This window comes from Anomaloglossus baeobatrachus, chromosome 5 (genome assembly GCF_048569485.1).
Source record: "Anomaloglossus baeobatrachus isolate aAnoBae1 chromosome 5, aAnoBae1.hap1, whole genome shotgun sequence".
Taxonomy (NCBI): Eukaryota; Metazoa; Chordata; class Amphibia; order Anura; family Aromobatidae; genus Anomaloglossus; species Anomaloglossus baeobatrachus.
In genome coordinates, this window is record NC_134357.1 from 265,801,308 (window position 1) to 265,862,751 (window position 61,444).

A 61,444-nucleotide genomic window follows, 5' to 3' on the forward strand; every position below is an offset into this window, starting at 1 on the left:
GTTTACGTACCTTAGGGGTCCTCCAAATGCGAAATGGTGCCCGCAATCTTTTTCAGCCAAATTTCCTTTACAAAATTCAAATATTGCTCCTTTCGTTCCAAACCCTCCCATTTGTCCATACAAAGGTTTCAGACCACATGTGAGGTATCACCGCGCTCATACAAAAGTGGGTAACAAAGATTTGGGTCAAATTTTTGGAATTACCTCTTGAAAAAGTGAGAGAATTGATGCTAAAGCAACATTTTTGAGAAAAAAATGACAATTTTCAATATGACAACGTAACGTTATCAAAATCTGTGAAGTACCTGTGGGTCCAAAATGCTCAGAATACCCCTCGATAGAAGCCTTAAGGGGTCTAGTTTCCAAAATGGGGTCACTTGAGGGGGGTTCCTGCTGTTTAGGTACCTTAGGGGATCTGTAAATGCAACATGGTGCCCGCAATCTGTTTCAGCCAACTTTGCTTTCCAAAATTCAAATATTGCTCCTTTCGTTCCAAGCTCTCCCATTTACCCAAACAAATGTTTCTGACCACATGTGGGGTATCGGCGCACTCATAAGAAAGTGGGTAACAAAGTGTGAGGTCCAAGTTTTGGTGTTACCTCTTGAAAAAGTAAGAAAATTAGTGCTAAAGCAACATTTTTAGGTAAAATGTTAAATTTTATTTTTTTTCATTCCACATTAGTTTAGTTCCTGTGAAGCACCTGAAGGGTTAATAAACTTCTTGAATGTGGTTTTGAGTACCTTGAGGGGTGCAGTTTTTAGAATGGTGTCACTTTTGGGTATTTTCTGTCACCTAGGCCTCTCAAAGTCACTTCAAATGGGATGTGGTCCCTAAAAAAATGGTTTTGTAAATTTTGTTGAAAAAAATGGGAAATTGCTGATGAACTTTGAACCTTTTTAACTTCCTAACCTCAAAAAATTTTGTTTCAAAAATTGCGCTGATCTAAAGTAGACAAGTGGGAAATGTTATTTTGTGTGACATAACTCTCTGGTTTATGGGCATAAAAAAGTTTGAAAATTGCAAAATTTTTATTTTTTTTGTCAAACTTCAGATTTTTTCACAAATAAAATAAAAAAAAAAAATCATCCTAAATTTACCTCTAACATGAAGCCCAATATGTCACGAAAAAACAATGTCAGAATCACCGGGATCCATTGAAGCGTTCCAGAGTTATAACCTTATAAAGTGACACTGGTCAAAATTGCAAAAAATGGCCTGGGCATTAAGTACAAAACTGGCTTCGTCCTTAAGGGGTTAATTGCATTTGCTCTTATAAAAGAGGAACACGTTTTTATTATATATTGTCCTTTTGAATTAGTAAATATTTACCTTGTTTTTGTTCCATTTTTAATATTGTGCTCCATTGTGTTCATACAATTTTTGAGATCTGCATTGAGATCAAGTTGTCATTATGTCTCCACAGGAGCAGGCAGCTTTGGCGTACGCCTACGTGACATGTAATGAGACCTCACTGCAGAGCCAGTGCTGGTTGCCCTGAGCATAGCATACATAAGTATGATACTAACACATCTCTGGACAAGCGGTATGGAGGGAGAAAAGATCTGATAGTACAAATCCTTCTGTCACACAGCTAAACTCAGGGAAGATGTGTCAGAGGGTGTCAGCCATTTTTCGGTGATGCCCAGAAAAGATAGATATGGAAACATAAAGATATCACGAATGACATATCACCTTCCAGGTGCCCAGGCCACCAATGAAAGCCATAATCTACTAGGCACAGTTTGTGTTGTGATGACATGGCCAGGCATATCACCTGCGTGCACAGGCCACCAATGAAAGCCCTTGAAGTCATTACCTACTCAAGTTTGTGAGGTGATGGCATAGCCATATCTACATTTTATCATCTCAACCACCTCTGAGATGTGGCCTCCACTTTACCTACTGTCACTGTACCAGCCTTACCTGATGTCAGGTGCAGCAGGTAAGGAGGGAACAGCAAGTGCAGCAGTACGGCAGAACGAATGATACAGCTGGCACAGTTAATATGGCTCGGTGCAGCAGCGGATTCGGTAGGTACTAGAATACAGACCGGTGTTAACCCATACAGCAATACAGCAGCAGCACACGGGGAAGGGAACTAACAACACACAACACATCTTAATACCTAAGATGCTTTAAATACCTAGTGTCTTTCAGCTAGAGGTTAAGAGGCTCTTTTGGGTTAGGGCATGCTGGCCCTTTCAGAATAGGTTAGCGTGCGCTCCCAGGAGACCTGCGTGGTGTGTACAGGTCCTGAGAGACAGAAGCCACCACTGAGCGGCCAAGGGGGTGAGTGTGCTGGCATCTCCGCTGGGGGAGGGGAGTAGGACAATGAGGGGACACCGGTAATAGCATTACACACATTTTAGTAGCACCCTCGACCGCAGGACCAAGAGATGTAAAGTTCTCCTTGTAGCGTGGGTCGAGAAGTGTGCACAACCACTGCCATGTAGGCCAGACTCCCAGCAGGCAAGACTTCCCTGTCCCCACCAGAGGAATGACTATGCATCTCCTCCTCCCGCTCCTCCACTTCAAAGCCATCCACACTGAACAGGAGGGATAAAGCTGTTGAGGGTACTACCTTCTGTAGCACAGTCACCAATCTCTTGCTTCACATTATCACCCAACCCACGCTGTGAAAATGAGATGAGGCTGGGTTGGGTAATATCACCCTATTTTCCTCCTCCTCCTCCACCTGTACGGCACGCAAAGCTTCCTCTTTCATTCTGAGCAGCAAGCGTTCTAGAAGACAAAGCAGGATGGTTACGCCAATTATGACGTGATTGCCATTCACCATCATGGCGGAGTTTTGGAGAACAGCCCAGATGCCAGACATCTATGGCCATTCGTCTGTTCTTATGTGTGGAGGCTGACTGGCATACAGACATGTTGGAGTTGGTATTCAACTATGTCCCTCTGCTGCTCACTAAGCCTTGCCAACATATGTAATGTTGAGTTCCAGTACATGGGCAGGTAGCAGATCAGTTGTTGAGCTGGGACTTGCAAGCGCTGCTGCAGCACTGCCAGACTGCAGCAGCTGTAGCTGACTTGCGGAAATGGACGCACACACTTCAAAAAGTAGGTCAGGCAAATCTGGGTAGGTTTTCAGAAAACGCTGAACCACTAAGTCAGGGGTCTCAAACACGTGGTTTGCAGGCTGCATGCGGCCCCTCAGGCTTCTTCTTGCGACCCACAGACCCCGTGACTATTGCAGCCGGTGCCGGTGTCCACAGTAGTCAGCACTTTATTTCATTTGAATAAACTGGCACCACGCTGGCCAGCAGCTGTCGTAGTGATATGACATCACCTGCTGGCCTGTGATTGGCTTTAGTTTAGGGCTGCAGACAGGGCAGCACCAGCAGTTCATTCAAATGAAATAAAACGCTTATTACTGAGGGTTCGGCCACGATCATCACAGGGTCCATGGTCCTGCAGGCCGCAAGAAGCAGAAAAGAGTACACAGAGGGAACGGAAGACAGGTGTGAAGAATCTTTTATGTGTATATGAAGAGCGGAAAAAAGGGGAAATTACTACAGGATGGGACATTACTATAAGATGGGGACAAGGATGGGCGCATTACCACAAAGAGACCAGGATGGACACATAACTACAAGATGGACACATTACTATATGATGGGGATGAAGATGGACACATTACTATAGGATGAGGACCGGGATGGGCACATTACTATAACATGGGAACACGGATGGGCACATTACTATAAGATGGGGACAGCGATGGGCACATTACTATGAGATGGGGACGAGGATGGGCATATTACTACAACAAGGGCACATTACTATAAGATGAGGACAAGGATGGGCATATTACTACAAGATGGGCACATTACTATAATATGGGGATAAACGATGGGCACATTACTACAAGATGGAGTGGGGGACGTGACAATTCTGGGCAGCTGCTATTTTTAGGCTGAAGGCCAATAACCATGGGTCTTATCAGCCTGAGAATACCAGCCCCCAGCTTTATCATGACTGAATATCAAAATTGCGGGAGACCACACTCCATTTTTTTTTATAATTATTTAAATAATTTTTAAAAAGCTGCATGGGGTCCCTCTTATTTTAATACACAGCCAAGATAAGCACACAGCAAAGTATTAGCCTGGAATCGTCGTGGGACCTCGTATGGAATATGTCCGATCTGCAGGGGTGTTTTTGGGGTTAATAAAGTGGTGAAAGAGGGTGTTTTTTGCATTTTATTTAAAATAAAGGATTTTTTTGGTGTTTATTTACTTTCACTTACAGATTAGGAATAGGGGAGTCTCATAGATGCCTCCCATTACTAATCTAGGGCTTAGTGGCAGCTGTGAGCTGTTATTAACCCTTATTACCCCGATTGTCACCACACCAAAGCAATTGGGAAGAGTCGTGTAAATCACTGAGATTGTCGCATCTAATGGGTGCCACTACATGGACAGCTGCAGGCTGCTATTTTTAGGCTGGGGTGGTCAAATAAGAATGGGCCTCCCCAGCCTGAGAATACCAGCCCCCAGCTGTTGGGCATCAAAACTGGGGGGACTGCACAACGTTTTTTAAAAAGAATTTATTTAAATTAATTAAAAAAAAAGCTGCATGTGGTTCCTCCTATTTTGATACACAGCCAAGATAAGTGCATAGCTGGGGGCTGCAGCCTGTAGCCGTATGCTTTATCGCTGATAGGTATCATAATATGGAGGAACTGTACGCCAAATATTTTATTTCTTTTTATACCATGATGCTGACCTGCAAACAGCATCTGTGATTAGTTGCAGTCAAACGCGGTCACACAGGCTGGGGGGCGTGTCTGATTGCAACTATTCACAGATGCCAGGACTGCCGGTGAGAGGGAAAAGCACTGAATATAGATGAGCAATAATGATGAGCGGCCCAGGAAATGAATGAGGTCGCAGTGTACAGCCGTGCCGGAGCCTCCGAAAGTATGATGCACTTGTTTCATTTTTATTTCCTTTATTTTTCATTTATTTTTTTTAAATTTCCCCAGTGTCGGATCCAGTTTAATACCCGAAATCCTAGGCCCAGGTCCGGCACCCAGGTATCTTTGAAACTGCATGGATCTGGACTTTTACACTCCGGGCCCACCCAGCACCATCTATACCGTGAAGTGCCATCCAATCAACCTTGCTGCATTTGGTTAAATCTGAGCAGAAAGTATAGCCCTGTACACTATAGAATTTATCCGCCTGACTTTGTCTTCAGTCACATCATCAATAAACACTAGTGAGTCATGGCCATTGGAAGCCATGCATGCTCATGCCAGGACACTGCCTCCACAATGTTTTACAGAGGATAGGGTTGTGCTTTGGATCATGAGCTGTTCCAAACCTTCTGTATACTTTCTGCTTCCCATCATTCTGGTACAGGTTGCTCTTTCATCTATTCATACAATGCTTTTCCAGAACTGGGCTGGCTTCTTTAGATGCTTTTTGACAAAATCTAATCTGGCCTTTCTATTTTTAAGGCTGATTAATGATTTGCACCTTGTGGTGAACCCTCTGTATTCACATTCAGGAAGTCTTCTCTTTATGGTAGACTTAGATACTGAGAGTGTTTTTCACTTGGGTGGATGTTGTGAAGGGGGTTTCTTCACTGAGGAAAGGATTCTGTGACTATCCATCACTATTGTCTTCCTTGGATATTCAGGACTCTTTGAGCTCCTATACAGCCTGGTGGGCATTTTTTCCCCAGAATATACCAAACTGTTAATTTGGCCATCCATAACATTTATGCTATCTCTATGATGGATTTCTTCTTTTCTTTTCAGCCCAATGATGTTCTGTTTCTCCTCCATTGAGAACTCTCTTGACTGCATATTGAAGGTTTACAACAACAGCTTCCAAATGCAAATGCTACACCTGAAATCAGCTCCAGACCTTTTACCTGCTTAATTTATTATGGATTAATGAGGGAGTAGCCCACACAACCCTTTAAAAACCTTTTCAGATAATTGTCCAATTAACTGGTCCCTTTAATAAGAGGCAGCTACATGTTAAAGATCTGTAATTCCTAAACCCTTACTCCAATTAGGATGTGAATACCCTCAATTTATAGCGGAGAATATGCACTTAAAAACACCTATTGATTACTTAACATAACTGTATATTGAAAATGTTTTGGTAAACAGGTAAAATGCCAAAATTTGTATCACTGTCCAAATATTTTTGGATTTAACTGTATATTTGTTATATAGGAAAGACGAAGAGGGAACTGAGGAAACATATTGGTGAGCATCATGGGTATATAAAAGACATCATAGGGATACCCCGATTGCACAGCCAGTGTGGGATTTCTACGTGGGAGAGAAAGGAAAGGACGGTCGGTTGGACTGAGTGTTCTCAACTCCCTCTTCTCTTACCCTCTAGTCTTTTTACATCTACCTCTCCAAGATCCCCTGCTCTGATTAGTGAGGATGATGGATTCTTAGTATAGATTGGCAGACCACACTCTGCCTAACCTGTCAGAGTATAATGGCCTTTTTTTACAATGAGTCCTGGAGTGCCACACTAGCCAAAATAGAGGAGTCTGAGCAAACAAAATGTCATCATCTGGGGTATTGTACCTACAGGCATATGTTTATTAATAAAAAGAAACAAAAAACATCACGGAAGTCCAGATACATATTTTCAGCTTGTTATATTCTCTTATGATAATTATCCAGCAAAATATATACAACCAATAGTGTGATGAACATAACTCCAAAATTAGATTTCCAGAGTTCTGACCATACTATACATTAAAATCCACCAGATTACCGCCTGGAAGTGCCTCTCAGCCTATTGCTGAGAGGTACTAGGTACTTAAGGCTCTCTCCCACTAGGGGAGGTGCCTGAGCAACATGCTTAGTAAGTGCTCCTTGCCCTAACCAGCTAGTTGTCAGGTCCCATTGTCCACTGTGCATCCCAGTTTCAGTGTGCATTTCTATACTTGTCTCCGTGTCCCAGCCGTAACACTAGTACTGGCCTGTTCCTGTTGTGTCATCTGTTCCAACCGTCCCTGCTGCACCCACTACACTAGTGACTCTGCCCGTCCTGTCCTTGCTATCTGCTTTCAACAGTCCCGGTGGTCCCTGTTTACACTAGAGACTCTGCCTGTCTGCACCTTTGTCCATCCTTGCCCTAGTGGTCAGCTGCCACAGTTCCGGTCACTGCCCTGGGTATGGCACCTAGTGTCTGCCTCGCAGTGGGCGCTTAATCAAGCCCCTTTCTCTAAAGGGTAAGCCCGGGTCCTCCCTGTGGTCCTTTGGATCCACTCCTGCTCACTGCCATACCATCTCCAGTGGTGAGCGTTATTCAAGTGATGACAAACATCTGTGGTGATGTTTCGAGTGTCCTCCCCCTTCTCAAGCTGGCAATCCTCTTTCTCCTTGCTCTATAAATCGGTACACACCACATGACTCAAACCAATCATATCACATAACTCTAAAATATACATTGAGGACATGTATATTTTGCAAATCCGTGCAAATACTCTGCAAGTATCACACCACAATCTCTACAGCTATCGAATCAGCCGCCCCCCTCACGCATACCACACCCTGCACAATCAATAGGCAACCCTGGCACACCAGCCTGACTAAAGAGCTGAGATGAGCTTCTAGAATTGCTGAGCTGGGATGGAAGAGGTCTCATTCCACCGAGCTATTCATTGCATCCCTCACCAATTTCAAGTCCACAGTCACTGCTGCAAAACAAACCTACTTCTCATCTCTCATATCCTCCGTCTCACAACTCTAAACAGCTATTCAACACTTTCAACTCTCTCTTCTGTTCCCTGGCGCCACCTCCCTACTCCTCTCATCTCAGCTGAAGACTTTGCCTCTTTCTTCAAGCAGAAGACTGATATCAGAGCAATCTTTGCCCCCCAATCTCTACAGCCTCTCCTCATAATTACTCAGCCCTCTTCCTCAAAATCCAGCTTCTCCACCATGACAGAAGATAATCTTTCCACTCTACTCTGAAGATCACATCTCACCACCTGTGCACTTGACCCGCTCCCATCCCATCTCATCCTCCACCTCACTGCAGTCCTCATCCTGACCCTATCCCATCTTTCAAGCTATCACTAACAACTGGTGTATTCACTTCATGCTTTAAACATGCCTCCATCACACCCATCCTCAAAAAGCCCTCCCTTGACCCATCCTCTGTGTCTAGTTATTGCCCCATATCACTTCTCTATGCCTCAAAACTACTGGAAGAGCATGTCCATCTTGAATTATCCTCCCACCTCTCCTCCTGCTCCCTCTTTGACCAATTACAATCTGGCTTCGGACAGCATCACTCCACTGAAATTGCCCTAACTAAAGTCACCTACTAACCGCCAAAAGCCAAGCAACACTACTCTGTCCTCCTCCTGGACTTGTCCTCTGCCTTCGACACAGCGGACCTTTCCCTCCTACTACAGACTGTCTTATCTCTTGGCATCACAGACTTGCCCTATCTTGGATCTCTTCATACCTAACAGACCGGACATTCAGTGTCTCCCACTCTCACAACACTTCATCATCTCGCCCCATATCTGTTCTTGGACCTCTCCTCTTTTCCATTTACACCTTTGGCCTGGGACAGATCATAGAGTCCCATGGCTATCAGTATCATCTCTACGCTGAGGATATGCAGATCTACCTCTCTGGACTCGATATCACCTCCTTATCAACCAGAATGCCACAATGTCTCTCCGCTATTTCATCCTTCTTCCCTGCGCAATTTCTAAAGCTTAACATGGACAAAACTAATTTCATTAGCTTTTCCTCTTCTCTCAACCCCCCCAACAAGCCTATCCATCAAAGTTGATGGCTGCTCACTCTCCGCAGTCTCGCAAGCTCGTTGCCTTGGAGCAACCCTCGACTCTGCTCTACATTTCAAGCCACACATCCAAGCCGTCTTCACCTCCTGCCGACTACAACGCAAAAATATTTTCCGGATCTGTACATTCCTTAACCAAGGATCAGTAAAAACACTAGTGCATACCCTCATTATCTCCCGTCTCGACTACTGCAGCCTCCTCCTCTATAGCTTCCCTTCCAACACTCTTGCATCACTCCAATCTATCCTAAACTCTGTGGCCCGATTAATCCATCTCTCCCCTCGTTATTCCCTGGCCTCACCACTCTTGTCAATCCCTTCACTAGCTTCCCACTGCCCAAAGACTCCAGTTCAAAACACTATGACATACAATGCCATCCACAACCTGTCTCCTCCATACATCTGTGACCTAGTCTCCCGGTACCTACCTGCACGCAACTTCAGATCCTCACAAGATCTTCTTCTCTACTCCTCTCTTATCTCCTCTTCCCACCATCGCATACAAGATTTCTCCCGTGCCTCCCCCATACTCTGAAGTCTCTACCCCAGCATATCAGACTCTCAGCTACTGTGGAAAGCTTCAAAAAGGAACCTGAAGACCCATCTCTTCCGACAAGATTACAACCTACAACCCTCAGACCAGTACACCACTGCGCAACCAGCTGTCCTCACCTAAAGTACCCTCACCCATCCCCTGTAGACTGTGAGCCCTCGTGGGCAGGGTCCTGTCTCCTCCTGTACCAGTCTGTGCCTTGTATTGTTATACTTGTTTTTATGTCTACCCTTTTCAGTTATAAAGTGCCATGGAATAAATGGCGCTATAATAATTAATAATAAGTGAGAGCACAGAATAACCGTGAGAATTTTTAAAAAAGGAATACTCTGATGTTAATGATTTCTGGCTATTAAGTGAATGCTCCATACTTATATAAAGGAGTTGATACAATATGGCTTCTGATGCAGTAGTATGGTGGATTTTAATGTGTAGTATGGTCAAGACTCTGGAGATCATATTTTAGAGCCATGTTCATCACAGTATTGCTTGTATAGTTTGCTAGATGATTATGCAGCTTGCAGGAAAGGCTGCTTTGATGGTTATTATGGGTCTGGAAAAAGTTAATCCACGTGTATTTACTATTGTTGATCTGTTTATGACTACTCATTTCTGGACTTTCTATAGCACGGCTAGTGTTTTTAGCTACCGAATGTGTGTCATCTCAATTATATTGTTCATCTCTCTGGAAGACAGCATATATTACACCAATCATATCTGATCAAACCAAATGTGGATACCTATGGGCTCCTCCCCCCTTCTTTTCCTTTTCACAAAGTAGAGGACTAAGGGACGCAGCAGTCATGTGATGTTTCGGCTGAATTTGCCAGTCATGTGATCCTTGACAACAACTGCACCTATGTACCACGTTGGCTATTATTTAATATATATTGGAGATCAAAATTAGAGAACAATGTATGATCACTTGCTTTTTTTTAGAAATAATGTAATTTACATTGATCAACATTTGAAGGGATTTTGTAAGGGGTACACCATGCCACCAGAACAGTGTTTTACTAAAGATCTAAAGTATATCACAGTAAACCCTTAACTTTTCCCAAACAGGGATGATCAAAATTAGAGAACAGCAATGACTATAGCACAGAGAAAGATTATAAGTACATTTTTTCTGAAGGTAAAAAGTCATCAATCAGTAGGAAGTGTCCAGGCCTTTGCTTTGAATGACTTCAGCACATCTGTGGCCACAGGACATCACTAGTCTCGCACACTGCTCTGGTATGATTTGGTCCACTCTTCTTCAGTCTCTTCCACAGTTCTTTGACTGTTGTGGGTTTCTTGGCCATAACTTTGTCACCAAGGATTTTCCAGAGGTTTTCTATTGGGTTTAGATCAGGACACTGGGCTGGCCATTCCATTGTTTCAAGTTTCAAGGAATTGCTTTACCCATTTTGCTGTGTGGCAGGGGGCATTGTCCTGCATTAAAATTGCTGACTGATTGAGTGATGAACGCAAGTAAGGAATCACGTGTTGAAGAAGGTTCTGATACACACTTGCATTCACTCTGTAATGTAGTTGTATGAGAGGTCCAACTTCTGCTGCAGAAAACAGTCCCCAAACCATGACACTTCTTCCACCATCTTTCACTGACTTCTTAACACACTTTAGGTTCAGCCTTTCCCCAGATTGTTGACAAACATAATGTTTCCCCCATCAGACCCAAATAAATTAACCCCTTAACGACCGCAGGCAGTAATATTACGTCCTAGTGGTCATAATGTTACTGCCCGCGGTCAGCCGTCGGCAGCATGCCGCGATCGGCACACATCTCAGCTGATTTTCACAGCTGAGATGTGTGCCTTCTAGGCACGAGCAGAATCGTTACCTGCTCCTGCCGTTTAACCCCTTAAATGGCGCTGTCAATGTGTGACAGTGCCATTATAATCGCGATCGCAGTAAAGTTTTACTTACCGCCCGATACTGGAAGTCACGTAACGTGATCACGTGACTTCCGATTGTTGTCATGGTAGCACAGGGTCATGTGATGATTCCTGTGCTAGATATGAACTACTTTCAGTTTCACTCGGCCCGGAGCCCAGTGAAGCAGAAAGTGGGTGTATCTGCTGTTTATAGCTGTGTAGCTGTGATCAGCAGATAGGGCAGAGCGATCGGATTGCTGATCGCTATAGCACCCTAGGGGGACTATTCAAATAAAAAAAAAAGTAAAAAAAGTTTTAAATTAAAAAAAAACAAAAAACCTAAAAGTTCAAATTACCCCCTTTCGCCCCATTGGAAATTAAAGGGTTAAAAAAATAAAAAATATTACACACATTTGGTATCGCCGCGTTCAGAAACGCCCGATCAAAATATAAATTCAATTCATCTGATCAGTACACGGCATTGAGGTAAAAAAAATTCCAAGCGCCAAAAAGATGTTTTGTTGCCACAACTTTTGCGCAAAATGCAATAACAGGCGATCAAAACGTAGCATTTGCGCAAAAATGGTACCATTAGAAACGTCAGCTTGAGACGCAAAAAATAAGCCAAAACAAGAATGCTGCGGAGACACAATCACATGTTTCTCAACGCTGGCAGGAAACTAGCCAGGTCTTTCACCGGGAAGGAACAACCACGGGAAGGGCAGTCTCCAGTCAAGGAAACCGCCTATACCAAAACATGGTATCCATCTACAAACAGCTGTTTCGGGGTATTTGCCCCTCATCAGTGTGGAGTAGGAAACTGGCTAGTGGGAACAATGCCTAGTAGAAGACTACATAGGCAAGGATGGTTGACCTCGGGGAGATCAACATCGTGGAGACACCATCACGTGTATAGGCGGCTTCCTTGACTGGAGACTGCCCTTCTCGTGGTTGTTCCTTCCCGGTGAAAGACCTGGCTAGTTTCCTGCCAGCGTTGAGAAACATGTGATGGCGTCTCCGCGGCATTCTTGTTTTGCATATTTTCCCAGGGGGCCTTGTTCTAGTGTCACTGCATTGAGAAACAAGTGATGGTGTCTCCGCGGTGTTGGATGTTGATCTCCCCGAGGTCAACCATCCTTACCTATGTAGTCTTCTACTAAGCATTGCTCCCACTAGCCAGTTCTTGTTTTGCATATTTTCCCAGGGGGTCTTGTTCTAGTGTCACTGCGTTGAGAAACACGCAAAAAGTAAGCAGTCACTGAGCCAAATATCCCGAAAAGTGAGAACGCTATGGGTCACGGAATATGGTGTAAAACGTGCGCCACTTTTTTTGGACAAATTTCCAATTTTTTTTAACCCCTAATATAAAAGTAAACCTATACAAGTTTGGTGTCTACGAACTCGCACTGACCTGAGGCATCACACCCACACATCAGTTTTCCTTATAGTGAACACCGTGAATAAAATATCTCAAAAACAATAGTGTTATCGCACTTTGTTTACAATTTCTCTGCATTTGGAATTTTTCTGCCGTTTTCCAGTACACTATATGGTAAAAATTATGGTTCCGCAAAAAAATGAGCCCTCACATGACCATATGGACTAAAAAATAAAAAAAAAGGTACGTCTCTCAGAAGAATGGCGGAAAAAAAAAAATGGAAAGCAAAAAATCGTCCAGTCGTGAAGGGGTTAAACTTGTTTTCATCACTAAAATTACCTGTGGACCACTTCTCCTCTGTCCACACAACATGCTCCTCAAAAAAGGTGAGTCTAGCCTTTTCTTTCTGCTAATGAGAAATTTGATCACTGCAGAGTGGGCTTTCAGTCCAAATCCTCTTAAATGTTGTGACACTGTATGACGAGATAGATCCTTACCCAGTTCAGTGCTGAACTAGTGAGCAATTCCAGCTGTAGTGTTGAAATGATCACCCATGAAGATTCTCCGCATTGTCCTTTCTTCTCTTGCATTTGTCTTTCGAGGGTGACCAGCCTTCTTGGAGAACTTGAGTTTGTGATGTTATAAAGATAAAATATTCTCGAAATCACAGACTTGGAATGACCAACTTCTCTTGCTATGGCTGATAAGGTCACCCCTTTGGCCTTCATCTGGATAACCTGATGCCGGAGGGTTTCAGTTATTTTGGAATGGCACACAATTTTTGCAAAGTCAGTGCAAACTGGAAAGTTAGGCTGCCAGTTACATAAGGTTTGTCAGATAATTAAGGAAATTAGCACAGGGGTCATATTTACACCAATAACTTGCAGGTATCTGAACGTGTTCTCTAACGTTCCTTTACATTTTTATCTGCTTTTGAAAAAATTCAATTTATGAAATAAGCTTAAAATACTGCTAATTTACTCATGTTAGGATATAAATCACATAGGACTACACAAAGACCTTAACATACTGGAAATGTGTGTTGTTCTCTAATTTTGCTCTCCAGTGCATGGTGTGCATTTTATTTTGCTGCATGTTACCATGGGAACACTGTCTGAATGAGACAGATAACAGTTGATATGATCTATGTGATTACCACTTTAGGAATCAGTGACACCACTAGGACCTGTGGAGGGTCACATTGCGCCCGCCATGTGATCTGATGCAACTCGAGCATGCACACCATGGTATAGCGCATCAGTGAGAGAGTGCCATTGAGAGTATCATGGGGCAAGTCATTTGATCTGGGAGGAGACCCACGTATATGCATACTGTCGTAAGCAGTTCCTTAGGAAGGGTCTACTTCGGGATTGCGCATGTTAGGAATAGAAGCACCATAGCATTTTCCACATGTGCAGTCCATGTTTGGAGACATAAGCTACTCCATCGGATAATAGTGCAGTATAACTCTCTTGCCTATAGGTACTGCAAACAATTTACTATTTAATACTATTTAAACCAGCCCTCCATTTTGTAATTGATACCACAACAACCATATGTGACTCATCCTGGACATATACCCAACGTTTCCTGGCCTTCTGATGAACCCGATATGGGAGGGAAAACATGTTGCGGCCATGCTGTGGCTACTTAAAGGAAAGGGATTACCTTATCTTTTCTTTTTTACTTCTGGTTTCCTGGATCAGTTATTGAACATAATATGATTTAAGGAAGTTGTCCGACATAAACGCCACTATTTTTTTTAAGCTAATCTGTGCTATATTGTTATATAAAAAAGCACCCCTACGTTTTTTTTGTTTTTTTTTGTTTCTGACTTTTGGTCCTCTTGAATTATCCCTTTATTCTCTTCAGAAACTTTGTTTACCTGCAGGTCAACCAAACATGACTTTTTTGTTTCGTTGGTTGCCAAACCTCACAGTCAGAGCTGGCACCGCCCAGCCCTGCCCTCTGCTCACTAATTGGCTGTCAGTAGACTGCCCAGAATTGACCTCTAACAGAGGACAATATAGGCACATATAATGTAGTAATGTGCCTATCCAATAGTAATGCCCCCATCCTGTAATAATGTGCCCCATCCTTGTAATAATGCCCCCATGCTGTAGTATTGTGCCCATCCTGTAGTAATGTCCCTTTTCCTTTGGGTCCTCTTCTTGTAGAAATTCTCCATCTTGTAGTAGTGTCCAATATTGTGCCATTCTTCACACACAAAAAAACCCACAAAGACAAATCCTTCTTACCTCTCCTCCATTCCCTTGGGTGTCCTGCTTCTTGTGACCGCAGCCCCCTTGATAAATGCTGCCAGTGCAGAGGCCGCCGCTGACCGACACAGCCCGACCGCAGTCCCCTTGATAAACGGTGCAGGGGCTGCCACTGACAGAACTGTGCAGATGCGAGCTGTGTATACAGCTTCTCCAGTAATTCGCTGTTGGCCTCTGATTGGCTGGCGTATGATCATTGCAGTAGCTGTATAGAGAGCTTGCATCTGCACAGCGCCTGGAAATCAGTTATCTGATATAACGCGCTGACTGCACGTGACTCCAGCACAGGCAGCGATCACCAAAGGGGCTGCGGGCCTGTGCATCGCAAAAAGCCTCAGGGGCTGCCTGCGGCCTATGGGCAGAGTCTTTGAGACCACTGCACTTCAGAATGTGTGGGAGGGTGCAGGGGAAAAGGGGCGGGGACTCCGACGCACTGTACCCGCCCAGCAGGGCGGCAACATGTCGTCGGCTATGATGCCAGTCAACAAGGTCCTGCCCTGTCGACGTGACATCACAAGAAGCAGCAAAATAACGGCAGGAGCGCTCTGAGTCGGGGGAGAGGGGCTGACAGCAGGGCAGGTGGCTATCTACTTACCTGCCCCAACGTAGCCCAATAGTGAAATGACATTAAAAAATGAAAAATAAGCCGGATAACCCCTTTAACAATATTTTTTTTTTTTAGGTGTTTACCAAATATTAACATTAGAATTGTCTGATTTCAAAGTCACACACATTGTTTCCTGGAATGGGGATTTGTTGTGCCTTATATGGGTCATTCATTTTAGGGGTCTATGATAGAGCGACACCTCTAGTGGATACCTTGTTCCTCTGGTGCAGTAATCAGGATCACTATTAAGGTGTATCAGCTGCACTCTATTTGCTGTCTTTTGGTGTTTCACGTAGGATTTAAGTTCACCTTTACTGGGGGTCATAGAGACACTTAGGGCCCTAGCAGGGATTGGTGAGAAGTGGGGGCAACATATTACGTGTTTTATAGGGTGTCATCCTCTGCCTTAGGTATTAGGGTGATATTTACTATTGACATAGGTCAATGACAATAGTCATGACAATGTCAATGTAGTCAATGTGAATGATAGTCAATGACAATGGTCATTGATAGGTAATTATCTTATAGCTGCAGCCATTCCGAATTGCCTACATACCCCTCCTCACCCTCCTGACCACCTAATGGAGCATATACTATTGTATCACTTTCATTCCTTGCTTATTATTCGTCTCTATTGATTGATACCAGTTGCACATGGGAGTACTATTTGTTTGTCTTTTTGCTTTTGAGCTATTTTTAAAGCATGTCTTAGCTTTTAAGTTGGGATGGAAGTTATTGTTGAACTCTATACACAGTGTATACAGAAAGCTGTCAATCAGTGGTAAGGCCAGGGTTATAAAGAACTCCGAATTTAGAAAACTGGAAGAAAATAAAACTGATTTGATCAAAACTACAGCACGCGAGTACAGTAAGTGACACTTCATTGGAATCAGGATCTCTGCCTCTACCCCATGCTGTTCTCTGATGGGGAAGCAAAAACCTGGTGGAAGATTCTTTTTACTTCATAAACAAAAATTATCTTTTCTTTCAACCAAATGTCCCAATGGACATTTTATGATTAGGCCCGGCGTACACGCTTGACTTTCCAGATATACTCCAGTCAAACTTCAAAAACAAAAGATTTAATTGTCTAATACAATAATATACTTGAACTGGTATAAACAAGCATTTAACGTGAAACACATCTGAGGAAAGAATGGGCACGTGTTGGCAGATTTCAGGTTATCAAATGTTAATACGCTTCACTTACCGCAGTACAAAATTGTTCAAATAACAAAAATAATATTATAGAAATTAACCCCATTTGTCACATACTTGTGTTTGAGAACGCGTCAAGCTTCAATATCATGTAGCAGCATAAACGCCAAAACGTGGGATGATCATTTTTCCCCAAACAAATTACCAAGGGAAAAAGGTTGGCTTCAGCACCTAATCATGATCAACTGGCTTTATTGTCCCATCGGAAATACAGATACAGCAGCAACAATTCAACCCCTATTATAGATCTAGATCTTTCTCAATCTATACAATAGTGCACAGGCCTCTAAATTAACAACTGTGCGCACCCTGGCGTAACATTATAGTCTAGGTGTGTATGTATTGAGCACACTCAGGCGCTATATCAGATACGGCATACACCAGTTGGAATTAAAATTGAAAATAGCCCTGTCAGGAGCTGAAAGGGAGGTGAGCAGCTTTCTGCAGTATAGAAATCAATGTAGAGAGGTGGCTGTGATGTCAGGAGTTAACTCCTACCCCAGAATGTAACTACAGCACACTCTAGACCAGGATCTGGTGGCTCAGTTCCATGCAAACGATCTGTACATTATAAAACAGGGGTCCCCATCCGGTGGCTTGGTAGCCATGTGTGGCTAGCGGGCCTGCGATGTCTGGCTCATGGGCCCGCGATGTGCAGGTAATGGCTGTCTGTTAGCTTCTTGCATTAACAAGCAGTTATGAAAAGCTGGTCTCCAGAATCTGACTTTTGTGAGTAGCCCAGCACAAAAAAAATCAAATGTAGAAACATATATACTAGCCAAAAGGTTGGAGAAATAAATTAAGTATAGTAAGCTAGAGATCGGCTGATACTGCAAGTTAAAGTGTTGCTGAAGATAGATGCAATAGTATGGCGAGAGTGCCTATTGTGAGTATACCAAATGGAGCAAGAGTGGACAGTGGACATACCATTAATGCATCCTGTGGGGGCACACAGGGATCAAAGAGGCAACGGTACCCCTTCCACTTCCAAAGCAGGTGAAATTGTGCATTATGAGGAGCTATTGGACTGTAAAGGACCCATATATTGTTCTTGCTCATGGTCTCTCTGAAATGGAGGCATGCTGTGAACATCTGGATTTAAGTATACTGCCACAGTGTAATTTCAACGCTCATAGTCATGTGGTCCTGATGGTTGCCTTTGCAACTTGAGGTAATGTAATGGCACCTGGGTCTGCCAATAATGATGGCCTGTTGGGAAGTTAGCGACATTTTAGTGAAAAAAAAGGGTAATGTTTCATACCATTAGCGTTATTTCCTATGAAACACTCAAAGGTTTCACAAACTTCCTGACAGTAGTTTTGAATACTTTGAGGCAGTGGTGACCGCTAATAGTGGCAGATCACGCGTCCGCTACGGAGCCCATGATTCCAGGTAGAGGTCCTAGTTTTGACGGCAACACCGGGCCCCTGTCAGCCAGTGTGAAGCTTTCAGTATACCTGTACCCTGAATGCAGATACAATTTGAATACAATAATGGAACAGGTAGCCATCAGCTCTCTGTTCTATAATTTTCTCAAGGTGTCTGAGGTCTGACATCTCAGCACAGCGGATGTGATGACATCACTACATGGCATCCCACTGTGCAAAGCTTCATGATACAAAATGTAGAGACCAGAGCAGTGGAAGAACTTCGAGTTCTCTTATAATTTTATTAGTGGGTAGCTATAATTCTTTCTGTGGGGCTATACGGTGGGATCATAATACTGTAAGGTTCAGTGAGGGCCGTTATACTGTATGAAGGGCTGTGGGGGCAATAATACTATGTGGAGAGTTGTGAAAGGGGCATTATACTGTGTAGAGGGTAGTGAGGCAACAATTTTCTGTATGGAGGAACTATTATACAGTGTGTAGGGCTGTTTGGGGCCATTATACTGTGTGCAGGGCTGCGTGGGGGACATTGTACTGTGTAGAGGGATCTGTGGGGGTCATTTTACTGTATGGTGGGATGTGTTGGGGATATTGTTGAGTCATGATACTCTACGTGAAAGAGTTCACTGTGTGGGTATCATACTGTGTTTGTGGACCATTTTTATTGGCATCATACTTTATGGGGGCCCGGAAAGAGGTAACATATTGTGTGAGAACCCTAAGGGGGTTCAAAAGGGGAAAATTACTTTATAAGTCCTGTAATACATTTCTCGCTCTGTCTTAAAAAGCTGGGAGATACTGCCTTCAGTGACTACGCCTGTGCACTGAGATCCCCACCATTTTTTGGGATGGTGGTGGTGCAGGGGCCTCCAATGATGCCCTTTACTATGGGGCCCCATGATTACTATGTACACTCCTGCTTTAACACTAGAAGTCCCAGCGAGGGGTCATTTAACATTTCTACCATTGAAACCCTATGGTGCTCGAAATTCCTGGGACTTCTAGTATTAAAGGGTGCTATATTCAAAATATTACTTTGGTGGTTTTCTAATTTATTGGCTAAAGTCACTTCAAAACTGAATAGGTCTCTGAAAATAGTTTGGAACATTTTTTTGAAGAAGAGAAGAAAAAAATAAAAAATAAAAACCCTACTAAACATTTAACCCATTGAAAATCCTTTATATACAGTGTAGTGAAGGTGTATTAATATACTCACGATTGCATTCAGCTCCTCTCTGGTCCTCTTCTAGTTCACGTGACGAAGATTCTGACGAGCTGGCTCACATTGCTCTCTATAGTAAAAACCATTTTATTATATATGCAAATGTAGGGGCTTTGATGCATCCTTGGCGTGGCCAAGTGCTGGGTGCATTATTCTGGCCCCTCAATTACCATAATCCCTTGTGATTATTGATAGCACTGGATGGATTGCTGCCTGTATTGTATTCTCAGCCATGCATGTACTGATACTGAAGATGCCAAGAGCTTACACAAATGTCAATGTGTGCGGCACCTTAAGATTCCCCTTTCTCGTCTACAGTGACCGATTGCTGCACACCGTAAACAGCAGTGGGTGGATGATGCTGACAGGACAGAGATGAGAGCATGATCTGACAGTGTGTGTGTATGTGTGTGTGTGTGTGTGTGTGTGTGTGTGTGTGTGTGTGCGCAGTGGCCAATGATATTCATATGCATCATAAAGAACCTGCACACACTTACATTGAGTGAGCTCTTGGCACCTGCAATGTGAATACAAGCAGGGCTGAGGATTGTCAGCGCTGTTAATCATCCCGAGTGGAGGGGCGGAGAATGGTAACTGAGGGGACACACAAGGATATACCGAGAATTTATCCACACCAAGGGTGCACTAAAGACCTCGAATTTACAGTAATAACAGAAAAGAAGTAAAATCTGTCAATAGGCATGATTTTTATAGGGGCAAAAGCCCCTATATGGATGGATAAGTGCTCAGGTTTATAAACATTCAAACTTTAGAAATAGTTAATTTCTGAATATTTGTGTCAAATATCCAATAGTTTTTATAAATTTAAAAAAAACAAACAAACAAACAAAACAACCACAGAACACAGCATATGAACCAAAATTTGCCAATAACAAAGTACAATGTGTCACAAAACCGTCCCACCTATCTCAGAATCACTGAATATGTTGAAACATCTCTGGATTATTACCACAGTGACTTGTCAGATTAGAAATATTGGGCTTGGTCACTATACGGTTAAACAGGGGGGCTTTGCACTTTTCCATTAGCTTGACAAACACCCAGACCTATATTAGGGGGTCAAAATGTTGCCGCCGTTTATGTAGTTGGGTTGTCGTAATAAAGCAGGTTAATCATTACTGAATTCTGAAGCCAACTTCTTTTACCTATCAGCACATCAGACCAAAATACAGTGGTGGGCCTAATGCAAAATTATCTATAAATACCAAGCTTAGGCAAAATGTATATACAAAGATGATTTGGGGCAGAACCAGACCAGAATTAATATTAACTGGGGTGTATAGAGCGTCAGCAAACTAGCTGACCGATGAGCTATCTGATCTACCAAATCATAAATCATATTTGACCTTAAATAGCATAATTATGACTTTGATATAACAGAATTGCAATATGTTTTCCCCTCTGGACAGTCATCAGTAAATTGGCTTGGACAAATAAGTGTTAACATTTTCTCCATGGATAATCGAGTATAGGTTGGGCAGTGCCTACTCTTCCAGTACTTTATGTTGACCATAGCAAATCAAATTCAGATTTGTACATTGTTCTTGAAATTTGTTTGGACTAAAAGGAAGAACACTTTTTCTTTTTAAACAGAATCTCCAAGACACACGGCAAAAGGATGGAAATCTGGTCATTTGATCAGAAGACAACGTTTTACCACTTCAAAAACACAGTAAGGCTCTTTTTGATTCCCTATACCTTCTTTGATTCTAGCCATCATTGTTCTCACAAAATTTCAATTTCGGAGCGGAAAATCAAGGAAATTCAATGACAACTTAAAGTTCTGAAACTTGAAAGGACTGATTGTGCCAGAGTCAGATGTCCTAAATACTTTGATTTGTGCTTAAAATATTTTCTGGATTTTGATAAAGCACTGGTTTCTCCTCTTTGTGAATTCTCTGATGGTCAGCAAAAAACGATTTCCTTGAAAAACACTTTCCACATTCCAAACAAGAAAACGGTTTCTTTTTGCCGTGAATTTTTTTGTGGTCAACAAGAACAGACTTCTTAGAAAAGCATTTGCCACATTCCAAACATGAAAATGGCTTCTCCCCTGTGTGACTCCTTTGATGCTCAACAAGATCTAATTTCCTGTTAAAACCTCTTCCACATTCTAAACATGAAAACTTCTTTGTTGCTGTGTGAATTTTTTGATGGTCAACAAAAACTGATTTTTTGGAAAAAGATTTTCCACATTCTAAACATGAAAATGGTTTCTCCCCCGTGTGAATTCTCTGATGTTCAGCAAGAACTGATTTACGGGTAAAACATTTACCACAATCCAAACATAAAAATGGCTTATCTCCTGTGTGAGTTTTTTGATGGTCAACAAGACCTGACTTCTGGGTAAAACATTTCCCACATTCCAAGCATGAAAAAGGCTTTTCTCCTCTATGAATTTTCTGATGTTCAACGAGCCCCCACTTCTGGTTAAAACCTTTCCCACATTCTACACAGTTGTAAGGCTTCTCCCCTGTGTGAAGAATCTGATGCTCAACAAGAGATGATTTTCTATTAAACGTTTTTCCACATTCCAAACATGAAAATGGCTTCCCAGTGTGAGTCCTCTGATGATCAACAAGACTTGATTTCTTAGTAAATCGTTTCCCACAGTCCAAACATGAAAACGGCTTCTCTCCTGTATGCATTTTTTGATGGTCAACAAGACCCGATTTCTGGGTGTAGCATTTTCCGCAGTCTGAACATGAAAACAGCTTCTCCCCCGTGTGTATTCTCTGATGTTTAACAAGATCAGATTTAAGAGTAAAACATCTTCCACATTCCAAACAAGAAAATGGCTTCTCCCCTGTGTGAATTTTTTCATGTTTAGCAAGATCTTGCTTCTGGGTAAAACATTTCCTACACTCCAGACATGAAAATGGCCTTTCTCCTGTATGTATTCTGTGATGTCTTACAAGATCTGATTTATGGATAAAACTTTTTTCACATTTTGAACATGAAAATGGCCTCTCTCCTGTGTGAATTTTCTGATGTTCAATAAGACATGACTTCTGGGTAAAGCATTTGCTACATTTCGAGCATGAAAATGGTTTTTCACCTGTGTGAGTTTTTTGATGCCCAAGGAGTCCCGACTTTTGGCTGAAGCATTTCCCACAGAGGGAACATAAAAATGGCTTCTCCCCAGTGTGTGTTCTCTGGTGCTGAACTAGATTTGCTTTTCTGGCAAATCTTTTCCCACAATCTAGACACAAAAACGGTTTATCTCCAGTGTGAATTTCTTGATGTTTAACCAGATCTATTTTGTGTACAAACCATTTCTCACATTCCAAACATGAAAATTTTTTCGCTCCTGTAGAATTTTGAGTAACAGCTGTATCTTTTTCACTAACAGGAGATAAAAATTGATTCTTGCTGTGCCCATCTGTGGGGAAAAAAAAAAAAAGAAAAATGATTTCTTTAGAAAAATTTAAGCTAATATATTTTTATTTATTTTTTTTAAACATACCAAGAAATGGTTACCGTAATTTTCATAATAAGCCGACATATGTGCACATATGAGGACTAATGCTACTTCAGGCCAATTTCAAAAGTTTTCCCCATTGCAAGCTGTATATTTTAATCTGCAATTTACTGAGCTGCTGAGTGGAGACTTGCTGCTATGAGGTCTCCCATGCTCAGCACAGGACACAAAGAGGGACTCCTGCTCTTCATTCCTTAGTTAGCATATACACAGAAGCAGCAGATGTGTGGAGGACATTGAACAACACTAGCGATCAGCGTAGATGTGACTCCATCTCTAGGCTTTGATAAAAGGCTTGTTAGAAAGCTGAGCACTCTATTCTGTGTCTCCGTTTAGCGGTTTTCTCAATCTGCTCCTCTGCGTTTTTGTTTTTTGTTTGCTTGTTTTTCAGAAGGCATGGTGAGTTTAGGAGGCAAGTGAAGAAATGGTTAATAGAAATTGGCTGAAAGAAGCCAGTTTCTTTGATGATATATTACAAACATTGTTACCTTCGCCTGTGCTATTGTGGATAAAATATAGTTCCCATAGATCGAGTCTGTAGTCCTATTGAAAAACCTCTAGGTCTGAGAAAAAAAAAAAAAAGCTAGGACATGGACCACCTAATGTATTGTGATTGTCACACGTTTTTCACATCATGCTCTCATCTTGCCCACATTAAGATCACCATCATATTTGGAGTACTATGCTATTACTTTTATCTCTCTCCCAAAAGCTACAATTTGGCCACTTGTACACCATCTTATTTTTGCCTAATTCTGAAATCATTTTTTTCTTCTCCACAAACGTCTTCAGACACAATAATATGGTGCCCAATTGATTTCCAAGGGTGGAACGTGTTTCAAAGTGTTTTGCTCTGCCATACAATGGTATGTGATAGTGATCTTAATGCAGGCACAATATCATTTTATTTTAAGGGCAAGAATGATAGGAGCCATGAAATTTTATCCAGTTCTCATTAATGTTTCTTGCTGCATGCTTTTGTTTTTTGACCCTGTAGTAGAGGGAGTAGCCTTGGTACTTGTTTTCAGTCTAACTACTTGTCCTTTTCGCGCCTTTCCCGATCATCTGGTTTGTGGTCCATCACTTATTATTTTATATTCGGCTAACCATTATAACTTCTCTGATCTAAAATTTTTGCTTTTTAAGCCACGCTAATCCTCAAAATAAATACCCAGTTGACTACGGGCCAAAATTTACTTTTTTATATTTTCCAATCTACTACAACAACTAATGTATACTACATCATCACATGCCAAATTTCCTTTTTTACACTGCAACAATGATTATTTGCTGAATTTCTGAATATTAGATCACTTCATACTGTTATACACTATTTTGTTTTACTTAAAGGACTCTCTTCCCATTTCCTTTTAAAGAGTTAATCTCATGATCATAAATGGTTAAAACTGCAAAGTGTTTGGAAAACCAAGCAAATGTGCTACTAATGTGTTATTAAACATTCTCTCCATTCTCAAGAATATGGGAATTTTTAATTTAATTATAGCAAATATATCTCTCTGTCTCTCTCTCTTATATACATATACACAGTACAGACCAAATGTTTGGACACACCTTCTCATTCAAAGAGTTTTCATTATTTTCATGACTCTGAAAATTGTAGATTCACATTGAAGGCATCAAAACTATGAATTAACACACATGGAATGAAATACTTAATAAAAAAAGTGTGAAAAAACTGAAAATATGTTTTATATTCTAGGTTCTTTAAAGTAGCCACCTTTTACTTTGATTACTGCTTTGCACACTCTTGGCATTCTCTTGATGAGCTTCAAGAGGTAGTCACCGGAAATGGTTTTCACTTCACAGGTGTGCCCTGTCAGGTTTAATAAGTGGGATTTCTCGCCTTATAAATGGGGTTGGGACCATCAGTTGTGTTGTGCAGAAGTCTGGTGGATACACAGCTGATAGTCCTACTGAATAGACTGTTAGAATTTGTATTATGGCAAGAAAAAAGCAGCTAAGTAAATAAAAACGAGTGGCCATCATTACTTTAAGAAATGAAGGTCAGTCATTCCAAAAAATTGGGAAAACTTTGAAAGTTTCCCCAAGTGCAGTGTCAAAAACCATCAAACGCTACAAAGAAACTGGCTCACATGAGGACCACCCCAGGAAAGGAAGACCAAGAGTCACCTCTGCTGCGGAGAATAAGTTTATCCGAGTCACCAGCCTCAGAAATCGCAGGTTAACAACAGCTCAGATTAGAGACCAGGTCAATGCCACACAGAGTTCTAGCAGCAGACACATCTCTAGAACAACCGTTAAGAGAAGACTTTGTGCAGCAGGCCTTCATGGTAAAATAGCTGCTAGGAAACCACTGCTAAGGACAGGCAACAAGCAGAAGAGACTTGTTTGGGCTAAAGAACACAAGGAATGGACATTAGACCAGTGGAAATCTGTGCTTTGGTTTGATGAGTCCAAATTTGAGATCTTTGGATCCAACCACCGTGTCTTTGTGCGACGCAGAAAAGGTGAACGGATGGACTCTACATGCCTGGTTCCCACCGTGAAGCATGGAGGAGGAGGTGTGATAGTGTGGGGATGCTTTGCTGGTGACACTGTTGGGGATTTATTCAAAATTGAAGGCATACTGAACCAGCATGGCTACCACAGCATCTTGCAGCGGCATGCTATGCCATCCGGTTTGCGTTTAGTTGGACCATAATTTATTTTTCAACAGGACAATGACCCCAAACACACGTGCAGGCTGTGTAAGGGTTATTTGACTAAGAAGGAGAGTGATAGGGTGCTACGCCAGATGACCTGGCCTCCACAGTCATCAGACCTGAATCCAATCGAGATGGTTTGGGGTGAGCTGGACTGCAGAGTGAAGGCAAAAGGGCTAACAAGTGCCAAGCATCTTTGGGAACTCCTTCAAGACGTGTTGGAAGACCATTTCCGGTGACTACCTCTTGAAGCTCATCAAGAGAATATGCTAAGAGTGTGCAAAGCCGTAATCAAAGCAAAAGGTGGCTACGTTGAAGAACCTAGAATATAAGACATATTTTCAGTTGTTTCACACTTTTTTGTTAAGTATTTCATTCCACATGTGTTAATTCAAAGTCTTGGTGCCTTCAATGTGAATCTACAATTTTCAGAGTCATGAAAATAAAAAAAGACTCTTTGAATGAGAAGGTGTGTCCAAACTTTTGGTCTGTACTGATATTTTATATATATATATATATATATATACACACACACACATACATACATATACACACACACACACACACACACACACACACACACAGTGCGATTTGGCTTGTGTATCCGGCTTACAGCTCACACACTCGCACCCCAAGAGTCTGCCCACTCCACCTATCCTACAAAGCACCATCTTGGGACTCCAATACAGTCTCAGGATGGATAAATCACAATTTTTCCCTCCTAACAGCTCACTTAGTATGTGATATCTTAAGACTTTTGTTTTTTCAGTCCATGATATTACAGAAGATAAAGCTACAGGTGCTGACACGGACACCACTCAGACTCAGTGCACTATAAGGAAGCAATATGTTACATAATGTATTCATTTATTCTAATGTACTGTATTTTTCGGACTATAAGACGCAGCAGACCATAAGACGCACCCTGGTTTTAGAGAAGGAAAATAAAACTTTAAGCAAAAAATGTGGTCATGACACACTGTTATGGGGCGATGATCTGCTGCTGACACTATTATGGAGGTAATGTTCCCAAATTCTCTACTACTTACTCCATCCTGGTAATGATCCTCCTGCCTTGTGTATATATTTATGTCCCTCATCCTGGTATAGCCCCATCCTGGTATGTGCTCCCATCCTGCTATATATGCCATCATTCTGCTATATACGCCATCATCCTGCTCATATACTCCCATCATCCTGCTCATATACCCCATTATCCTGCTCATATACTCCCATCATCCTGCTCATATACCCCCATCATCCTGTTCATATACCCCTATCATCCTGCTCATATACCCCCTTCATCCTGCTCATATACCCCTTTCATCCTGCTCATATACTCCCATCATCCTGCTCATATACCCCCATCATCCTGCTCATATACCCCCATCATCCTGTTCATATACCCCCCATCATCCTGCTCATATACCCCCATCATCCTGTTCATATACCCCCCATCATCCTGCTCATATACCCCCATCATCCTGCTCATATACCCCCATCATCCTGCTCATATACCCCCATCATCCTGCTCATATACCCCCATCCTGCGGCACACACAAAAAAAAAATTAAACATTTACACTCACCTTTCCTCGTTTCACGCAGCGTCGCTCCTCCTCCTGTCTGTGCCGGCAGCGCTGTGTTGAGCCGGCCATGTTCCCTGCAGCATCACGATGTCCTCCAGTCAGCCGGCACGGTTGTGTGGCCACACGTGCGCACAGCGATGATGTCATCGTTGTGAGCCCTGCTAGTTTCCATACAGCCGGGCCGGCAGACTGGAGGACATCGCGATGCTGCAGGGGAATGGTGAGTACATTGATTCACTGCGCCCCGCGCTGATGATGATGTGCGGGGGGCAGTGAATACAGCCGCACATGATCACTCCAGGCTGTAGTTGCCAGGGGTGATCACAACCGGCTGATAATTATGCGCGTGTCCCCGCCCATCACCCCGCCCACCTGTCAGTGCCGGCTTCAGCGCTGAGGGATGATGGGCGGGAGGATGGGCGTGCATATGTAATGAGCGGGCCCACGTGGTCACGACAGGCGCTGCTGCAGCCTGCTCGTGCCCCTGATGACCCGCTCCACTGCAGCACCCTCATTCCCCGCAGCCATGCCCTACATTCAGACCATTAGACGCACCCCCCAATTTCCTCCAACATTTGGGGGGAAAAAGTGCGTCTTATGGTCCGAAAAATACGGTAATCTAACCCTCTGGAATGCCCAGATTCATCCTCTATGGACAAAGGCACTAATTGATAAGATTATTTTTATTCTCTGTGCAGCATGTGCATTACCTCTGTGGCTTCTGCTCCCTCTAGTCCTTGTAAAACTTGCCGAGGACGTGCTCCATTACATCATTATTCAGCGGACACATGTATGCGGGGCTGTGCGTGACTGACAGGCTAGCTACCGGTCAAAGCACAGACAGGAAATCTCTATACTCTGTGCTTTGAACGGACTATAGTAGGAAGTAAGGAGCTGGAGCTTACATTGCCAAATTAATGTTATATAATAGCTCCAACGTGGGAAGAAAAAGGTCAAGCCACATCACAGTGATAAGTGTATGTCACATTCCAGACCATACAGCCTACATTTATGTACTTTTCATACTCCTTTACATCTATTGTTCTTAAATTATTAGTTTAACACCTCTTCAGTTTGGTCCATCATATGCATGTTGAATAAATATAAGATCAGTGTGTGTCCAATTCTTAGCATCCTGGCTGACCTGCTATTTCAGGAGGTACAGCTCCATACTTTTAGTAGTGGCAGCGTCTTGTTATGAATCACTATAGATTTGACCTCTCTTTTCCTTCTGGTATTGGTAGTGTGAGATAGGAGAGGGTATGATTTCCTCCTAAACTAAAATAACTTGATACCTCACCTATGCCTATAAATACAGGAATTTCTTCTTGTTCCTCTTTACACTGCGGATCAGCTGAACAATTCAATTCTTCTTCTTCTTCCTCCTCCTCTTCTTCTTTATCAACAACTTCAACTTTAATATCAAGCAGATCATCATCCTGATTCAAAGCATAAAAGAAATAATGTACAAGTTAGAGTTAATGGCTAGACACCAGCAATAAATGAGATAATTGGCTAAATTCTACCCCTAAGAGTGACCAAAAGGCCTACACAGCTGTAGGATTATGTTGAGTGCACGGTGAGACACCAGCAGTAAGTACCTGATGATCCTCTGAAGCATTAGAATCTTCACCTAGATCTTCTGGGGAACAGAGCGGACTGGAGCAGGTTTCTACTGATTCTCTCTTACTGGATCCATCTGTTAAGAACAAAATTTACCTGTTTTGATGTAACTGCGGACTCTCCTAGATTTGGGAAGAACCAAGGACTACTGTGACCAATCTTGCACATCTGTTTGAGCTCTACTATATATGTAAAGTCAAGAATTCCAACTACTTGTTTCTCCAGTCTAGAGAAGAGCATCTCTCCAATTTTACACTAGCTACCGTGTTTCCCCGAAAATAAGACCTCCCCAGATACCCAGATAATAAGACCTAGCAGGAGTGTTCAGTGATGAGTAAGTAAGACATCCCCTGAAAATAAGACCTAGCCGCGGACAATAATGAAGTGTCCGTGCAGCGGTAAAAAAGTTAAAGACACTGCAGGACACTTCATTATATAGACAGCGGACACCCCCTAAAGAGAGAAGAAGAAGACCCCCGATCATACTCACCAGACGCCGGAACAGGTGAGCGCATCAAGGTCCTGCGGCGGAACACACACGCACACATCAGATCAGAACACACACACACACACACACACACACACCACATCCAGAGATATCACTTGCTTCTCGGCGGCGATACTGTGCAGTGCAGTGAGCTTCCAGGTTCTGCCAGAGGATCACATCGCCGGAAAAATGTGGTATCTCCGGATGTGGTGAGTGTGTGAGCGAGATTGTACCGGTATGTGCGATATCGTGTGTGTGAGTGTATGCGATTGGATGTGTGTGTATGCGATCGATTGGATGTGTGTGTGTATGCTGCCTGATGTGTGAGTGTATGCGATCGGATGTGTGAGTGTCGGCAGGAGGCAGACGGTGTGCAGCACAGCTGCTGGGAGCGACCATTGGAGAGCACAGGGAGGAATAATGTGAAAGCTGTGTGTGTGTGTGTGTGTGTGTGTGTATATATGTATGTATGTGTGTGTGTATGTGTATGTATGCATGCTTTCTGATGTGCGACTGTGTTCTGATGTGTGAATGTCGGCCAGACGCAGGGGAGCACAGCTGCTGGGAGATCACAGGGAGGAATAATGTGGTGTGTGTGTTTGTGTGTGTGAGGCCTCTTTCACACGTCAGTGATTCTGGTACGTTTGTGCTTTTTTTTTAAACGTACCAGAATCACTGACATACGCAGACCCATTATAATGAATGGGTCTGCTCACACGTCAGTGATTTTTCACTGCACGTGTCTCCGTGCTGCGTACCCGCGTGTGCGTGATTGCCGCACGGAGACATGTCCATTTTTTTCTGGCATCACTGATGTTCCATGGACCACGCAGTGGTGTGGTCCGTGAAACACGTGCCAGAAAAAAACGTGCTTTTAAAATAAAAAACATTTTAAATCACCCGGCGTCCAGCGATGTCCTCTGCAGCCCGTGCAGCTTGTTGCCTCTGAGCCGGCTCATTACTGTCGCGCATATTCATGATGCCCGACACAGCCGACCCGGAAGCAGCTGCTGCGGGGGTCAGCGCCGGCCGGATGCTGGACCGCGGGAGCGATCAGCACCATGGAGAGCGGGAGAGGGCGCAGGTGAGTTGATTACTAAGTGCAATCACGGGCCACAGAGAACGGAGCCCGGATTGCACTTAGACAACCCACGTGTGCCGTGATTCACGGCACACGCAGGGACATGTGCGTGTTTTACACGCCAGTGAAAAACGTCAGTGTTTTTCACTGACGTGTGAAACGGGCCTGAGACTGAGAGATCTGATGTATGCGAGTGTCTTTCAGATGTAGGGGAGCACAACTGCTGGGAGATCACAGGGAGGAATGATGTGGAATCTGTGTGTGTGTCTGTAGGAGTATGAGTGAGATGTGATGTGATCTATGCGAGTGTCAGCCAGACACAGGGGAGACGTGCAGCAGACCTGCTGGGAGATCACAGGAGGATCTAAGAGCCATACAGACGCCCGTGGCTTGTAAGTATGACGATCCCGGGAAGGGAGGCTCTGCTTTTTGTGGGGGGAAAACTTACCCCCAACCGTGTCTCCTCGAGAATAAGACACCCCCTGAAAATAAGACCTAGAGCTTTTTTCAGGGTAAAAAAAAAAAATATAAAACCGTGTCTTATTTTCGGGGAAACTGGGTAGCGCCAATCGCTGTCAATCTACAGCCAGACCAACAACTGCATATCATGGTTCCTAAAATATGACTCTTGGGAAACATTAGATTCCATTCTTTAGATCATGCCATCACTTACATGTGATGTTATCAGTAGAATGTTCCATCTCCATAAAAGATGTGTCATCGTCATCATCAAAATCTTCTACTTTTATATTGAGGGTACCATCATGCTGCATTTTCAAAAGAAAAGCAAACGAATAAGAGTCATATAGCTAATATGAAGAATATATTCGGTATCTGTAGAAATCTCTCCTCCATGTACCTGATCATTCTGTGGGAGATCTTTGGCTGTACAAAGTTGGGAATACTGAGAATTATGAGATCCACTTGCTAGATTTCTCTGACTAGATTTATCTGTAGGAAACAAATCCTGATTGTGGATAAATAGATCACACTATTTTTTGGATTATAAGACGCACTTTTCCTCCCAAAAATCTGATAGGAAAATGAAGGGTGCATCTTATAATCCAAATGTAGCTTACAGGAAGGTGGTGGAGAAGGGTAGCAGGAGGCAGGGGCGTTGCTGCAGGTGCTGTGCTGGGTCTGCGGAAGCTGTGCTGCAGGTAGTGAGACAGGGACCATCCTGAAAATGTCGGCGGTGCAAGCTTCAAATAATGGTGCTCTCAGCTGAAGACCTTATCTGCGCATGTGCCATTTCCGGCCCACTGATCTCCCAGCAGCGGACTTAAGGAAAATGCGCCTGGATGTGGTGCGTGCGCAGGTGAGATCTCAGCTTCTCATTGGGCCGATAGCTCAATCTGTGCACGCGCCGACTTTGGGTGCCATTTCTATGAAGCCTGCACCGCTGACAGTTTCTGGATGTTGCCTACCTGACAGCGCCCACAGCGACCATCTAGGAACCCGACGCACCGCCCTGCTCCACCGCCGCCCCTGCCTCCTGTGACCCCTCTCTAATGTTGCTGCCACTCCACCCCGGTAAGACACCACCGGATTGTAACACGGACCCCATTTTTTTACCTTTTTTTTTCCTCTCTAAATTTGGGGAGTGTCTTATAATCCAGTGCGTCTTATAAACTGAAAATATGGTATATACATCTTATATGATGGGTGTATCTAAAATCTAAACTACCATTCAAATTCCATTGTACCTTTATCATTAATAAAAAGTTCTTACCAGAAGCTGTGAGACGTAGATTATTCTCCATAATGGCGTCCTTGTACAGATCTTTGTGTCCTTTTAAGTACTCCCACTCCTCCATAGAGAAATAGATGGTAATATCCTGACACCTTATAGGAACCTGACACACACAATAACAGTCATCATCCAGATATATTATCCCAGGACTCTGCATATCGCATATTTGCTGTCACGTGACTGCTGTTTCCAGCGCTTGTCACCAGAGAATCTTGAGGATTCACAAGTCTGTAGTCACACAGAGTGACTGCGGATTTGTTGTTTTAGGCTGGACAACCCCTTAAATCTTAGGGCTCATAAGCCATAGCCAGCAACAACGCATTTTTCAGGGCATGGTACAGATAGGGACAGACTACTAACACTCTGTTTACCTGTTGATACCTTCAGACACGATGATCTTGACCTGCTGTCTGTGACCAATGTTCAGCACATAGGTTTGGTGTTAAAACAATTAAGCAACAGATACAAAGTCATCCGAACTCACCATCTGAGAGTAATGCAGTCTGTGACCAAAGATTAACAGGAAGGTTTTTTTGTGGAAGCGATCAAATGACAGATAACAGATACAGAAAAATCTTGACTCACCATCTATGATCAATGACCTCCACAAGGATTTGCAAGATCCAACATGTGAGGTTTCTAAAAAGGACTGAACTCAGACATCCATGCTTTACGGTCCATATGCATACTGCAATGCCCAGCCCGGCCATGGGTCTCCTGGCCCAAAACTAACAACATTTATGAGGCTAGCAGTTTAGGTCATGAGGCCCGTGGTCAGTAATGGCCTTGTGAAACACTGAAATCTGAATTCAGCCTTACTTTGTGTTAAAGGGTTATTCTCCAATTGTCTCTTGAGCATCTCAGAGCTATGCAGTCTCCTTATAGTTCCCTCACTTCCTGGCTTCTGGCTTTCCTCCGTAAGCGAGTTCTACACAGTAGCAGAGCTGTAGAGTTAGTAAAGCTATAAAGCCCAGCACAAGTTCTGCTATAACACGTTCATCTAACCGTGTCTTATTCTGGAGTCTACAATTCCATTACTGTATTTACACCTAAAGATAACAGGGTATTTGACCAGTCACACAAGTCGAGACAGTGTAACCCCAGCTGTGATTAGGAGACCTACTCTGAAAGCAGTCAATGCTGCGTGCTGGCAATTTTGCAAGATTTATAACAGCAGCTCAGTCAGGAGCTGAAAGGGTGGGTAAGGGAGATGAGCAGCTAACTGCTGTATAGAAATCCACGGGCTGGAGAGAAGTGGCTGGTATGTTTGGAGTTAACTCCAACCGGCATCACGAACAGCTGATCAGTGGGGAAGATGGGTGTCTCTTTGCCACGGATCTGGTATTGATGACCTGTGCTGAGGATAGGCCATCAGTATAAAAATAGTGGACAACCCCTTTCAGATGTAATAAGTTCCTCTAGAGGGACTTCTACTACTTTCACTGTGCTTTGTTAGACTGTATACAATGTCTTACATTAGTATTCCAAACAGCGCTAACCTCGCCAGTCAGCAGCTCAATGATCTTGTTGGTGAGATCTAGGATCTTCTGCTCATAGTTTCTTTCATATATCAGTGACCGAGACAGAGGATTTCCAATGGGGCACTCATTCCTTTTCCACTCTCCTAACACATGAGGATAGCCGATGGAGGTCACACACTCTCCAGATGTCTTCTTCACCACTGTGTAATTCTGTGTATGGAGAAAGACCCTGATAAATATCGCTATATATACATTAACAATATCTCTAACCTCTCTGGCCACAGCGCTATAATATATTTAGAGATTAGACTGATGCAATGCAACATAATTCCCAGTATCCCTTACATCTCCAGTAAGCAGGCAGATAATCTCCAGGGTGAGGTTTAATATCTTCTCAGTCATCAAGCTCCTGTTGTGGTCCATCCTCGGTGGGTCAGGCAGGAAAAGGACCATTATCCTGTGAAGGATCCTACACTGTAGGAACCTGATTGGGAAAAAGAGCACTAATTCTAAAATCACATAGGAGACAATAAGGGAGCTTTATCAAAGCTAGGGCAGAATGTGGAGCAGTTGATCGTAGCAACCAAGGGTATTCTGAAGAATGACAGGCTGAATGTGATTGCTGCAATGGGCAACTGCTCTACCACTGCAACGTCTCCCTCTTGTCTGTGTGATATATTAGATCACTCCTTAGAAATGTTGAAGTAACAGTACAACAGGAGCCCTCCACGATACACTGAAACATAAGAACTAGGTGGGCAGAGATTTTACTACATGTATTAGGTTATACAAGACGCCGAAGAGTTTAAGGTCCTATGGCAACTAACGACAAGAAATACTTCAAGGAGAAATGCCTCTGCTCAGATATTGAGAAAGACATCTGGACTCCAGACAATAAAAACATTGTCTCTGAAAATAAGAACTTTTAGCCTTGAAATCCTCATGACCTTGTACCAGCTGCTCAGACAGTCCCGTAATCAGAGCAGCTTCCTAGGAAATGTATCCCCTGCTACAATAGAGCAATGTGGAATGAAAGAAATATATTAATTAAAGGGATCCTGTCAGGTTCCCAAATGCTGATAAACCATCACTATTAGGTTACATACAGTGAGGAAAATAAGTATTTGATACACTGCCGATTTTCCCCCAAATATAAGACCTAGCAGGAGTTTTCAGGGAGGCTTAAATATAAGAGATCCCCCGAAAATAAGACCTAGCCGCGGTCAATAATGAAGTATCCATGCAGCGGTAAAAAAGTTAAAGATATTGCAGGACACTTCATTATAGACAGTGGACACCCCCTATAGAAAGAAGATAGAAGACCCCCTGATCATACTCACCAGACGCCGACCGGGAGCAGGGGAGCGCATCAACGACCTGCGTCGGAACACACACACATCAGATCACACACACACTCACAATCACACTACAGATCGCATCCACACATTCACCACATCCAGCGACATTGCTTGCTTCTTGGCGGCGTAAGGACCTGCGACGCTGTGCACTGTGAGTTGAGCTTCCAGGACCTGCAGGATGATCACATGGCCAGAAGCACGTGGTATCTCCGGATGTTGTCAGTGAGTGCGCGCGATTGTACCGGTATGTGCCATTTCATGAGTGTGTATTCTGATGTGTGACTGTGTATTCTGATGTGTGACTGTGTACTCTGATGTGTGACTGTGTACTCTGATGTGTGACTGTGTACTCTGATGTGTGACTGTGTACTCTGATGTGTGACTGTGTACTCTGATGTGTGACTGTGTACTCTGATGTGTGACTGTGTACTCTGATGTGTGACTGTGTACTCTGATGTGTGACTGTGTACTCTGATGTGTGACTGTGTACTCTGATGTGTGACTGTGTACTCTGATGTGTGACTGTGTACTCTGATGTGTGACTGTGTACTCTGATGTGTGACTGTGTACTCTGATGTGTGACTGTGTACTCTGATGTGTGACTGTGTACTCTGATGTGTGACTGTGTACTCTGATGTGTGACTTTGTACTCTGATGTGTGACTGTGTACTCTGATGTGTGACTGTGTACTCTGATGTGTGACTGTGTACTCTGATGTGTGACTGTGTACTCTGATGTGTGACTGTGTACTCTGATGTGTGACTGTGTACTCTGATGTGTGACTGTGTACTCTGATGTGTGACTGTGTACTCTGATGTGTGACTGTGTACTCTGATGTGTGACTGTGTACTCTGATGTGTGACTGTGTATTCTGATGTGTGACTGTGTATTCTGATGTGTGACTGTGTATTCTAATGTGTGACTGTGTATTCTGATGTGTGACTGTGTATTCTGATGTGTGACTGTGTATTCTGATGTGTGACTGTGTATTCTGATGTGTGACTGTGTATTCTGATGTGTGACTGTGTATTCTGATGTGTGACTGTGTATTCTGATGTAGGGGAGCACAGCTGCTGGGAGATCACAGGGAGGAATGATGTGGAGTATGTGTGTATGTGATCTGATGTATGTGAGTGTCAACCAGATGTAAGGGAGCACAGCTGCCAGGTGATCACAGGGAGGAATGATGTGGAATGTGATGTGAGTGTGTCTATATGAGTATGAGTGTCTGTGTGTGTGTGATCTGATCTATGCGAGTGTCCGCCAGTTACAGGGGAGGACGGCGTGCAGCACACCTGCTGTGAGATCACAGGGAGATCTAGGAGCAATACAGATGCCCGGGGCTGGTAAGTATGACAATCCTGTGAAGGGGGGGTAGTCTGCTTTTTGTGGGGGGGTAAGCTTACCCCCAACCATGTCTCCTCGAGAATAAGACACCCCCTGAAAATAAGACCTAGGGGTTTTTTTAGCGCAAAAAAAAACAAACTATAAGACTGTGTCTTATTTTCGGGGAAACAGGGTAAGAATGGAGAGGTCTGTAGTTTTTAAATTTTAGTATTTTATTGAGTTTACATAAGAAAAAGTGGCAACAATAAACACAAAACAGTAGTCTCAATAACAGCCTTTACACCGGACATTCCTCCCCGACACCCAGCTGCTCTGCTAAGGCGCCAGCACTCCACTAACTTGCCTTATCACAGATTCACTGCAGTCTCGGCATTCCTATTGCTGCGTCCTTGTCCTAATAGCAAGGCACTCATTACTGCCTCAGGCAACTAGTTCTGCAAACCTCTTAGTCAACCTCAGGATCAATTTTGCCCAGACGAAGGCTCTGAATATAAGAGCCGAAACGTTGGCACAAAACTGACGGTGTGACTTTTTGCAGAAATCACTAAAAATAAAAAAAATATTATTTTCTCATAATTCCACATGTGCCAGAAATTTGTATTACATTGATTATCACTTTTTCTGAGCACTGATTATTTATGGTTGAAGCGGAGCTCTATTCATTTCTATTTGGAGGTATAACCCGACAGGTGGAGGTATACCCAGAGGTCTGTAATTTTTATCGTAGGTACACTTCAACTGTGAACGACAGAATCCCCCAAAAATTATCTTAAAAAAAAATAAAAATATCACATTGTACGGTTTTGAAATAATTTGCATTTTATTGCAAAAAATGCTTTCCTTCACCAAGAATCAGCAAAAACATTAGTGCATGCCCTCATCATCTCCCGCCTCGACTACTGCAACCTCCTGCTCTCTGGCCTCCCTTCCAACACTCTTGCACCCCTCCAATCTATCCTAAACTCTGCAGCTTGCTTAATCCACCTCTCCCCCCACTATTCCCCAGCCTCGCCACTCTGCCAATCCCTTCACTGGCTTCCCATCGCCCGACTCCAGTTCAAAACATCAACCAGGACCTACAAAGCCATGCACAACCTGTCTCCTCCTTACATCTATGACCTAGTCTCCGGTACCTACCCACACGCAACCTCAGATCCTCACAAGATCTCCTTCTCTACTCCTTTCTTATCTCCTCTTCCACAATCGCGTACAATATTTCTCCCGTGCCTCCCCCATACTCTGGAACGCTCTACCCCAGCATATCAGACTCTCCCCTACCATGGAAAACTTCGAGAGGAACCTCAAGACCCATCTCTTCCAACAAGCCTACAACCTACAATAACCCTCAGTCCAGTACACCACTGCACAATCAACTGTGTCCTCACCTATTGTACCATCACCCATTCCCAGTAGACTGTGAGCCCTCGCGGGCAGGGTCCTCTCTCCTCCTATACCAGTCTGTTTTGTACGGTTAATGATTGTTGTACGTATACCCTCTTTCACTTGTAAAGCGCCATGGAATAAATGGCACTATAATAAATAATAATAATAATAATAAGTATTTTATCACCAAGCAACTCTGAGAATACAAAATATAAATATATGTTTCTCTATAGGCTTTTATATAACCACTATATACATTTCTATAACCAAAGTTTAGTTTGTATCTTTGGAGTAAGGTGGAGTTTTAAAGCCTGCAGCTGATGTCTGATATATATTTCAGTTTTGTTTTCGGATTACTGCTACATATCAGGAAAAGTATATGTTCTGTCAAGGTCATCAGCTGGACTGATAAAAAGCAATGGAATGCAGATGTGATAAGAAAGACTGGCTATCTGGCGCAAATCCAAATGTATAGCCTGTGTGAGCTATGTGACAATGGTGCCACGAGCAATGCAAGGGACCGAGAGAAGTTCCAAAATGGATACATGTCACAGACCTTTTGCATATTTTTTAATTTAGCCAGTGGAATACTTAGGAATTTTACTCAAAGATTAACCCACAACTGCTCTATAAAAGGCTTGTTAAAAAAAAACCAAAAAAAAAAACAAAAAAAAACACACTGCTCTTGTGCACCTGCTGTCACTGAGTAGGGTTTATACCAGATATTTGTTTGGTCTAAATTCTTTTGCTGACACTGACTATTAATCAGAGATTTCAGCAGACATTAATTGTTAAGAAGCCGATTTCCAAACCTATGGAATTTCTCCTTGACACAACCAGCAAGAATTCTGTCTCTCACAGACCTATTATTTTTCCTTTAAGAAGCCCTCCTACTCTGCACTCATTACCTGTATGAATTGCACCTGTTTAAAACTCGTTACCTGTATAAAAGACATCCGTCCACACACTCAAATCAATCACACTCCAATCTCTCCACCATAACAAAGACCACAGAGCTAAGGATACTAGGGACAAAATTGTGGAGCTGCAGAAGACTGGGATGGTCTACAGGGCAATAGGCAAGCAGTGTGGTGAGAAGGCAACAACTGTTGGCGCAATTATTATAATGGAAGAAACATAAGATGACTGTCTCTTAATCGGTCTTGGGCTCCATGTAAGATCTCACCTCGTGGGGTAAGGATTATTTTGAGAAAGGTCAGAAATCAGCCCAGAACTACACAGGAGGACCTGGTCAATGACTTGAAGAGAGCTGGGACCACAGTTTCAAAGATTACCGTTAGCAACACACTACACTATCATGTATTAAAATCCTGCAATGCACGCATGGTCACCCTGGTCACGCCAGCTCATGTCCAGGTCCGTTTGAAATTCACCAATGACCATCTGGATGATCCAGAGTAGGCATGGAAGAAAGTCATGTAGTCAGATGAGATCAAAATAGAAGATTTTGGTATCAACTCCACTTGCTATGTTTGGAGGAAGAAGAAGGATGAGTACAACCCAAGATCAACATCCGAACCGTGAAACATTGGGGTGGAAACATTATAATTTGGGGGTGCTTTTCAGCAAAGGGGACAGGACAACTGCACCATATTGAAGGGAGGATAGATGAGGTCACGTATCGCGAGATTTTGCCCAACAACCTCCTTTCCTCTGTAAGAGCACTGAAGATGGATTGAGCCAGGCAAAGTAAGCAGTGGTTCTATAAGAAACATTTCAAAGTAATGGAGTCTCCAGACCTGAACCCAATGGAAAATCATCAGAAGGAGCTGAAACTCAATGTTGCCCAGTGACAGCATCGAAACCTGAAAGATCTGGAGAAAATCTGTCTGGAGGAGTGGGCCAAAAACCCTGCTGCAGTGTGTGCAAACGTCTGACCTCTGTAATTGCAAACAAAGGTTTCTGTACCAAATATTATGTTCTGTTTTTCTATTGTATCAAATACTTATTTCATACAATAAAATGGAAATTCATATTTAATAATCGTACAATGATTTTCTAGATTTTTTTTTTTATTCTGTCTTTCACAGTTGAACTGTACCTACGATAAAAACTACAGCCCTCTCCATTCTTTGTAGGTGGGAAAATGTGCAAAATTCGCAGTGTATCAAATACTTATTTTACCCACTGTATAACTAACATAACGTATGCAACATAAAGATAAATAGTTCTATGAATATACATAGGAAGGTAACAAGATTTATTAAAATTGTGGGCATTATGAAGCTGAATTAGCGCCCACACATACTCTGCACTCTAGGCTAAGCTCCTCCAGTGCAGCTGGCTGGATGCGAGACCCTTCGGTGCTTGCGCAGTGCCCTTATGAAGCCGGGGGCAGTATACCCGCATTCACAGTGCAAGCCTGGCATCTAAGACGTCGCATTCATGTGCGAGAGCTCAGGTGCTGATGAGAAAACATTGACATTGTACTTCAATCACTTGGTCTGGGGGAGTAAATGCCCCATTGGACTATTCTGTGTTAATTTTCATTTTCTGTGTGGCGGTATACAAGTTGATATTGACCAAATAGATGCATTTCACCAGCATCGGACTGGGGTGTCTGGGGCCCACCAGAGGAATTGACTCCAGGGGCCCACCCTACAGCGATATGCAAATACCTATTAGCCGTTATCCCCGTTATAGAGGAGTGCTGACTGTGAAGCACAGGCGGCTCCTGCACATCTCCTGTGCACAATTGCTAATGTACAATTACAGTAGTTTGCAGTAAGGGGGATCTTTGGTGAAAACAAGTGATCACCGATCCACAGGTGAGGTATGTGATCACTTATTGAACAAATGGATCAGGGAATGAGTTGGACATCAGCTTTAAGTTCAAGGGGATAAAAGTTGCACGATCGGTGCAGATCCCAGCAATCGGTCCCCACAGATGAATAAGTTATCACTTATCCTTAGGCCACATTCACACATTCAGTATTTGGTCAGTTTGTTACATCAGTATTTCTAAGCCACAACTAGGAGTGGGTGAAAAATGCAGAGGCGTATCTATTAAACGTTTCCTCTGATTTTACCACTCCTGGTTTTGGCTGCAAATACTGAGGTAAAATACTGACTAATTACCAAACATGGGCACATGGCCTTAGAATAGGCGATTACTTAGCATATTTGCTACAGTGTAATAGTCACAGCACAGGGAGGGGGTTAAACATTCAAGTATTTAATCTCTTCTGGAAATAATCTTCCCTTTATTCATAGAGAAAAAAAGTGACCTCCAGACACAACACAATCCACTCTACCAAGACCAATAATACCACATAAAAGGGACAAATACCGCCACACCATGACCAATAACATATTACCTCCACATAGTAACCGAATACAACCACATACAAGAGAGAAATACCACCACACCATAATAAGAGCACATAATGACAGAATATTACCACATACTAGGGAGAAATACCTCAACACTATGACCAGACCACATACATGAGCAAATAATACCACATACAACAGAGAAATACCACCACACAATAACCAGAGCACATAATGACCGAATATTACCACATACAAGGGAGAAATACCTCAACACTATGACCAGACCACATACATGAGCAAATAATACCACATACAACAGAGAAATACCACCACACTGTGACCAGACCACATATTACCACCACACAGTGCCAGAATAATACTACAATAATAATCATGAATAAAAACCATAATACTAGCAACACTAATATTACCCATCAGTGCCATTATACACAGGAGCTATGTATACAGTGTCAGTGTACAGGTAATACAGTGATCACCAGTGACATTAATTAGTGACATTATACACAGGAGCTCTGTATATAGTGTGTGTGTGTGTGTGTGTGTATGTGTGTGTACACATGTAATACACTGACTTACCAGTGACGTCTCTAGCTGAAGTTATTCATCTTTGCTTTTCCGCATCATCCGGCACTGACTGTCATCACTTCTTCCTGCCATGACTCTACAGAAAATAACAGTCACCCATAGCTGATCACTCCCAGAGCCCATTGCACACTTTTCCCCCAAATTCTACACCATGTCAGACTTTTGTTCCCCCGATGGAAGACAGTATCCTCAAAAGTAAATTATATTACAGCAGTAATAATGTCCCCTAATTTTCCCCTACAAAAATTACCGTATTTTTCGGACTATAAGACGCACTTGTTTCCCCCCAAATGTTGGGGGAAAGGGTCGGGTGCGTCTTATAGTATAGTCTGAATGTAGGGCTGCGGGGAATGAGGGTGCTGCGGTGGAGTGGGTAATCGGCGGCATGCGCAGGCTGTAGCAGCACCTGCCGTGACCACGTGGGCCCGCTCACTACATATGCATGCATCCTCCCACCCATCATCTCTCAGCACTGAGGCCGGCACTGACAGGTGGGCAGGATGATGGGCGAGGGGTGCACACATAGTAAAGAGCCAGCCCACGTGATCACCCCTGGCAACTACAGCCTGGAGTGATCATGTATTGCCCCTCGCCAGTGGCTTAGCTACTGCTTTTGCCGTCCGGGGCGGTCATAAAATTTGCCGCCCCCCTCCGTTGGCCGTTGATAATCCAGAAATTTTCAAAAATTTGGAAAACCATCAAAATATTTATTTTTCATGGAACTACAATCAATCAAAGATCTAATTGTAGACTGCTGCTATTAGTCCTAGACTTTCACCTTTTTACACACATGTAGGCCTATTATACACACACACACAGCTCTGCTGCATACATACAGACACACAAAACTCTGCTGCATACAGACACACACAGCTCTGCTGCATACAGACAGACACACACAGCTCTGCTGCATACAGACAGACACACACAACTCTGCTGCATACATACAGACACACACAGCTCTACTGCATTTATACAGACACACATCTCTACTGCATACAGACAACTCTGCAGCATACATAGACACACAACTCTGCTGCATACAGACACACAACTGCATACAGACAGACACAAAACTCTGCAGCATACATACAGGCACACACAACTCTGTAGCTACTGCATACATGCATACATACAGACAGACACACACAACTCTGTAGCTGCTGCATACATACAGACACAACTCTGTAGCTGCTGCATACATGCATACAGACACAACTCTGCTACATACAGACAGACACACACAGCTCTACTGCATACATACATACATACACAGACAACTCTGCTGCACATATAGACACACACACGGCTTTTGGGGGCCCGCACACGCGGCTGCTGCAGAGCTGAGGCTGAACCAAGCACAGGGCAGATGTAGAGGAGCTGAGCCCGCACCAGACACAGGGCAGATGTAGCGGAGCTGAGCCCGCACCAGACACAGGGCAGATGTAGCGGAGCTGAGCCCGCACCAGACACAGGGCAGATGTAGCGGAGCTGAGCCCGCACCAGACACAGGGCAGATGTAGCGGAGCTGAGCCCGCACCAGACACAGGGCAGATGTAGCGGAGCTGAGCCCGCACCAGACACAGGGCAGATGTAGCGGAGCTGAGCCCGCACCAGACACAGGGCAGATGTAGCGGAGCTGCGCCCGCACCAGACACAGGGCAGATGTAGCGGAGCTGCGCCCGCACCAGACACATGGCAGATGTAGCGGAGCTGAGCCCGCACCAGACACAGGGCAGATGTAGCAGAGCTGAGCCCGCACCAGACACAGGGCAGATGTAGCAGAGCTGAGCCCGCACCAGACACAGGGCAGATGTAGCAGAGCTGCGCCCGCACCAGACACAGGGCAGATGTAACGGAGCTGCGCCCGCACCAGACACAGGGCAGATGTAGCGGAGCTGCGCCCGCACCAGACACAGGGCAGATGTAGCGGAGCTGAGCCCGCACCAGACACAGGGCAGATGTAGCGGAGCTGAGCCCGCACCAGACACAGGGCAGATGTAGCGGAGCTGAGCCCGCACCAGACACAGGGCAGATGTAGCGGAGCTGAGCCCGCACCAGACACAGGGCAGATGTAGCGGAGCTGAGCCCGCACCAGACACAGGGAAGATGTAGCGGAGCTGAGCCCGCAGCAGACACAGGGCAGATGTAGGGGAGCTGAGCCCGCACCAGACACAGGGCAGATGTAGCGGAGCTGAGCCCGCACCAGACACAGGGCAGATGTAGCAGAGCTGAGCCCGCACCAGACACAGGGCAGATGTAGCAGAGCTGAGCCCGCACCAGACACAGGGCAGATGTAGCAGAGCTGAGCCCGCACCAGACACAGGGCAGATGTAGCAGAGCTGAGCCCGCACCAGACACAGGGCAGATGTAGCAGAGCTGAGCCCGCACCAGACACAGGGCAGATGTAGCAGAGCTGAGCCCGCACCAGACACAGGGCAGATGTAGCAGAGCTGAGCCCGCACCAGACACAGGGCAGATGTAGCAGAGCTGAGCCTGCACCAGACACAGGGCAGATGTAGCAGAGCTGAGCCCGCACCAGACACAGGGCAGATGTAGCAGAGCTGAGCCCGCACCAGACACAGGGCAGATGTAGCAGAGCTGAGCCCGCACCAGACACAGGGCAGATGTAGCGGGGCTGTGCCTGCACCAAGCACAGGGCAGATGTAACAGATCTGAGCCTACACCAAGCACAGGGCAGATGTAGCAGAGCTGTGCCTGCACCAAGCACAGGGCAGATGTATCAGAGCTGAGCCTGCACCAAGCACAGGGTAGATGTAGCAGAGCTGAGCCTGCACCAACACACGCGGCTCCTGGGGGCCCGCACACGCAGCTCCTGTAGTGGGGAAAGCCCATGCAGCTCACTGGGGCCCATAAACCGGGTGGCTGGGAGGGAGTATACAGGTCGAGGGGGGGAGGGGGTAGCACTTACCGCTCGGACACGGATGAGAGGAGGCCCACACAGCGCCAGAGGCCAGCGCTCTGCTGGGGGTTGCTGGCTGGCACTCCATCTCTCTGGGACAGAGCAGGACGCCGGGTGGTAGCTCCGCCCACAGATGAAGCTCAATCCAGCAGGGCACTGTGGTCTGCGTGCCTTAAAGAGACAGCAGCCACAGTTTCCTGCTGAGGACTCCGGTCCCCGGAACTCGGCCCGAGGGCAGCAGAACTGAAGGCGAGTGGCCAAAATGCTGCTCCCCTGACACGTGCCGCCCGGGGCGGACCGCCCCTTTCGCCCCCCCTTTGCTACGCCACTGCCCCCCGCGCATCATCATCAGCGCCGGGGGCAGTGAATAAGTACGGTATACTTCCCGGTCGTTCCCTGCATTATCGTGATGTCCTCCTGTCTGCCGGCCCGCTGATGTGTGTGGAGAGCGGTGAGCACAGCGATGACGTCAACGCTGTGCGCAAGGCTCCACATACATTAACAGGCCGGCAGACACGAGGACATCACGATGCTGCAGGGGACAGTGACCGACTCCACACAGGTCAGCGGTGCTGCTGCTGACACAGACAGGAGAACGAGCAATGCTGCTGGAGTGAGGAAAGATGAGTATAAACGTTCATCTTTTTCTGTGCCATAGGATACAGGCTATATACCAGGATGGGGGTATATTATGAGCAGGATGGGGCTATAGAGCAGGATGGGCTAAATAGAAGGATGGGGCTAAACAGAAGGATGGGGCTAAACAGAAGGATGGGGCTAAACAGAAGGATGGGGCTAAACAGAAGGATGGGGCTAAATAGCAGGATGAGGGACATATATAAAAGGATGGGAATCATATACAAGGCAGGAGGATCATTACCAGAATGGGGTATTTTAGTAGAGAATTTTTGAACATTACCCCCATAACAGTGTCAGCAGCAGATCCTTGCCCCATAACAGTGTGTCATGACCACATTTTTGCTTAAAATTTTATTTTCCTCCTCTAAAACCAGGGTGCGTCTTATGGTCCGATGCGTCTTATAGTCTGAAAAATACGGTATAGTCACCATTTGCCACCAGAAACCCATAATGTATGTTCCTCATTCTGGCCTCATATAGTAATAATATCTCTCATCCTGGTGATCGGACGTGGGGCTCCTGTGATGTCACAATGTAATGTGAGCCACAAGTCGTGATTACTGACAGCACTGAAACGTGCCAGCACCTGAGGTGAATACAGGGTCTTTTATTTTAGCTGGGGGAAACAAGGGGAATCATAAGGGGTTGTTAATTGCTTCCTGCACAAAATATCCACCCTCCAAAATAGCCCTCCAAAGTTCCCCTTTCCATAATGTCCCCCCAAAACTTGCCCCTTCTATAATATCTCCCCCATACTACTTCTCTGCATAAAGTCCCCCCGCTCCTCATTATACTAATTATACTATGCCGCCTCACAATCTCCTTCCTAATTGTCCCATCCTGTCCTCTATTGCCCTATCCCAGGGGTGGGGAACCCCTTTTCTGCTGGGGGCCATTTGGAAATTTCTACCAACCTTAAGGGGCTGCAAAAAATTCATGCATCACAGGAGGGCCTGTGGACATACATATACATCACAGGAGGGCCTGTGGACATACATATACATCACAGGAGGGCCTGTGGACATATATTATATATATATATACATTGTAAACGTGTGCCTGCTCACGTGATGGGGTCACCCACTTGGCTGTGTTTCCGAGGTAGCACAGGAACACATCTCTTTAAAAGTCCTGCAGTTGATTAAAAACAACATAAACCGCTCCTCAAAACATAACAGAAATACAGACGGATTTCCGGTCCGTTAGGCTATGTGTCCACGGGAGAATGTAGCTGCGGATTTTTCTGCATCAAAATCCGCAGCTTTCCCGCAAAATCCGCGCCTTTTCAAAGGTGCAGATTTACCGCGGATTTGATGCGGATTTTGGTGCGGATTTTTTTTTTCTTTTCCCAATTTTAAAGCCAAAATCCGGATGAAAATCCGCAACAATAATTGACATGTTGCAGATTTTTCCGGATCAAAATCTGCACGAAATCCGCTGCAGAAAAATCCGCAGCGTGGGCACAGCATTTCCAAAATGCCATAGAAATGGCTGGGAAGTGCCTGAGCTGCAGATTTTCGGGAAATCCGCGGCTTTTCCGCGAGAAATCCGCGGCAAAATCCGCGCATTTTCCGCAGCGTGGGCACATAGCCTTATAGTCACGGTACTCCCGCACAATTCAGATACACTTAATATGACTGCAGCTCTCTCAGCCTCCACTCAGTCACTTCCAGTCTGTTAACGCCATAGAGGCAGTTTCCTCTTCAACACGGATTTCTGGTCCGTCTTTGTTGCGGTCCGACCGCTCAGGTTTGGATACTTCCCAGTATCCTGAGTGAAGCTCCCTCAGCATCCACTCGCTCACATGTGAAGTCAACCCTCTGCTCCTTCAGACGGGTTCCTTCCAGAGGTTTCACACCTCTCTGAGGTAAACAGCCTCTCTTCTCTCAGAGGCTGCTCCTCTGCAGTGCGTCTCATACACTGCTCCACACTCTCTGACTGCCATGTGCCAAACAAGCTAATTAAGACCTGTGTCAGACACACCCATAGGCAGGGTATGTGGATGGCCAGTCCCACCCATCTCTTAGCCATTCGTAATCCTGGCCCATTCAATACTATAGGAAGATGGGATACTACATGTACCAGAAAGAACTCCCAGGATCACACCACTTCCGTGGTACACACCTGTCATTCACAATATAACCGGTCGCCTTGTCACAACATATACATCACAGGAGGGCCCGAGGACATATATATATGTACACATTACAAGAGGTCCTGAGTACACATTATATACAGTACAGACCAAAAGTTTGGACACATCTCATTCAAAGAGTTTTCTTTATTTTCATGACTCTGAAAATTGTAGATTCACATTGAAGGCATCAAAACTATGAATTAACAAATGTGGAATGAAATACTTAACAACAATGTGTGAAACAACTGAAAATATGTCTTATATTTTAGGTTCTTCAAACTAGCCACCTTTTGCTTTCATTACTACTTTGCACACTCTTGGCATTCTCTTGATGAGCTTCAAGAGGTAGTCACCGGAAATGGTCTTCCAACAGTCTTGAAGGAGTTCCCAGAGATGCTTAGCACTTGTTCGCCCTTTTGCCTTCACTCTGTGGTCCAGCTTACCCCAAACCATCTTGATTGGGTTCAGGTCTGGTGACTGTGGAGGCCAGGTCATCTGGCGTAGCACCCCATCACTCTCCTCCTTAGTCAAATAGCCCTTACACATCCTGCACGTGTGTTTGGGATCATTGTCCTGTTGAAAAATAAATGATGGTCCAACTAAACGTAAACCGGATGGAATAGCATGCCGCTGCAAGATGCTGTGGTAGCCTTGCTGGTTCAGTATGCCTTCAATTTTGAATAAATCCCCAACAGTGTCACCAGCAAAGCACCCCCGCACCATCACACCTCCTCCTCCATGCTTCACGGTGGGGACCAGCCATGTAGAGTCCATCTGTTCACTTTTCTGCGTCGCACAAAGACACGGTGGTTGGATTCAAAGATCTCAAATTTGGACTCATCAGACCAAAGCACAGATTTCCACTGATCTAATATCCATTCCTTATGTTCTTTAGCCCAAACAAGTCTCTTCTGCTTGTTGCCTGTCCTTAGCAGTGGTTTCCTAGCAGATATTTTACCATGAAGGCTTGCTGCACAAAGTCTCCTCTTAAGGCTGGGGCCACACGGGGCACTACTGCGATGCTCGCATGAGACTCGGCTCGCGCTGGCAGCACAGCAGGAGCCTAGTGTCATACGAGTGTGCCTGCATCTGAGGTCCGATCATGTGAGCAGACCTCAGCTGCGGGGGGCGGGATTTCTCTCCCTCTCTCCTCCGTAGTCGGCTATTGCCATTCTTGCACTGCACTGGCAGTACACCAGTGTACCGCAAGTGCAGTGCGATTTTTCTATCGCCCCATTCATTTGAATGGGTGCGAGAGAAAGAGTCTCAGCTTACAATCGCAGCATGCTGCGATTGTTTTCTCGGTCCGATTAGGGCTGAGAAAATAATCGCTCATGTGTGCTGACACACAGGCTAGAATTGGTCCGAGGGGAATGCGATGCTTTATCGCACTCCACTCGCACCGATTTTCTCGCCGTGTGGCTTAGGCCTAACAGTTGTTCTAGAGATGTGTCTGCTACTAAAACTCTGTGTGGCAATGACCTGGTCTCTAATCTGAGCTGCTGTTAACCTGCGATTTCTGAGGCTGGTGACTCGGATAAACTTATCCTCTGCAGCAGAGGTGACTTTGGTCTTCCTTTCCTGGGACGGTCCTCATGTGAGCCAGTTTCTTTGTAGCGTTTGATGGTTTTTTCCACTGCACTTGGGGACACTTTCAAAGTTTTCCCAATTTTTTGGACTGACTGACCTTCATTTCTTAAAGTAATGACGGCCACTTGTTTTTCTTTACTTAGCTGCTTTTTTTTCTTGCCATAATACAACTTCTAACAGTCTATTCAGTAGGACTATCAGCTGTGTATCCACCAGACTTCTGCACATCACAACTGATGGTCCCAACCCCATTTATAAGGCAAGAAATCCCACTTATTAAACCTGACAGGGCACACCTGTGAAGTGAAAACCATTTCCGGTGACTACCTCTTAACACTAGAACTACTGAGGTAGTCATTTTGACTACTTTGCATTTGCACTATGTATTTCTATATAGGTGTCACGAGTCCAGTAGTTCTAGTGTTAAAGCTCATCAGGAGAATGCCAAGAGTGTGCAAAGCAGTAATCAAAGTAAAAGGTGGCTACTTTGAAGAACCTAAAATATGACATATTTTCAATTGTTTCACACATTGTTGTTAAGTATTTTATTCCACATTTGTTAATTCATAGTTTTGATGCCTTCAATGTGACTCTACAATTTTCAGAGTCATGAAAATAAAGAAAACTCTTTGAATGAGATGTGTCCAACCTTTTGGTCTGTACTGAGATAGATATAGATTATATATATATATATATATATTACACACACACACACACACACACACACACACACAGTGCCTTGCGAAAGTATTCCGCCCCCTTGACTAATTTCAACCTTTTCCCACATTTCAGGCTTCAAACATAAAGATAGAAATGTTAATGTTAAGGTGAAGAATCAACAACAAGTGGGACACAATTGTGAAGTTGAACAAAATTTATTGCTTATTTTAAACTTTTATAAAAAATAAATAACTGAAAAGTGGGGCGTGCAATATTATTCATCCCCTTTACTTTCAGTGCAGCAAACTCACTCCAGAAGTTCATTGAGGATCTCTGAATGATCCAATATTGTCCTAAATAATTGATGATGATAAATATAATCCCCCTGTGTGTGTAATTAAGTCTCCGTATAAATGCACCTGCTCTGTGATAGTCTCAGTGTTCTGATTAAAGCACAGAGAGCATCACGAAGACCAAGGAACACAACAGGCAGGTCTGTGATACTGTTGTGGAGAAGTTTAAAGCTGGATTTGGTTACAAAAAGATTTCCAAAACTTTAAACATCCCAAGGAGCACTGTGCAAGCGATCATATTGAAATGGAAGGAGTATCATACAACTGCAAATCTACCAAGACCCGGCCGTCCTTCAAAAATGTCATCTCAAACAAGGAGAAGACTGATCAGAGATGCAGCCAAGAGGCCCATGATCACTCTGGATGAACTGCAGAGATCTACAGCTGAGGTGGGAGAGTCTGTCCATAGAACAACAATCAGTCATACGCTGCACAAATCTGGCCTTTATGGAAGAGTGCAAAGGAGAAAGCCATTTCTCAAAGATATCCATAAAAAGTGTTGTTTAAAGTTTGCCACAAGCCACCTGGGAGACACACCAAACATGTGGAAGAAGGTGCCCTGGTCAGATGAAACCAAAATCAAACTTTTTGGGCACAATGCCAAACGATATGTTTGGCGTAAAAGCAACACAGCTCATCACCCTGAACACACCATCCCCACTGTCAAACATGGTGGTGGCAGCATCATGGTTTGGCCTGCTTTTCTTCAACAGGGACAAGGAAGATGGTTAAAATTGATGGGAAGATGGATGGAGCCAAATATAGGACCATTCTTGAAGAAAACCTGTTGGAGTCTGCAAAAGACCTGAGACTGGGACGGAGATTTGTCTTCCAACAACACAATGATCCCAAACATAAAGCAAAATCTACAATGGTTCACAAATAAACATATGCAGGTGTTAGAATGGCCAAGTCAAAGTCCAGACCTGAATCCAATCGAGAATCTGTGGAAACAGCTGAAAACTGCTCTTCACAAACTCTCCATCCAACCTCACTCAGCTCCAGCTGTTTGCAAAGGAAGAATAGGCAAGAACTTCAGTCTCTCGATGTGCAAAACTGATAGACACATACCCCAAGCGACTTGCAGCTGTAATCACAGCAAAAAGGTGGCGCTACAAAGTATTAACCCCTTCAGCCCCAAGCCTATTTTGACCCTAAAGACCAGGCCATTTTTTGCAATTCTGACCAGTGTCACTTTATGAGGTTATAACTCTGGATCCCGGTGATTCTGAGATTGTTTTTTCGTGACATATTGGGCTTCATGTTAGTGGTAAATATAGGTCGTTATTTTTTGCGTTTCTTTGTGAAAAAAACGGAAATTTCGTGAAAATTTTGAAAATTTTGTAATTTTCAAACTTTGAATTTTTATGCTCTAAAACCAACGAGACATATGACACAAAATAATTAATAAATAACATTTCCCACATGTCTACTTTACATCAGAACAATTTTGGGAAAAAAAAAATGTAAGGAAGTTATAGGGGTTCAAAGTTTGAGCAATTTCTCATTTTTACAACAAAATTTACAAAGCCACTTTTTTTAGGGACCACATCACATTTGAAGCGATTTTGAAAGGCCTACATGACACAGAACACCCAAAAGTGACACCATTCCAAAAATGGCACCCCTCAGGCTACTCAAAACCACATTCAAGAAGGTTATTAACCCTTCAGGTGCTTCACAGTAACTAAAGCAATGTGGAAGGAAAAAATGAACATTTTACTTTTTGCAACAAAAATGTTAATTTAGCCTCAAATATTGCATATTCACAAGGGTAGCAGGATTAAATGAACCCCCAAAATTTGTTGGGCAATTTCTACTGAGCACGCAGATACCTCATATGTGGCGAAAAACCACTGTTTGGGCGCACGGCAGGACTCAGAAGGGAAGGAGCGCCATTTGACTTTTTTGAACAGAAAATTAGCTGGAATCGTTAGCCGCACCATGTTGCGTTTGGAGAGCCCCAGAGGTGCCGAAACAGTGGAGCTCCCCCACATGTGACCCCATTTTGGAAACTAGACCCCTCATGGAATTTATCTAGATGTTTATTGAGCACTTTGAGCCTCTGGGGGCTTCACAAAAGTTAATAGAGTTGAGCCGTGAAAATAAAAAAAATTTTTTTTACCACAAAATTGTTACTTCAACCAGGTAGCTTTTTTTTTCACAAGGGTATCAGGAAAAATTGTACCATAAAATGTATTGTGCAATTTCTCCTGAGTACACAGACACCTCATATGTGGTGGAAATAAAATGTTTGGGCGCACAGCAGGGCTCGGAAGGCAAGGAGCGTCATTTAACGTTTCAAACGCAAAATTGTCTGGGATAATTAGCGTATTCCATGTTGTGTTTGGAGACCCCCTGAGGTGCCGAAACAGTGGAGCTCCCCCACATGTGACCCCATTTTGGAAACTAGACCCCCATGGCATAGAAAAAAAAAACAGCGGCAGATGAGGGGGGCGGCAGATGGGGGGGCAGCGGCATATAAAGGGAGCATCTGTGATTGTGAGACGGCGGCTGGAATAGGGTGGGGGCGGATGGGAGAGGGCGCAGTGGATGCAGGAGCGGCAGAGGATGGGGGGAGGGGGGGATGGGGGGGATGGGTGGGAAGGGGAGTGGGAGGTGAGATTGGGGATAGTTACCCCACAGGATGGATCTAGGCAGCTGGATCACAGGAGATGAAGGAGGCAGCAGATCGGGGAGGGTGAGAGGTGGGGAAGGGAGCGCAGCGCAGATCACGGAGGAGACAGGGGAGGGAGCGCGGACAGCAGATCACGGGGGTGACAGGGGAGGGAGCGCACATCACGGGGGTGACAGGGGAGGGAGCGCACATCACGGGGGTGACAGGGGAGGGAGCGCACATCACGGGGGTGACAGGGGAGGGAGCGCACATCACGGGGGTGACAGGGGAGGGGGCGAGTAGCCAATCACGGGGGTGAGAGGTGGGGGGGTGCGGGCAGCACATAACGGAGGAGAGGGGGCGTGCAGCATATAACGGAGGAGAGGGGGCGCGCAGCATATAACGGAGGAGAGGGGGCGCGCAGCACATAACGGAGGAGAGGGGGCGGTGCCGGGCAGCACATAACGGAGGAGAGGGGGCAGCCGATCTCGAGTGGAGGGGGCTGGCAGCACATCACGGAGGTGAGGGGACGAGCAGCTGATCACGAGGGAAAGGGGCCGGGCAGCAGATCGGGGGGGGACCGGTGGCACTGTGGCAGATGGAGGGCGGCGGATCGGGAGGTGTGGGGGTGAGGGTGCGGGCAGCAGATCGGGTGGCAGATCGCGGAGGGCAGCGGCAGATCGGGAGGTGTGGGGGTGGGGGTGCGGGCAGCAGATCGGGTGGCAGATCGCGGAGGGCAGCGGCGGATCGGGAGGTGTGGGGGTGGGGGTGCGGGCAGCAGATCGGGTGGCAGATCGCGGAGGGCAGCGGCAGATCGGGAGGTGTGGGGGTGAGGGTGCGGGCAGCAGATACGAGGGGTGGGGGTGCGGGTGGCAGATCGCGGAGGGCAGCGGCGGATCGGGAGGTGTGGGGGTGGGGGTGCGGGCAGCAGATCGGGTGGCAGATCGCGGAGGGCAGCGGCGGATCGGGAGGTGTGAGGGTGCGGGCAGCAGATACGAGGGGTGGGGGTGCGGGTGGCAGATCGCGGAGGGCAGCGGCGGATCGGGAGGCCGGTTTCATACAGTGCAATGGCAGCGCGGCAACTTCCGGGTCCCATGCTCCGGTCACATAACAGCATGGGACCGGAGCTTGTCGCCCTGCCATTGCACTGTGTACACTCACTGTGCTAGCGTGCTGCAGGGAACGGGAAGTGAAGCTGATGGGGCGGTCACCGGCAACAGGTCCACTGTGATTGGAGACAGCGGTCACAAGGCCGATCTCTCCAATCAGAGCTACTGGAGCTGGGGGAGGGTGATCCAGTGAGGTCACCCAGCTCCAGTCAATGGCCAGTGCTATAGCTGCACTGGCCAGGGCTGGATTTCAATGTTTCAGTCACTTTAAGTGGCTGGAACATTACAGTGGCTGTGATTGGCTGACGAACGCCGCTCAACCAATCACAGCCTCCGTAGGTCCGGGGAGGAGGCACCACCCCTCCTGAGGTCAGGTACAGGTCCCCTCCTCCCCGAATCTGCGGTTTATGCTAACTTTTCGCAGTCACCGGAGGCTCCGGTGCCGCGATTACGCCATGACGGAAAGATCCGTCCTTGGTCGTTAAGGCCCAGGGCACCATGACGGATCTTTCCGTCCATGGTCGTGAAGGGGTTAACTTACAGGGGACGAATAGTATTGCACGCCCCAATTTTCAGTTTATTATTTTTTATAAAAAACACACACACACACACACATTACAGTAGGGCCTGTGGACATATATACATTAGGGGCTGGGGGCATATACACATCACAGTAGGGGCTGGGTCACGGACAGTACTGCCGGGCACGGACAGTACTAGAGGGGCACATGGACAGGACTCAGGGAGCACAGACATCACCATGGGTGGCACACAGCACTGGGTTGGTTGCACACAGTAGCAAGAGGCTCCCTGCAGCGGGAGGCTCACAGCAGGGGGAGGCAGATGCGCTTACCTTCCGTGCAGATGTCAGTGCGGGGCTGAGCAGCGCTCCTCCGTCTCAGTCCTGGCGCTGCACTGTTCAAATGTACGCGCGCCTGAAAGACGTGAATACATTTGAATATGAGAGGCGCAGTCTGCAGGTCTTGCGTGCACCTCATTTTGTCTTCAGGCCTGAGGACTCCCGCACTGCAAGGACCTTTGGTGAGTCACATGAATGTGATGTCACCACAGGTCATTCTGCAACCGCGAAAACGGCAGAGATCGCACAGAATTTGTTTGATCAATGCAGTTTATGGTGGAAAGGCTGGGGGTCCATCAGAGCATGGGGGCCCAGTCTGCCTGCTCTAACGCTGGCACTGACAAACACCAATGCCCAGTCCGCAGTAACAAGCACGCGGTACCCCCACAATATAAAGCATGGGGGCCCACTGGGGGCCCACAAGAGGATTCTCCGGTGCTCCGATGGGCCAGTCAAACACTGCTTTTCACACATCATTTTAATGCAGGAATAAGGTTGTATAATGGACAGGATCACTTCAAAAATTTTAATCAGTTGAATAAAGACAAGAGATCACCAATCCACAGGATTATCGGTGAGGGTCCAACAGCTGGGACCTCCACTGATTGATGGGGGTAGGGCACTTTTAACCCTGTTAAAAAGGAGTGGCAAAGGGCATCTCCGACTACAACTCCATTCATTCTCTATGAGCCTGCCGTGTCCAAACAAGAGAATGAATGGTGTGGCGGTGGAACATACACACCACCACTCCATTCTAAAGGGGATAAAAGTACCCATTTCTGCCAATCAGTGAGGGTTGCAAGCGTTCAGACACTCATTGGTCTGCAAGTTATCAACTATTTTATGGATAGCTGTTAACTTCCCCCCTTGAAAACCTATTTAAGAAGACAAACAGAAAAAAAAGTAGAAATAAATAAAAATTGCATATATATATATATATATATATATATATATATATATATATATATATATATATATATATATATATATATATAATAAATAAATAAATCACAAAAATAATGATAATCTTAACAAAAAAAACCAAACAATTCTGGAGTTTTTGGGGAAAGAGAAAGTGTCTTTTTCCTTATTTAATCAATTTTGAGATGGTGGGAGAAGAGAGGGGGAAATAAAGCTATCCATATATGTCCAATGGATCCACAGATCCGTCACCCTACCTTTTCGTCTTAATTTTGAGATGACCACCCAAACTCATAAGGGAACTAGTAGTGAAACCAATCTCTGGGCTAGGGGTGAGTGTTCTCGAAGAAGCAATATATAGATGAGCTAGATTTAGTTCTGTATGTAATTAAGAAAGTCTTCATGCCAACCGGGGGGAGGCGATTTATGTTACTACTTCGAGATATTTGCATTTATACACTAAACTAAAGTAAAGGTAGCTAAAAAGGAAGAGCTGCAGCCATCGTAAAGGGGTTTTCCAGTTCACTTATATCCTTCTGAAAGGTCAAACAACAAATCGATATGGGCGCCGTGTGTTGACCTTCCACGGATCCGCTGTGAGCAGTTTTGGTAGGTGGCGTAGAGGTGGTGTTCTGCTCGTCACACAGTTTACATCTGACTGCTGCTGGAGGTGCTAGCAGCGGATCAGGGGGGTGCCTGGTGTCAGCTCCCCACAATCTACAGAAGGAAAAGCCCTTTCAGCTATGTTCCCCTCAACTTTAGGCCTCTGTTTAATGTATACGTTAAATGGACGTCTCTGACAGTTGCCGTACAGCAGAATCTGTCATCATAAGATTCCCTAGTACACAATACAATTAATCATTCCTTATAAGAGACCATTGTGTTCCTATCTGGGGGTGCACCCCTATAATATGCTAACACTTATCCAGAAGGGACACAAAGGGTGCATTAAACCCAAAATAATTAATAAAATAGTAATACTTCATTAGAAAATATTAAAATACAAGCAAAGTGTCCATTAAGGGGCAGCAGCATACACAGTATAAATGATAGAAACAAATCTATGTTAATAGATATAGTAAGGTCTGTAGAAAGGTAGCTGAGAACAGGTAACACATACAATCAAGCATATACAAAAATAATCACAAGAACATGTGGTAAGAAAGTATTGCAACCAGCCCTGAGTTATGAAGGTAAACAATAGTGGGCTTTAATGGCCGGTAGCACCAACAGTGGGATTTTACTGAGCAACCATAAATAAAGGAAAAACCCTTAAGCGGGCTTTACATGCAACGACATCGCTAACGAGATGTAGTTGGGGTCACGGAATTCGTGACGCACATCCGGCCTCGTTAGGGACGCCGTTGCGTGTGAAACGCAGGAACGACTGGTAACAATCAAAAGTACTCACCATATCGTTGATCGTTGTCCAGTCGTTCCTATCCCAATTATCGTTGCTGTTGCAGGTACGATGTTGTTCGTCATTCCTGCAGCAGCACACATCATTATGTGTGACACCGCAGGAACCAGGAACTACATTGTACCTGCGGCCGCCGGCAATGAGGAAGGAAGGAGGTGGGCGGGATGTTCGGCCCGCTCATCTCCGCCCCTCCGCTTCTATTGGGCGGCCGCTTAGTGATGCCGCTGTATGACCCGCCCCATTAGAAAGGAGGCGGTTTGCAGGCCACAGCGATGTCGCTAGGCAGGTAAGTATGTGTGAAGGCTGTTAGCGATGTTGTGCGCCACGGGCAGTGATTTTCCCGTGACGCACAAACGACGGGGGCGGGTACGCTCACTAGCGAGATCACTTGCGATATCGCTGCGTGTAAAGCCCGCTTTAGTCAAACATCAATGATGAATGCACAGCTATGCATAGTACAGACCTGATATTGTAAAAAGGCAAGACGTGGATGACTGCCAGTGCCCAGATGCATGTTTCACCCTGCTTCTTCAGGGGGCGCAGGCAGTCATACAGAGCTTTTTAATAAAGTAGTACTGTTTTATTAATTATTTAGGTTTACAATAAAATTATGGTATATAATAACAATAATAATAATAATAATCCATTTATCCAATATAGTATCCCTCTTCTGAGTGGCTAACTGAGAAGAGGGATACTATCAACACCGGACAAATCTGTCACCAGATGAGACATGCCAAAAGTTCCTGATTTCAGATGTTTTACAATACTATAAATACACACATATTCAGTAAACATTGATAAGAGAACTATGTGGTGCAGAGTGATACTATGAACATGTAATTTCTCACTAGAACTATAACTCTAAATGTCTGGGAAAATTACAGATAACAAGCTAATATAAACTAAACTGTAAAGCCTGCTTTACACGGTACGACCGATCGTGTGATTTCACGATCGATCGTACCCGCCCCCGTCGTTTGTGCGTCAAGGGCAAATCGCTGCCCGTGTCGCACAAAGTCGTGAAACCCCCGTCACATGCACTTACCTGCTGAGCGACCTCACTGTGGGCGGCGAACGTCCACTTCCTGAATGGGGAGGGACATTCAGCGTCACAGCGACGTCACACAGCCGCCGGCCAATAGAAGCGGAGGGGCGGAGATGAGCAGGATGTAAACATCCCGCCCACCTCCTTCCTTCCGCATAGCCGGCGGGAGCTGCAGGACGCAGGTAAGCAGAGTTCATCGCTCCCGTGGTGTCACACGGAGTAACGTGTGCTGCCACGGGACCGATGAGCAACCGGCGCCATTTTAATTAACGAGATCATGAAACCGAGCGACTAGTACACGACTCACGATTTGTGAGCGATACTGCGTCGCTATGTGTCACACGAGATGACGTCATGAACGATGCCGGATGTGCGTTACGAAAACCGCGACCCCGACGATGCATCGCACAATCCGTCGTCTCGTGTAAAGCACCCTTTACAGTCTGATATCTTAAAGGATTTCTTAAAAACAGACTACTAACATGTTAGTGCTACAAACGTGTCATACAGTAGAGCTGACATAACTGACACAGTAATCCGGAGTTTACCAATCCTCTTATTATATTGTGCTGGGATGACACAGGAGGCGTACGGCGACTTCAGAATAGGGTAGGATTGGTTGTTAGGGAAAGATTACCCTAGTAACTAATCAATCTCTATAATAGTAACTAGTGATGAGCAAGCACTACCATGCTCGGTACTCGAATCAAGCAGGTTGGACGCTCAGATGGGCGGGACTCTGGTATTATGGAAGTCAATGGGGAACTCAAGAATTCGTCTGAAAGATTTCCCGGAAAAATGCTTAAGCTCTCCATTGACTTCCATTATACTCAGGTACTCGAGTCGACCCCATTCAAGACACCGACAGTTTGCTATGAGTACTGAGCATGGTAGTGCTCACTCATCACTAATAGGGACTAACAATGCAGGAGCTGTAATTGTGATCACAACTAGAGAAAACCAGTAAAGAGAAGGACTGTAGAAGACTCTCTCATAACACATATATAATGTTAGAGAAGCAAAGAAAAAAAAAAAAGTGCGAGAAAAAAAAAAAAGAGAGCGAGCGAGAAAGAGAGCGAGCGAGAGCGAGAAAAAGCGAGCAAAAAAAAAAAAACAGCGAAAAAAAAAGACAGCGAGGAGAAAAAAGCGAGAAAAAAAAAAAAGAGCGAGTGAGAAACAGTGAGAAAAAAGGGAAGAAAGCAAGAGAGAAAAAAGTGAAGATTAAAACCAGAAAGAAAAAAGGGAAAAAGAAAAAAAAAGGAGCGCACACATTCACATGAGAGGTGGTGTCTAGGATTCTGCGCTGTCTCCTGCTGTGTGATGCTGTGTGATGTATACGTCCTCTTAGTGCACAGCAGGGAGCATCTTCTGTGTTATTATAGGACAAGATATCATTTTCTTGTTATATTTGGCTTGGCAATAAAAAAAGAAAATAAAAAGGGAGAAAAAAAAAATAAAGAGAAAAAAGAAGAGAAAAAGAGAAATAGAAAACGCAGAGAAGACAAGAGAGGCAGGCAGAGAATTCCACATACATATACCAGCCGTGCTGCACAGCCCAGTCACACCGTACAGCAGCGCACATACCCGGAGCACAGGAGCACCGCTATCCTGAAGGCTTCATCTGCTCACTCACAATGGCTAGCTGGTAGCTACAGGACCTGTGATGATGTCACTGTCATGTGATCCGTCACATGAAGGGGAGGGGCTCATGAGTGTACAATAAGGGACTAAAGGACCTGTGATGATGTCACCACCATGTGTTCAGTCACGTGAGAGGGCGGAGCTCATGACAGTATAACGAGCAGCGGTGAAGGACCTGGGACGTGATGAGGTCACTATTACGTGCCAGTCACGTGAGGGGGCGGAGTGTACGGGAGTATAAGGAGTGAGTGACGTGTGGACATGGATTGAGGCTGCCTGACAGATGCTCTATGTCTGAAAGCCAAACAATCCAGCTTCCTTTTCTTCTATTTCGTCTTAAAGGGAAGCTGTCACCAGATATATTATGTATACACTAACACTAGCTCCTGCGCCTCTGCTGTACTCCATAAAGGGGCACATTATCCCCTGACTCCCCTGTACACCCCCAAATACCTTTTGAAAATCTCCCGCACTGTATGTAATGCGGGCATCACACGGTACGATCTATCGTGCGATTGCATGAGCGATTGTACCCAACTTTTAAAGAAGGGAAAGAGGGACAAAGTTTGCGGCGCGCATTTTTAGGCCACGCCCCCTAACCACACCCATTTTACAAACGGCCACACCCATATCCACTCCCCATCTACACCCATCCAGCAAACTGAAACTGCAGAAGCTGTCCGTGATCGCTCTGAGCCACCACAGATCAGCAATGTGCAGAACAGGCAGGGAGTTAACTACAGGGTGATCAGGCGGCTAAGACCCAGGAGGAGGGCTGAACAGGGTGTGCAGGCAGCTAGGACCCAGGAGGAGAGCTGAACAGGATGTGCAGGCATCTAGGACCCAGGAGGAGAGCTGAACAGGGTGTGCAGGCAGCTAGGACCCAGGAGGAGAGCTGAACAGGGTGTGCAGGCAGCTAGGACCCAGGAGGAGAGCTGAACAGGGTGTGCAGGCAGCTAGGACCCAGGAGGAGAGCTGAACAGGGTGTGCAGGCAGCTAGGACCCAGGAGGAGAGCTGAACAGGGTTTGCAGGCAGCTAGGACCCAGGAGGAGAGCTGAACAGGGTGTGCAGGCAGCTAGGACCCAGGAGGAGAGCTGAACAGGGTGTGCAGGCGGCTAAGACCCAGGAGGAGAGCTGAACAGGGTGTGCAGGCAGCTAGGACCCAGGAGGAGAACTGAACAGGGTGTGCAGGCAGCTAGGACGCAGGAGGAGAGCTGAACAGGGTGTGCAGGCAGCTAGGACCCAGGAGGAGAGCTGAACAGGGTGTGCAGGCAGCTAGGACCCAAAAGGAGAGCTGAACAGGGTCTGTAGGCAGCTAGGACCCAGGAGGAGAGCTGAACAGGGTGTGCAGGCAGGCAGCTAGGACCCAGGAAGAGGGCTGAACAGGGTGTGCAGGCGGCTAAGACCCAGGAGGAGGGCTGAACGGTGTGCAGGCAGCTAGGACCCAGGAGGAGGGCTGAACAGGGTGTGCAGGCAGCTAGGACCCAGGAGGAGAGCTGAACAGGGTGTGCAGGCAGCTAGGACCCAGGAGGAGAGCTGAACAGGGTGTGCAGGCAGCTAGGACCCAGGAGGAGAGCTGAACAGGGTGTGCAGGCAGCTAGGACCCAGGAGGAGAGCTGAACAGGGTGTGCAGGCAGCTAGGACCCAGGAGGAGAGCTGAACAGGGTGTGCAGGCAGCTAGGACCCAGGAGGAGAGCTGAACAGGGTTTGCAGGCAGCTAGGACCCAGGAGGAGAGCTGAACAGGGTGTGCAGGCAGCTAGGACCCAGGAGGAGAGCTGAACAGGGTGTGCAGGCGGCTAAGACCCAGGAGGAGAGCTGAACAGGGTGTGCAGGCAGCTAGGACCCAGGAGGAGAACTGAACAGGGTGTGCAGGCAGCTAGGACGCAGGAGGAGAGCTGAACAGGGTGTGCAGGCAGCTAGGACCCAGGAGGAGAGCTGAACAGGGTGTGCAGGCAGCTAGGACCCAAAAGGAGAGCTGAACAGGGTC

At 45.1% G+C, this 61,444-nt stretch overlaps 1 protein-coding gene across 3 annotated transcripts; it reads right to left on the reverse strand.

The window, feature by feature from the left end:
• Nucleotides 1–16,633: 16,633 nt before the first annotated feature.
• On the reverse strand, nt 16,634–59,477 carry LOC142311211 (uncharacterized). 3 transcript variants are annotated; one of them, XM_075349412.1, is made up of 9 exons: nt 59,399–59,477; nt 33,893–34,031; nt 33,566–33,757; nt 32,046–32,169; nt 31,173–31,264; nt 30,987–31,080; nt 28,724–28,821; nt 28,423–28,561; nt 16,634–22,751 (listed from the first exon to the last, which is right to left on the reverse strand). In XM_075349412.1, exons 2-9 carry the CDS (start codon nt 33,998–34,000, stop codon nt 21,193–21,195), a joined length of 2,406 nt encoding a protein of 801 aa, XP_075205527.1. In that variant the 5' UTR covers nt 34,001–34,031; nt 59,399–59,477; the 3' UTR covers nt 16,634–21,192. The 3 variants fall into 3 exon arrangements, with proteins under 3 accessions (XP_075205527.1, XP_075205525.1, XP_075205526.1); XM_075349410.1 differs by having other exon boundaries at nt 33,542–33,757; XM_075349411.1 differs by lacking the exon at nt 59,399–59,477 and adding an exon at nt 41,530–41,593 and having other exon boundaries at nt 33,542–33,757.
• Nucleotides 59,478–61,444: the final 1,967 nt, after the last annotated feature.

Coding starts and splice junctions, on each gene's coding strand:
- LOC142311211 (XM_075349410.1), bottom strand. CDS start 34,000: ATGGTCCTTTTCCTGCCTGACCCACCGAGGATGGACCACAACAGGAGC. Junction 33,758..33,892: donor TCTGCCTGCTTACTGGAGAT/GTAAGGGATACT, acceptor CTCCATACACAG/AATTACACAGTGGTGAAGAA. Junction 31,265..32,045: donor TCTACGTCTCACAGCTTCTG/GTAAGAACTTTT, acceptor TGTTTCCTACAG/ATAAATCTAGTCAGAGAAAT.